This window comes from Moschus berezovskii, chromosome 17, assembly GCF_049115385.1.
Source record: "Moschus berezovskii isolate FMDL1 chromosome 17, NW_MosBer_1.0, whole genome shotgun sequence".
Taxonomy (NCBI): domain Eukaryota; kingdom Metazoa; phylum Chordata; class Mammalia; order Artiodactyla; family Moschidae; genus Moschus; species Moschus berezovskii.
In genome coordinates this window covers 69287138-69359226 of record NC_142476.1, presented here as the reverse complement: position 1 = coordinate 69359226, position 72089 = coordinate 69287138, and positions in this window count along the sequence as shown.

The window sequence follows — 72089 nt, the reverse complement described above, 5'->3', positions numbered from 1 at the left end:
AAGAAAAGCCAGGCATGATAGGTGGGAAAAGCCAGCTGGTTCAACCTCTCCTTTCATGGTTCCATGGTCAGGTCATCAACTGGGTCCAACTATAAAGAATGTTAATCCAGAAAGTGAAGGGCTTAATTGTGTTCAGTTGTGAGACATTAGCATCATATTCAGAGCAATAGAAAAATATCTCACATACAACATCTTATACATATCTGTTCTTGTTTTGAATAAAATCAATAGTAACATGATGTTAGTTTTAGATCTAATAACTTTATCTTATAGTAGATTTTAGATTTATTAATTTATTCTAGAAAGTAAAAGTAAAACATTATCAAACTTCTGGTGATTATTATCACTCTTCTAGAAATGTATGTATAGGACTTCCCTGGTGGTCCAGTGGTTAAGAATCCACCAGCCAATGTAGGGTACATGGGTTTGATCTCTGATCCAGGAAGATTCCACAAACCAGGGAGCAACTGACGCACGGGTGCAACTACTGAAGCCCAAGCGCCCCAGAGCCTGTGCTCTGCAACAAGAGAAGCCCCCACAATGAGAAGCCTATGCACTGCAACTAAAGAGTATCCCCTGCTCACTGAAACTAGAGAAAGCCTGTGAATAGAAACGAAGACCCAGCACAGCAAAAAACAGTAAGTATATATGTATGTGTGAATAAGCATATATATTGAATATTTTCAATATAAAAAACATTATGCAAGATATTTTTATTTGGCAAATTAGTTTCCAGATAACTATATATTTAGATTTAACATATTCTCTACAAACTGAATTCCCAGAAAATTAAACTCTAAAGCAAAAGAACACATATAATATATATGTGTGTGTATGTATACATATATATATATATGTATGTATCAATATTGGGTGTTAAATTATTAAATATTAAGTTTTCACCCTACCCAACCAGAAGTGATATTTGAAAGCATGATTGTGGCAACAATAACTAAGATAAAATAGGTAATTTCTAAATATTTGGGGGGAAAGTTTTCAAACACTACACAACTAAAATTATCTCCCCCTTAAAATCAAAAGTCTATATAATTACTTCCCTGGTTGCTATATAGGACAGAAAGAAAATGAACAAAAAGACATTTCTACATACAGGCAGCAGAAAATTTGGCATAATGACTATTGCAGTAAAGTGAATTCTCTAAAACGTAATTAATGCATGGATCTACCTCCACAAATTAGGAACCATTTGGACTAAAGGTTTGGAGAGTTATATTGGAAACAGTTGTTCATGGGTCTCTTACATTACTTCACATCTTACAAGCAAGGCTACCCTTTGCCCATACAAATCTACCTTTTCATAGATTTGTGTAGCAAATATCCTTGGAATGTAGATCAAATCCCCCATTGGAGTAAAAGTGAGGTTTGCTTACAGTCTTGGATACAGAGTGTTTTCCTCTGAAGCAAAGAGCAAACATGCTTACTGTTCAGTGTAATAAAGTTAGTGTTCTCCTTCGGGACAAAGAGCATCATGCTTACGACCTAATATAAAAGATTTAAATTCCCTAAACTCATGATTTCTTTCTTGTAAACCCAACCCATCAAGTATGAAAGTGTCATCTCACCTCTCTGCATTATAGGAACTGGGGTTTAGGGAGCTGACACCAAAATGCTGATGCTCCAGACGCTGTTAGTGATGCAAGTAATAAATTTTCTTTGGTCTCTGTCCCAGGAGTATGGTGTCTGCTACCAGCTCCATGATATTGTGATATGCTAACTTGTTAACCTGCAAAGAGGGTAAAAATCTCAGATTCTTCACAATTTTTTAATTGAAAATCTACAGTATTTCTTTTTTTATTATTATTTTTTATTTTTATTGGAGGCTAATTATTTTACAATATTATATTGGTTGGTTTTGCCATACATTGACATGAATCCGCCCCGGGTACATGAGTTCCCCCTCCCACCTCCCACCTCCCTCCTCCCCTTATCCTCCCTCTGGATCATCCCCGCACACCAGCCCCGAGCATCCTGTATCATGCATCGACCCTGAACTGGTGATTCGTTTCACATGTGACAACATACATGTTTCAATGCCATTCTCCCAAATCATCCCACCCTCACCCTCTCTCACAGAGTCCCGAAGACTGTTCTATACATCTGTGTCTCTTTTTCTGTCTCGTATACAGGGTTATCATTTGCATCTTTCTAAATTCCATATATATGCGTTAGTATACTGTATTGGTGTTTTTCTTTCTGGCTTACTTCACTCTGTATAATAGGCTCCAGTTTCATCCACCTCATTAGAACTGGTTCAAATGCATTCTTTTCAATGGCTGAGTAATACTCCATTGTGTATATGTACCAAAGCTTTCTTATCCATTCGTCTGCAGATGGACATCTAGGTTGCTTCCATGTCCTGGCTATTATAAACAGTGCTGCAATGAACATTGGAGTACATGTGTCTCTTTCAATTCTGGTTTCCTCGGTGTGTATGCCCGGGAGTGCGATTGCTGGATCATATGGCAGTTCTATTTCCAGTTTTTTGAGGAATCTCCACACTGTTCTCCATAGTGGCTGTACTAGTTTGCATTCCCACCAACAGTGTAAGAGGGTTCCCTTCTCTCCACACCCTCTCCAGCATTTATTGCATGTAGACTTTGGGATAGCAGCCATTCTGACTGGTGTGAAATGGTATCTCATTGTGGTTTTGATTTGCATCTCTCTGATTATGAGGGATGTTGAGCATCTTTTCATGTGTTTGTTAGCCATCTTTATGTCTTCTTTGGAGAAATGTCTGTTTAGTTCTTTGGCCCATTTTTTGATTGGGTCATTTATTTTTCTGGAATTGAGCTGCAGGAGCTGCTTGTATATTTTGGAGATTAATCCTTCATCAGTTGCTTCATTTGCTATTATTTTCTCCCATTCTGAAGGCTGTCTTTTCACCTTGCTTATAGTTTCCTTTGCTGTGCAGAAGCTTTTGATTTTAATTAGGTCCCATTCGTTTATTTTTGCTTTTATTTCCAATATTCTGGGAGGTGGGTCTTGGAGGATCCTGCTGTGATTTATGTCGGAGAGTGTTTTGCCTACGTTCTCCTCTAGGAGTTTTATAGAATCTGGTCTTACATTTAGCTCTCTAATCCATTTTGAGTTTATTTTGGTGTATGGTGTTAGGAAGTGTTCTAGTTTCCTTCTTTTACAAGTGGCTGACCAGTTTTCCCAGCACCACTTGTTAAAGAGACTGTCTTTTCTCCATTTTATATTCTTGCCTCCTTTGTCAAAGATAAGGTGTCCATAGGTGCGTGGACTTATCTCTGGGCTTTCTATTTTGTTCCATTGATCTATATTTCTGTCTTTATGCCAGTACCATACTGTCTTGATGACTGTGGCTTTGTAGTAGAGCCTGAAGTCTGGCAGGTTAACATATGAGGCATTTAAAATAGTCAAATTCAAGTAATCAAAGAGTGGTTTGAGGGTTGTGGTGGCTGAGGAAGGGGGAGATAGGAAGTTACTAATCAAAAGGCAGGTGTCTCTGGTGGCTCAGTGGTAAAGAAACTTCCTGCCAATGCAGGAGACTCGGGTTTGATCCCTGGGTTGAGAATAACTCCTGGAGAAGGAAATGGCAAACCTCTCCAGTATTCTGGCCTGGGAAATCTCAGAGGAGCCTGGTAGGGGGGATCCCAAAAGAGTTGGACACTACTTAGTGACTAAACGAAAACAATCAGCAGGCATAAAGTTTCAATTAAGCCAGGTGAATAAATGCTAGAGATTGGCTGTGTAATATTGTAACTATAATCAATAACAATTTATTACACACTTTAATATTTGTTAAGAGAGAGATCTCTTATTCAGTGCTCTTAGCCTAAATAAATGTTTTAAAAATAGTATTTAAAAAGGGTCTGTTGAAGAAGTCAATAAACACAAGTGCCTTTGGTCCCAATATTTATGTTGAAAATGTCTTCTAGAATTGTATCCAAATCCTGATAACGTCTTATAAAGCTTGAATATAAAATGACACTAAAAGTGAAAAGAACTTAGAATGACCTGGCTGTATAAAATTTTAAGTTTGAAAATAAACCACAAAGCTGCTTTGACACTGGTACTGGCATGAGGATAATAAATTGGTTAATTGAACAGAATAGACCAAGATGTGGACTAGGTATAACTCCATTTTATGTGGTCATTTGATTTTTAATAAAGGCAGAGCAATTCAATGGGGGAAAGTATCTTTCCAACAAATGGTTCTTAAAACCACTGGAAATTCATGTGGAAAAAAATGAACTTTGACTTACTTCACACCATATACAAAAATTAATTCAAGATCCATCCTGGAGCTAAATGTAAAAGTTTTCTAAAAGTAAAGTACTTTACTTTTCTAAATGTAAAGTACTTTTCTAAAAGTATAAAGCTTTTAGAAAGAAACGTAGGAAAATATCTTTGCAATTTGGAATAGGCACAGTTTAGGGTAGTCAAAGTTTTCATAGATAAGACACAGAAAGCAATAACTATGTATAAATTAATAACTAGATTTCATAAAAGTGGTAACTTCTGCTCATCAAAAGACATCATTAAGGAGATGAATAGTCTTGCTGGCATTGGAAGAAAATATTTGTAAAACATCTGTTTCACAAAGGACTGGTATCCAAAATACCTAAAAACTCAACTAAAAACAATCCATTACCCAATTAAAAATAGACAATGTATTTGAATAGACAGTTCATAAAGGAAGGGATACAAATAACAAATGAATACATGAAAAAGTGTTTAGGATTATTAAATCATCAGGGAAATGAATAAAACAATGAGTTATTGCTATATATGGACCAAAATGGCTAAACTTAAAAAGTCTGATAATATCAAATGTTAGTCAGGATGCAGAACAAGTGGCGGTCTCCCAGCAATTCCACTACTAGGTATACAGTCCCTGATATAAATGGAAGCATATGTCCACAAAAAGACTTGTGAAATAATGTTCATAAGAACTTTCTTCATAATTGCCGGAAGTAGAAATGCTCCATAAATCCATTAATAGCTGTAGTATATCCATAGAGTAGAATACTATTAGCAATAAAAGGGAATAACTGCTGGCATGTGCAATAGCATGCATGAATCTAGAAAATTTTAGGCTCAATAAAGGTCTAGAATAGGCAAAATCAACCTGCTGTGGAAAAGCAACAATAATGGTTTCATCTGGGGGTGGAGGCAGGGATTTACTGGGAAGGTAGATGAAGTATCTTTCCTGGCTTAATGTAATATCTTGTCAGGGATTTGACTATATCAAATTGAGACAGATTTTATCTCAAAGGAAACAAATAGTAAACTCTAATGATATACACACTAAGTGTTTGGGAGGAAGTGTACTGATATCTGTAACTAACTTTGAAATGCAGGAACAAAATGGATTGATGGATAGAGGAATGGATAGATAATAGAAATGTGATAAATTATAGTCAATTTTTAGCCCTAGAATCTTGGTTGAGAGTATATGGGTATTCACTGAAAATTCTTTCAACCATTCTATATGTTTGAAACCTGTCCTAATAGAATGTCCTTTTTGCCCTAAACTTTGCCATGAATTCCTGTTGTCATCGGAAGAGTGTAAAACTACATAGCATCTCCTACAAAACTATTGTTTACTTCCGTTTCCCTCTCTTTTCTTCCTTTTATCATGGTACTTCTCACTCTGGATTGTGATTACCTTTATTTCCAGGACTCTCTGACCAGACAGCAAAATCTCCAAAAAAAAAAAAAAAGTATCCTGCTTACTCTTGCAACATCACTGCCTACCCAGTTCCTGGTACCCAGTGAAAGTGTTAGTCACTCAGTCATGTCCAACTCTTTGCGACCCCATGGACTGTAGCCCACCAGGCTCCTCTGTCCAAGGGGATCTCCAAACAAGAATATTGAAGTGGGTAGCCATTCCCTTCTCCAGGAGATCTTCCTGAGCCAGGGACTGAACCTGGGTCTCCTGCTTGGCAGGCAGATTCTTTACCATCTGAGCCAGCAGGGAAGCCCTAGAACCTAGTAAGTCTTAGCAAACGAAAGAGGCATAGCTACAGTTGCTGATTTGCATGAATGTGAATGGCTTTAAAACCTAGGAAATTGCGTTTCTAGATTAATTAATTTTTCCTTTCTGATTATGTGTAAGTACCTAACATTAAGCTTTTAACTACCAAGACATTCATTTCAAAATACATCTCTCTTGAACAAACATATTGCCAGGTGTATGACACAGTTACTAGCAAAACAACCAGATAAGAAACTCGGCTACCACACCCAGGAATTTTTTCTTTCAGGAAACCTTGGGTAACCTAGTAGACCCTGCCTTCACCCAATTCCTTCTCTGATACTTCAAATTAGTCGACGATGAATGACCCTGCAAAACATTAGACACCTGATAAATGTAGAACGGCAGGTCCATGGTCTGTTTCTTCCTCTGTCTCACTGTGAGGCTCTGGGACATGCCCTCTAGGACCTGTGAGTAACACATCTTGTTCCTCCAAGTTCTCTACTGGTTTTTGCTGAAGAGTATCCTGCAATCATAATAAGAACCACAAGGGTCAGCCTAGACACAGCACTGGCCTCAGATGGGAAAAATGTCTGTGGGCCTTACTAAGAGTATTACAGCCCTGGCAAATACCCCCAGCATTCCTAGCTGAGACCATCACCATCAGTCAATAGGCTGGGACCAGCACAACAGATTATCTCAGTGATTTTTGTTGGGAATGAGTCGTAAATCAGGGAAGATCACAATCTGTCTTCATTGATATAAGAATGGCCAAGATTTAACTTTTTTTTAATAGAGCAGAGTGATTTGATTATATATATACACATATACACATGTATCTATTCTTTTTCAAATTCTTCTCCTATTTAGTTTACAGAATATTGAGTAGAGTTCCCTGTGCTATACATTAGGTGCTTGTTGGCTATCTATTTTTTATATAGTAGTGAGCATATGTCAATCTCAAATTCTCAATTTATCTCTTCCCACCACCTTTCCCCTTCAGTAACCATAAGTTAACTTTCAGTATCTGGACAATAAAACCAACACAACTCAAACTATTTAGAATTTTTCAAGGCCAGAGGAACAACAGAGGGAAGGCCCAAATTTTGGTTAAATTAGATAAACTGAATAATTTTGAGATAAAACTCCATATTACAGATAAGTGTTCTTTAGAGGGTTTCATATCCAAACCATTGCTTTTCTTATAATATAGGAAATAGACAATACAAATCTACAGTAATTTAGTCTGTGTAGCACTGGTGAAAGAATAGACACGTGGATCAAGGAAATAGAGCAGAATCTAGAGAAATGTACGTGTGTGTGTGTGTTAGTCACTCAGTCGTGTCCAATCTCTTTGTGACCCGATGGACTGTAGCCCGCCAGGCTCTTCTGTCCATGGGATTCTCCAGGCAAGACTACTGGAATGGGTTGCCATTTTCTTCTCCATGAGAAAAATGCATATTCATATGAAAAAAAGTCTGTATTTGAATGTTTATGGTAGTCTTTGTTTTTCAAAGTTGTCCCAAACTGGAAACAACCCAAATATCCATTATCTGATGAATGAGTAAAGACACTGTGATATAGATGTCGAATACAATCCCACACAGCATCGTAACAACAGCAACAACAAAAACCTAGTACAAACTATTGATATGCACTACAACACAAATAAATTTCCAAAGCATCATTTTAAGTAAAAGAAGCCAGACTCAAAAGTCTCCATAGTATATATGAGTCCGTTCATATGACACTCTGGAAAAACCAAGACTAGAAGAGAAAAATAGATCAGTGGTTTCCTGGGACTGGGAGAGGAAGAAAACAAATGACTATAAAAGGGCAAAAGTGAATTTTTTGGTGTGATGAAGATATTTTATATCTTTATTGAGGTGGTAATTACATGACTGTATGTCAAACTTCAATTTTATTGTATATAAACTATGTGTCACAAACATGGCTTTGAAAACAAACTGATAGGGAATTCCCTGGTGGTCCAGTGGTTAAGACTCCTCACTCTCAATGCAGGGGGCCAGACTTTGATCCTTGGTCAAGCAACGGAGATCCCATATGCCATACAGAGTGGCCTAAATAAATAAATACATCTTGAAACAGCTCATCAAAAAAAAGACAAAGTAGTTAAAGCAAAAACCAAACTGGTAGAAAGCACATCCATTATTGTTTGCGGCTGGAGGTTGGATGGAATTAACTGAGCAGAGGGACAAGGTAAAATTTTGGGGAGATGGAAATGCTATATATTTTGATTGTTGTGATGACTACACAGTTGTGTATACTTATAAAAATTCATCAAATTGTACTCTTAAAATATTTGCATTTTATTGTAAATAAATTACACCTCAAAAAGGCTGAAAAGCTTTTTGAGCCTGTATTATGGTATGTGGGGTTGGATTTGCCTAACAGCTAATATAAGCAAATGCATACATACTGAAAAATACCCTCAGAGAACATTATATATTTCTTGTGTCAGTACTAGTCATTTCTTTGTAAATAATAAAAATTTGGATGATGTAAACAATAACTGTTCCATCAATCTCACATCTTTTCTTAGTTCGTTGTGCTTTCTGCTTGTCCTTCTTTTCTTCTATGGTGTGCGAGTGTGCTCAGTTGTGTCCTGCCAGGTTCCCCTTTCCATGGGATTTTCCAGACAAGAATCCAGCAGAGGGTTGCCATTTTCTCTTCAGGCCATCTTCTTGATCCAGGGATGGGACCCAGGGATCTAATCCAAATCTCTTGCATCTCCTGCATTGGCAGGTGGATTCTCTACCACCACATCACCTTATTTATTTATTTTTATATCACACATCAATGTGAATTTGAAAGGTTCCTTCCTTGTAATATGGCAGGGAATTCTCAGTTTCTCTCTGTGAATTTTCTGTGAGTTCCAACTTTAAACACAACTTCTAAATCAACTTCTTAAAAATTGTGAAGAATCGTTGCAACAGTGAATGGAATAGTTTCCTTAATTTCTCTTTCTATTTTCTCATTATTAGTGTATAGGAATGCAAGGGATATCTGTGTGTTGATTTTATATCCTGCAACTTTACTGTATTCATTGATTAGCTCTAGTAGTTTTCTGGTAGAGTCTTTAGGGTTTTCTGTATAGAGGATCATGTCATCAACGAACAGTGAAAGTTTTACTTCTTCTTTTCCAATTTGTATTCCTTTTATGTCTTTTTCTGCTCTGATTGCTGTAGCTAAAACTTCCAGAGCTATGTTGAATAGTTGTGGTGAGAGTGAGCACCCTTGTCTTGTTCCTGACTTTAGGGGAAATCCTTTTAGTTTTTCACCGTTGAGAATAATGTTTGCTGTGGGTTTGTCATATATAGCTTTTATTATATTGAAATATGTCCCTTCTATTCCCACTTTCTGGAGGGTTTTTATCATAAATGGGTGTTGAATTTTGTCGAAGGTTTTCTCTGCATCTATTGAGATAATCATATGATTTTTATTTTTCAGTTTGTTAATGTGGTGTATTACATTGATTGATTTGTGGATATTGAAGAATCCTTGCATTCCTGGGATAAAGTCCACTTGGTCATGATGTATGATCTTCTTAATGTGTTGTTGGATTCTGATTGCTAGAATTTTGTTAAATACTTAGGAATATATCTACCTAAGGAAACAAAAGACTTGTACATAGAAACTATAAAACACTAGTGAAAGTAATCAAAGAGGACACTAATAGATGGAGAAATATACTGTGTTCATGGATTGGAAGAATAAATATTGTGAAAATGAGTATACTACCCAAAGTTATTTATACATTCAATGCAATCCCTATCAAGCTACCAACGATATTTTTCACAGAACTAGAACAAATAATCTCACAATTTGTATGGAAATACAAAAAAACTCGAATAGCCAAAGCAATCTTGAGGAAGAAGAATGGAACTGGGGGAATTAACCTGCTGGACTTCAGGCTCTACTACAAAGCCACAGTCATCAAGACAGTGTGGTACTGGCATAAAGACAGAAATATAGATCAATGGAACAAAATAGAAAGCCCAGAGATAAGTCCACGCACCTATGGACACCTTATCTTTGACAAAGGAGGCAAGAATATAAAATGGAGAAAAGACAGTCTCTTTAACAAGTGGTGCTGGGAAAACTGGTCAGCCACTTGTAAAAGAAGGAAACTAGAACACTTCCTAACACCATACACCAAAATAAACTCAAAATGGATTAGAGAGCTAAATGTAAGACCAGATTCTATAAAACTCCTAGAGGAGAACGTAGGCAAAACACTCTCCGACATAAATCACAGCAGGATCCTCCAAGACCCACCTCCCAGAATATTGGAAATAAAAGCAAAAATAAACGAATGGGACCTAATTAAAATCAAAAGCTTCTGCACAGCAAAGGAAACTATAAGCAAGGTGAAAAGACAGCCTTCAGAATGGGAGAAAATAATAGCAAATGAAGCAACTGATGAAGGATTAATCTCCAAAATATACAAGCAGCTCCTGCAGCTCAATTCCAGAAAAATAAATGACCCAATCAAAAAATGGGCCAAAGAACTAAACAGACATTTCTCCAAAGAAGACATAAAGATGGCTAACAAACACATGAAAAGATGCTCAACATCCCTCATAATCAGAGAGATGCAAATCAAAACCACAATGAGATACCATTTCACACCAGTCAGAATGGCTGCTATCCCAAAGTCTACATGCAATAAATGCTGGAGAGGGTGTGGAGAGAAGGGAACCCTCTTACACTGTTGGTGGGAATGCAAACTAGTACAGCCACTATGGAGAACAGTGTGGAGATTCCTCAAAAAACTGGAAATAGAACTGCCATATGATCCAGCAATCGCACTCCCGGGCATACACACCGAGGAAACCAGAATTGAAAGAGACACATGTACTCCAATGTTCATTGCAGCACTGTTTATAATAGCCAGGACATGGAAGCAACCTAGATGTCCATCTGCAGACGAATGGATAAGAAAGCTTTGGTACATATACACAATGGAGTATTACTCAGCCATTGAAAAGAATGCATTTGAACCAGTTCTAATGAGGTGGATGAAACTGGAGCCTATTATACAGAGTGAAGTAAGCCAGAAAGAAAAACACCAATACAGTATACTAACGCATATATATGGAATTTAGAAAGATGCAAATGATAACCCTGTATACGAGACAGAAAAAGAGACACAGATGTATAGAACAGTCTTCGGGACTCTGTGAGAGAGGGTGAGGGTGGGATGATTTGGGAGAATGGCATTGAAACATGTATATTATCACATGTGAAACGAATCACCAGTTCAGGGTCGATGCATGATACAGGATGCTCGGGGCTGGTGTGCGGGGATGACCTAGAGGGAGGATAAAGGGAGGAGGGAGGTGGGAGGTGGGGTCGGGAGGGGGAACTCATGTACACCCAGGGCGGATTCATGTCGATGTATGGCAAAACCAACCAATATAATATTGTAAAATAATTAGCCTCCAATAAAAAAAAAAGAGAGAGAGGAAAAAGAAATAAAAAAAAATAATAAGTGCCTCATATGTTAAATAGAATCAGTTTGTACTATGCTGAGCCAGGGCTTCCCAGGTGGTGCAGTGGTAAAGACTCCACCTCCCAATGCAGGAGATGAAAGAGACGCAGGTTCAGTCCCCGGGTCAGGAAGATCCCCTGGTGGAGGAAATAGCAACCCACTCCAGTATTCTTGCCTGGAAAATCCCATGGATAGAGGAGCCTGGCGGGCTACAGTCCATGGGAACGTGAAGAGTCAGACAGGACTGAGCATACATGCACACTGTGCTGAACCAGGGGATAAACCTATAGTACCTACTAATCCAAGATGCTGTCCTGATTCTCCACTATGGGGCTAGACTGTGCTAGACTGATTTGCGCTCCAGCACTGACAACCATATGCCAGGTTGTTGGACAGTCCCAGAGAAGCAGGGTGCTAGATACAGATATCAACTTTTTTCATCCCCAGGAAATAGCTGAAAGTTGATATTTTTTTCATCCACTTGCTCTGTGCTGAGGAGGGGGAGGTCTATGGCATCTAACCAGCCAAAGCTGCTATCTCCATTCTCTCTCAGGAGGCTCAATTGTGCCAGACCCACTAGAGCTCCAAAACTGACAAGATACAAACCAGTCCCCTGGGGATACCCCCTTGCAAAATTTAGGACACCAGACACATGAACCCATACTTTCTCTTCCCTAGGAGAAGATGGAAACTTGGAGTTTCCCCTTCCAAACACATGGCACGGTGCCATGGGCAGACTCTAGTAAGGAGGTGTCACAAATCTCCCTACTGGCATAGGTGAGTCTGGTTTTGTGTTTACCTGTGGTGCTGTGCCTTTGGTTAGAGAATTTGTGAATTATTGAGTCAGAATTTGTGAATTATTATTGTGTTTGGGAAAGGAAATCAGGGCTTCCTACTCTGCCATCTTGCTGACATCATCTCTCCAGAAGCTTTTATTTTTTAATATTTATTTATTAATTGGCTGGACCAGGACTTAGTTGAAGCAGTCAGACTCTTCCATCTTCATTGCAGCATGCAGAATCTTTAGTTACAGCATGCAAACTCTTAGTTGCAGGATATGAGATCTAGTTCTTTGACCAGGGATCGAACCCAGACCCTCTGGTTGGAAGCACAGTCTTAGCCACTGGACCACCAGGTAAGTCCCTGAACTTGATTTTTAGTTATCTTCCTATTGGTTGGCTCCATCCCTGCCCTTAAGCCTCCAGTAGCTTTCCCTTCAAACTGGTAAGTATGCTAACTTTGTTCTTATTTTTCAAGATTTCTTTGGTTATTCTACATCCTTTGCATTTCCAAATAAATTTACAATTGGATTCAAATTTTACCCGTATATATATATAGTGGGATTTTACTGGGGTTGTGTTGAGTCTGAAGATCAGTTTTGGAGGTAGTGAAGGAATTTCAAACAAGTGAGGCAACATCAACCTATTTACATTTTAGTACTTATTCTAATGTGGAAAATAATTTGGAAGAAAAGGCAGGAAAACATTTGGGAGTCTGCTGCAATGATGCAAGTAAGAGATGATAGCCTGAACTAAGGCAGTGATGATGACAAAGAAAATAGACGAAGTTGTAAAGATATGAAAGAGGTCAAATAAAATGTTGCATTTGAAGAAAGTGTCCCACAGCTTTACCAAAAAAAAAAAAAATACTTCAAAAACAATAATTTGAGTATAATTTTCTTACTTCACAAAATAAGGAAATGGATCTCCAGGGAGCAAAAGTAATTTTATTCATTGCCATTAAATATAAATTGACAGAAATAGTCTTAGCTTTAGAAAACAAGGATCACTGAGGAGCAGACACTTGAACAGAAAAGAGTGCTAACTGTGACGACAGTTATTACCTGGGAAAATCTGGGAATCACTGTAGAGGTGAGCTTCCCAAAGTTAATGTGAACCCCACTACAGTTCATTTTTCTTATAATCAGTTTACCAATGAGGAAACCGAGGCGACCTTTTTCATGGTTACACTGTAGATTGTTTTTCTCAAGAAAGAAAAATGGACTTCTAACATCTGGTGCTACACTTTGCCACTACTTCAATTTTTTTTTCTGGATAAAAGCCAAAATTAGCTCATTCTAAAGAAGTAACCACACTCTGACTTTTTGTGCAAATAAACACTATGCTTGCCATTTAAAAAACCATCTCTCCAAGATCATTTTTCAGACTTCAACCCAAAAAGGACCACTCTCTTAAGTCATACAGTTTTATGCCCAACAAATGACGAAAGGACAAGTGGTCTCATGCTTAACATTAAAGTGGTGCCATGTGAGTCACACACTATCAGCTAGGAGAGGACAATAAAGTATGAGGATCAATTGATTGCAAGCTCCAGAGATCCCTCTCCTGTTCTCTACTGAAAGCAACAGAAATGGCAAATTTAACCTGATTTGAAAATGATTTGAGTCCTCACTGATCTGTGGAATTTCATTCAGCAGATATCCCCTACACTATGTAAACAGATTTGCATAAACAAGAATAAAAGATTCCTATCATGAAAGTTTCGGTGTCGATTTCTTGACCTTGGGGCTAAGTTTCAAATAACCGATCTATTAAGGAAGGAAAATACTCTGAAGTTGCTTGTTTTGCATCATTGAGCCAGAACAACCAGCTGATTGTTAGATGTTTTTGCTTGTCCATTGGCCCTTTCGGTACTTGAAAATAATGAATCAGTACGGATTCTGCGGGGCGCAGTGCATCTGTCATCACAGGAAAGAGGGGCGTGCGCGCATGCTCAGTTGAGCCAACTCTTTGTGACCCCAAGGACTGTTGCCCACCAGGCTCCTCTGTCCATGGGATTTCCCAGGCAACAATACTGGAACGGGTTGCCATTTCCTCCTCCAGAAGAGACTGGCAAAACTATCTAAAATCCTGTGGAGCTATTCACAGGACCATGTCAGTGTGTAAAGAAGAAAAAAGTAGTGGGAAGACTGTACAAATCAAAACATAATATCATCAGAGTGTGCTGTTACCTAAAATATGAGATGTATTATTACGTGAAAGTACTAGTTTTTCCCTAAGAAATGGTACTACAATTAACTTAATTTCTTCTTATACTTTTCCATATTTCCAAAGTACCTGAAAATGTACGGTGAATTGCTTTTACAATAAAATCTTTTCTTTAAAATAAAAACTAACATTTTTATTTAGAGAAATGGCCTTCAGATTTTAAATCAATAATTTTTTAAAATTTAAAAAATAAATAAAAATTACCTATATAATTTGGAATACTGGGTGGAAAACAAGAGTGAAATTTGACAAGTGTAAAATTCTGTGTTATATTTCTGAAAAATCCATGGCAAAATAGGTAAGCAAGGCCTAACTGAACAAGTTTGTATTAAAGAGGGTGGGGGTTGGGAGGAGATAAAGAAGCAAGCAAAAAAAACCTTTTAATATTAGTTTACTGTGATTTCAAAATGAGCTTACCCGATTGAAAAGGTTGTTAAGACAGTTAATGGAACATAAAATTCCATGAGCAGATCAAAGGAATGAAGAATTCCCATACCCTTTGTACTGTTCAGCCACATCTGTAGCACCACATTTTAAGAACATTGTCAAAATGGATTGTATTCAGAAGAAAGCAGCCTGGATGATGAAAAAGGTCTGGAAAATATCTTTACAAAAAGATAGTGAAAGGAATTCAGCAAATATCACCTGAAAATAGGAAATATTGCAGCAGCTCTCAGATGTGATCTATACAGATACACAAGAAAGGATCAGCCTAACTCTAGACTGATTTTTCCTTAAAAAGTGAGTTTATCTCTCCGAGGACTATGAAAGATAAGGCAGAGAAATACATTCTCTCTGTTCCTGGAGCTCAATACCCATGTTCATAGCAGGACAATTTACAATAGCCAGAAAATGAAAGCAACCAAAATGTCCATTAACTGAGAAATGGATAGAAAAGTGTGGTACATTTATATAATTGGAAAAGGAAATGGCAACCCACTCCAGTATTCTTGCCTGGAGAATTCCATGGACAGAGGAGCCTGGTTGGCTCCAGTCCATGGGGTCGCAAAGAGTCAGACATGACTGAGCAACTATCGCTCACTCACTGACATATATACAATAGAATATCACTCATCCATCAGACCCTGATGCTGGCAAAGACTGAAGGCAGGAGGAGAAGGAGATGACAGAGGATGAGATGGTTGGATGGCAGCACCAACTCGCTCGACATGAGTTTGAGTAAGCTCCAGGAGTTGATAATGGACAGGGAAGCCTGGTGTGCTGCAATCCACAGGGTCGCAAAGAGTCAGACACAACTGAGCGACTGAACTGAACTGAACAGCCATAAGAAGGGACAAAACAGTGCCATTTACAAAGATGTGGATGGTATTAGAGACTGACATACAGAATGAAGGAATTCAGAAAGAAAAAAACAAATATGTATTAATGCATATATGTGGAATCTGAAAAAAATGGTATAGATAATCTTATTTGCAAAGCAGAAATAGAGACGCAGACATAGAGAACAAATATATGGATACCAAAGGGGAAGGGGAGGTGGAAGGAATCGGGAGATTGGAATTGACACACATACACTATTGATACTATTAGTATGTATAAAACAGATAACCTAATGAGAACGTACTGTATAGCACAGGGAACTCTGACTCATGCACTGTGGTGACTTGAATGGGAAGAAAGTCCAAAAGGGAGGGTGCATACATATGTGTGACTGATTCACTTTGCTGTACAGCAGAAATTGACACAACATTGTAAAGCAACTATATTTCAATTAAAAAAATTTTTTTTAAATAGTTCTCTAAAAAGAATGTTCACACACCCTCTGCTAAGGCCAAGAGCAGCCAAGGTCCTTTCCTTGATTCTAGCTATTCAGTTTTCACTAGCTTCTTGAGATTATATCATTACCATTACATTATATATATGTATTTATTATTTATTTTATTATTTATTATATTTATTATTATAATGATATTATCATTATCATATATCATTCTTATAAGTATCCCTTTTTGCTTAAACTATCCAGAGTCATTTTCTGTTGCTCCCAAAAACATAAATAAAAGATGTCCATTTAGGACTTGTTTCTTTGGCAGTTTTCTTCTTTCAGTCTTTGGTAGATAAGAAGTTTTATTAAGTGAGAAATCATCAACATGTGTTAACAAAACTCACGTCCTTTAAGGTAGTACCCAGATATTTGTTATTATGTAATGATAAGTGACAAATAATGAATAATAATCACTAGGAGGAAACTGTTCATTTCTGTACACAGTTGCTTTCTCAGACTGCCCCCACAGAAAATATGTAACATAAATCTTAAAAAAACCCTCTAGGCCTGTGACCTTGCCAATTATATGCCAATTATACAACCTATAAGTCTTCATCTGCAGTAAGTGAGTCTGTCATTCCAATTGCCTAATATGCCCCTTAATTTCTCTATTAAAGCAAAGATTTCTAATTCCCTGTATCTGAGATTTTTATAGACAGTTTAGTGGATCTTGTTTATTGGCCTACCACTAAATAAAAGCTTATTGTTTAAAATAACTAAACATTTTGACAAACTAAAGGAGAGAAAGAAGTACAATAGACTCCCTTTTGAAAGGAAGTCTATTGTATTCAGTGAGAATCTTTTATAAAAGAAACCTATGGCAAAGTCCTGCTATGTTTTCAGAGAAGCCCCTTGAGAATCCTAACAGAGGCCGAATGATGTGTTTGTCCTGTTACAACAGAATGTTTGAAAGATAAATACAGAAAACGTATCTTGGAAAGTAAGCAAATAAATATCTAATCAAACTTATAAAGCAGTATGACTATTTCACAGAAACAGTTGAACCACTCAACATGGACCAAGATGCAACAAACTTAGGGAGAGGTTTTTATAGTACTCATATCTATATTAAATGGCTACTTTCATCTAATGAACTGAAAACACCCAATAAAAATAATCCATTGAATCACAGTGTAGCAGATAAGCCATAGGTCATACTCTTGTCATCCATCTTTCTCATTAGCTTTTTCCATTGACTCTCACTCCTTGTCAAGAACCATTGGCTTGTTTTCTCCATTTCTTTTCAACTCTGCCTAGTTCTAATGGAGTACGAACTATCTGAAGACACACTTATCCTCCTCCACCGAAAACAGCATCCAAACTTGTCAGTAGACAGTGGCAGAAAAGGAACTTTACTTTGGAAAGGTAATTAAAGATTAAAGAATATAAGTTCATCAATTTGACTTATTTTAGGTTATAAATTCAGTTACATGCTATTAGTTAAACCAAAGAACAAGCCAAACACTGACTTTGGCAAGATAATCATTCCTTCAGCATGGCATGACAGCAAGCTAGGACAGTTTAGCTATGCATTTGACTTTCACTACACAATTAAAGTGGGGATCGTTTTTATAAATATATTTGAAAACCTCTTTAGGGGTTTCCCAGGTGGTGCTCGGAGAAGGCAATGGCAAGCCACTCCAGTACTGTTGCCTAGAAAATCCCATGGATGGAGGAGCCTGGTAGGCTGCAGTCCATGGGGTCGCTAAGGGTCGGACACGACTGAGCGACTTCCCTTTCACTTTTCACTTTCACACATTGGAGAAGGAAATGGCAACCCACTCCAGTGTTCTTGCCTGGAGAATCCCAGGGAAGGGAGAGCCTGGTGGGCTTCCGTCTATGGGGTCGCACAGAGTCGGACACGACTGAAGTGACTAGCAGCAGCAGCAGCAGGTGGTGCTAGTGGTAAAGCATTTGCCTGCCAATGCAGCAGAAATAAGAAATGTGGGTTTGATCCTTGGGTCACGAAGATCCCCTTGAGTAGGAGGTGCCAAACCACTCCAGTACTCTTGCCTGGGAAATCCCATGGACAAAGGAGCCTGGTGGGCTACAGTTCATGGTGTCTCAAAGAGTTGGACATGACTGAAGGATTGACTTACTTAAGTCTCCCAAGGACAGCTCTTAATTATTTGGTATGTGTCAGGCAAGTGTATACTCCTCAGTTCTGTCTCATCACAACAAAGATTTGGAGTGACAGATGTCAAAGCCCTCTGCGTGTCACAGCTCTTGGGTCTTGGACAGACCATGTTATAGCTCTCAGGTCTCAAACGGACCATGTTATAGCTCTTAGACAAATCAGTGTTACAGCTCTGTGTTACAGCTCTATTTTATTTAGATAATAAGAGGAAAATCCATCCTCGAGGCATGAGGGCATGTCGACCCAAAGACAAAGAGAAGAGCGCCCCAGCACGCGGGAGAGAGAGAGAGTCCCAGTCCTTTGGCTCCTCTTTTTATATGTTCCCCCCCATCCGCTCCACCCGGGGCCTGCCCTATGTAAATTGGGTAAGCCAGGAGTGTTGTTTGTTCTACCTGAGGTCCCCACTCTGGTCCTCGGACCTTCCTTTGTTCTCTTTTCACGGGCTTTTCTCTTCCTTATCTTTTAGCCACCACCATTCTGGACTCCTTTTCCCTATTCTAACTACCTAACAGTATTCAAACCATTTTCATTACAAGCATGTTGCCATTTGCCTTGCTGGCTTTCTCTTCTTCATTTGTTCATTGTTTGAACTCTGTCAGATCCTCATTTGTCAGTGGCTTTGCAGGTGATTCAAGCAGCTGTTCAATGTCATTTTCACTGGCTTTAAGCCCTCCATCTTTTTGAAGATTTTTCACTCACATTTGCAGTTGATTTTCACTTTATAATAAATAAGTTCTAATAAGCAAAAGACTAACTGACAAAGGAGTTGGCTCTAAGGGTCAGGCTAGGTGCTGGCACTTAAGGGAAAGATGTTCAAATGGTACTGATTTGTTGTGTTTAGTTTGTGTACCAGTTAAAGTATTGACAAACTGCTGTAACAGAAAAACATTTGTATATTTCATTGGCTTCCAAGGTTATTTTGGGCAATGCCACCAATCAACAGATTAAAAAAGAATAAGATTTGTACATAGGCAGTTTTTATGAGCCGCATCTGGAAATGGGTGCACACCAGACCCACTCACTTCTATCTGCCAGAATTCAGTCATTCTTAACTGCAAATCTCCCTGGAGAGAATTCCCTGGTTCTTGCTGCCCCTGGCTCTGCTCTCAGAGACAGACCTTCCTAAATATTATCCTCCAAAGTCTCACACAGAGTGAGAGAGGATGGTCCCTGTAGGAATGCACAATTTTCACAGTTCACTTCCCACTCATTCTCACTGGTGACCCAAGAGTTAGTTCTAAGACTTACACCAACAAGATATTATAGTCCAAACCCATGGTTTCTTTGGCAGGAGAATCCCCTTGAAAGTTGGTAGGTTTCATACCTATTTGCTTCCAGTCAATGTCACGTGCCAGGAAATACACCTAAATTTTTTTACTAGATATAATTCTCAAGCCTGTTTTATCTCTTTGATCTGTTGCCATCTTCCCTGTCCCCACAATCCTTTTTCTCTCAACTTAATGGCAATTCTACTGAGCCCATCAGATTTGGATGGAAAGTCCCCTACCTTCACTAGACCTTTATGACAGAACTGTGTTTTTAATAGGTCTTTCTCACTCTAGCTGTTTCAATCATTCTGTGGTGAGCAGAGTCTAGAAACAATTCGCTTTTACAATGTGTCAAGGCTCCCCACTTCTGTTCTGTATGCTTTTCCAGTTCTGCTTGCAAATCAGCCAATTCTTTCTTAAACTCATCTCTCTCTTTGAAAAATCAGCTAAATGAAGCCAGTACTAATCAACATGCTCTACTAACATTCTATTTTTAACCCTAAAGCTACATACTTTGTCTTCCCTTGGTCTGCTTTCCCAATTCTCATAGGGTAATGACTTCACCAAATGCCACTGGATAGCATAGGTCTTTATCTTTTCGTATTCCAATATCAATTTTCCCTCTACCTATTGTCAGGAAATGCTAAGTCAGTGCCACAAATTTTATTTTTATGAACAAGACCTGAAATGGTACACATCATTTCTACCTAAATTCTATTGGCCAAAACTCTATGTGATCACTCCTAACTGCAAGCGGTGCTGGTAAATGTAGTTCTAGTTGTGAGTTTAGAAGGAATAAGATGAAGTTTTGATAAACATTTGTCACAGTTTGTTTATGAATATTTTTATGTTGCGGCAAATTTGGTTACAAGTAAAGCTGTGCTGTAGATAAACTTTTTTCTTATTCACATTGTCAGCAAACAATTATTGAGCCCTTGTCTTGTTCCCTAAGTGGTAAGCCATCTAACATATTTGTCTTTGTCCTTAAAATAAGCCAAGAATAGATTCCTATGCATCCCATCTTCTTCCTTTCCCCTTCTCCCAGCTATTATCATGTCTTTTCTATTTGTCAAAACTAGTTCCCAAGAAAAGATATTTAAGGTTTACAAATTGATTCACATTGTGGTATAAATCACTGACATGGCTCAACATGTAAATCATCTAACCAGTATTTACATTTCAGGCAATACCAATGGTTTGTCTTTCCTTGGAATTTTAAGAGACCACAGTTTCACTGTCTGAGAGAGCTATTCTAATCCTGAAATCATACTTTGTAAGCTAATTCTGCCACTTTAAATATGAATTACACTTCAAGGTTTCAGAGTGTTAACCAAACTTAGGTTTGGCTGCTTATCTCTCAGGAACCCAACACAGAGAGACAAGTGGTGGGTAAAAAGAAAGATTGCTTTATTGAGGAAGTCAGAAATCCTGGGGAGAAATGACTCATGCCCCCAAAAGACAAACTCCCCATTGCTGATCAGGGGGCCAGAGCTTCTGGGATGCACAGACGAGTGGAACTACATGCAGAATAGCACAGTCGCCTTGAACAATCATCTTGAAATTGATCATGCGTCATCTTAATTGTTTTAAGTGCAGTTAATCTTCAATTCCCAAGGTCAGTTTGTTCCCATTTCATTGAAACCAGTTCTTGGAACTGCAGGAGATGGAGCAGCTTATGTCATGGTTACCATCTGGTCATCATGTACTTAACTCCTTCTGCCTGGTAGGGTTTTCAGTTTCTGCAAAGCAGCTGAAAGGATATGGCTCAGAATATTATCTGCTGACTTTGAGAAGGAATTAAGGGTCCTTGATCGCCGAAGAATTGATGCTTTTGAACTGTGGTGCTGGAGAAGACTCTTGAGAGTCCCTTGGACTGCAAGGAGATCCAACCAGTCCATTCTAGAGGAGATCAATCCTGGATGTTCATTGGAAGGACTGATGCTAAAACTGAAACTCCAATACTTTGGCCACCTCATGCCACAAGTTGACTCACTGGAAAAGACTCTAATGCTGGGAGGGATTGGTGGCAGGAGGAGACGGGGACAACAGAGAATGAGATGGCTGGATGGCATCACCGACTCGATGGACATGAGTTTGAGTGAACTCCGGGAGTTGGTGATGGACAGGGAGGCCTGGCGTGCTGTGATTCATGGGGTCTCAAAGAGTCAGACACGACTGAGCGACTGAACTGAACTGAACTGAACTGAACTGACTTTGTTTAATGGCTAAACTACTATTATTTTGTCTTATTGACCATTTTCCTTTACCTCTGCATATTCTCATTTCTTTGATTCAATGTATTCTTCGACTAAGGCTTTTCTATAGACAAGAGGGAGGTGGAGCACATGGGGGTTGGGGTGGGAGGAAGATTTCCTGTCCTGGGAGTGCCCCAGAGGGTCCTGCTCCATTACAAGGACAGAAGTAACAGTCAAGTGATATCCCCAATAGCCCTGCCCAGCAATCTAGCATATAAGAGTCCTACTCAGCTGTCATGATGTAACCATCACTGTACAAGCCAATGAGTAAAGGAGCAAGGAAAAACAAGAGCAAATCTAGAAAATATCCCGGGTGTTCATTGGAAGGACTCATGCTATAGCTGAAACTCCAATACTTTGGCCACCTCATGCGACGAGTTGACTCACTGGAAAAGAGTCTGATGCTGGGAGGGATTGGGGGTAGGAGGAGACAGGGACGGCAGAGAATGAGATGGCTGGATGGCATCACTGACTTGATGGACATGAGTTTGAGTGAACTCTGGGAGTTGGTGATGGACAGGGAGGCCTGGCGTGCTGTGGTTCATGGTGTCGCAAAGAGTTGGACACAACTAAGCGACTGAACTGAACTGAACTGAATGTCCTAAAGAATCATCTTAATTTGGGTGCAGAATTCAAGTTTTTTTCATGCTAGGGAAAGAGGAAGCTGGAAGTGGTTAATTTCAGGAAGTGACAAGTGACCACAGATATCTGGGTGCCAGTATGGACTGCTGTGAAACCTCTTCGTTCCTGGTCAGTTGATTTCAGTTGACATGAGTCTGGTCACGATGTTCCTACAAATCTCAATAAGACAGTTGGATTTCTTTTATTCTTACTTCTTTATCTCCCTGTGAGAGGCAAGTTTCAGGTATGGGGCTGTTTGCACAAATCTTAAGCTCTAAGCAAAATTCCTTTAGTGATCAACAAGTCTATTTGCAGGGCTAAGTAGAAGGTTATGACTCAGAGGTTAAAGTGGAAGAAGAGATAGATGCAATATGGAGTCAGAGATGCTAAATTTCTCTGATCAAATTTGCTCTTTGGAACTTGGGGAAAGCCTAGAGGCTAAATTTTTCTACAAACAAGAGGCAGAGGGTTCTGTCCCTGGGAAGGTCCCACTGTGTTCTGCTTGGTTTCAGTGATGAAGTCAGAATAGCTTAGATAGGAGAGGAAAAAAAAAACTTAACTTTTAAAACTCCATTCTTTTGCCTATAGGAGTTTTCTATATCCTATTTATCTGACATTACAACTCAACACTTTGGCAAAACAAGGAAAAGTCAGCAGCCAGAAACAAAGGGAAAGACACTTAGGCATTACATGAAGTAATGCTATTTCACCCAACAAAGGATAACACATAAAAATACAGTTATGTACACTTCGGGAACTCTAAGCATTCTGTACACAGATGACCCACAAGCATTTTTGGACACCTCTTACATATTAGACATCAAACTGGATGGTAACATATGTGTTAACTCATTTCATTTCTTTTTCAATATACAATATCAGCCTAATTTTTATAGATATAAACACTGAGAAGCTAAATGATTTCCTAAGGTCATACCTAAGTAAGGGCAGTAGGAGAAGCACCATTTCATCCCTGGCTGATTTAATCTTTGAATTTGCTATTTCCTCTGTACTGTGCATTTCATTATTTAACCTTCTTATATACTTTGTACTCTCATCAGCCAGTATCTTATTTCCCCCACTGTTACCTATCCTTACCGTGTAATTTCCGAGGACATAAAAGTCAGAAGTAAGAGTTTTCCTAAAGGATCTTTTGCTTCTTGTAAAAAAAAAAAGTTGAAAAGTCAGTGTCTAATTTTCCCATAACAAAAAGGACAAAGCAAAACCAGTATGTGGTGAGAAAGGGCAGAAAGAGAGCGCTAAGATATCAAAAGGATACCTTTTTGCTATCATCTTTCTATATACTTCAATGAAGGAGATACTTTTAAAAATTGTCTTTTACTTGAGGAGTGGGAGTGAAAGAGAAGAGAAATGGTGAACAGCTCAACACCTGATAGTGTATCTTGTGTCTTTCTTTATGCAATCAAAATTGTTGTAAAAGAAGAATAATCTCCCTCTTTGTTGTATAAGACACAAATAGACATGCGAGTTAAGGGCAATAATACTTTATATATTTCACTGAAAGCATTACAGTCAAGATACTCCAAATGGGTCCATCTCTTGCAACCTACATGCAATAAAAAATAAATAGGAGTCATTTACATCACCAGAAATATGCATTGCTGTTTGAAAATCCAACATAAAGTTTCATCCATGCAGGATGAATAGGCTCTAGACAGCTGCTCTATTTCACTGTGTCTATAGTCAACAATACTGCATTGTACACATAAAATTTTGTTAAGAAGGTTGATCTCACGTGAAATGTTTAACACCATTTTTAAGAAAAGTCTAACACTGGACGACATTAAGAAGAGAAGTTGTCAAAAAGTGGTCAGGACATTCTTGCTTGGAAATTTGAGAGGTCTTAAAATGGTATTTTAGGGGACCAATAAGAGCAGCCTGCCTAGCTGGAAATCTTCCTCTTTATGTGATGATGAGAGGTTATTTTTAAAGAAGCTGGAACTAGATACTAAAGGAATCTTTTAACATCTTTTGTCAAAGCAGAAGAATTTCTAAGAGGTGAATGCCAATCAATTCCTTTTCATGTCTCTAGAGATAAAACAAAAGGAAAAGGTTTAAATTACAGTTGGAAAGCTTTCATATCAACCTAAGAGAGGGCCTTCTTGAGAATGATAAAGCACTTGTTTAGAATACTGAGAAAAGTGGTCAAACCTCCATGCTCAGACTTCTTCAAGATCAAATATCTGCCCTAGACAAGCAACCCTTGCAAAAGTCAGGGAGAAAGCTAATTGTTTTCTCAAGATTCCACCCAGCTCTGACTCCATAAAATGAGTATCTTTCAAAGGTTTGTGAAAGGAACGAACTTTTTTTTTATTTTATCTAGAAATTAAAGACTGAAACATAAGCCTAAAACAAAATGATTCCAATGTCTATTTTGATTATACTTGAAAAAGACAAAATTGTCCTTCTCTAGTAACCACTACTTTGAAAATAAAATTTAAAACATCAGTATGTTCCAATACTTTGGCCACCTGATGCAAAGAACTGATTCATTGGAAAAGACTCTGATGCTGGGAAAGATTGAAGGCAGGAGGAGAAGGGGATGACGGAGAATGAGATGGTTGGATGGCATGACCAACTCGATGGACATGAGTTTGAGCAAGGTCCAGGAGTTGGAGATGGACAGGGAGGCCTGGCACACTGCAGTCCATGGGGTCACAAAGAGTCGGACATGACTGAACGAATGAACTGAACTGATGCTCGTACTTGCCACAGAAAACAATGTTCATTCACGTTTCCCCTCAAAGGTGTGCTGGAGCCAGCTCATACAGGGTCATAACAAGTCAGTCATGCACATCTTCCTAAGTCCACGGTCAATGACTTCACAATGGTAGTTTGGAAACAACCATGGCATAAATACTTACACCATGGAAATTAGCAAACACTACACATCATGGATATGTTTGTTTTTGTTGTTGTTTTCAAAAAATCTAGTGTTAAACTCATTCATCATTGTTTCCCACTGGGTTTAGGAAGAAGACATCAGCCTTCTGCCCAGCAGAAATTATAGCTGTGTGACATTTGACAAATTACTCCATCTAAGTCTCTCAGCTTCCTCGTCTTTGAAATGAAAATGATCATCCTTGCTCCATAGGGTTGCTGCAAATGTCCATTGGGATAACTCATGTGAAGTATCTAGCACAGTGCCTGCACATAAGAACACTTGGTTGGCAATGTTGGCAGGGGCACCCAGAGTGATATGCTAGGAACAGCATTGGTATGTCAGCAGTATTCTTCTTGATACAGTCTGGCTTTTTAAAAATTACATTGGGAATTGAATTTTTTTAATTGTTACTGTAAATCTGGGGACCAATTCTACAAGCTAGGTAGCACAGAGTTGAATAAAAATTCTGTGCTTTGCAAACTACTATCTGAAGTTTCCGTACTTTGTAAATAATTGTACCTATTTGGATGGTTTAAGTAAATGTTCGCAATATTACCAAATCATGAATTCCATGGAAGGTAGTGTAAGAAATTTTATTCTTTTTTTTTTGTAATTAATTTATTTTTTATTGGAGGCAAATTATTTTACAATATTATATTGGTTGGTTTTGCCATACATTGACATGAATCCGCCCCGGGTTTACATAAGTTCCCCCTCCTGAACCCCCCTCCCACCTCCCTCCTCCCTTTATCCTCCCTCTGGGTCATCCCCACATGCCAGCCCCGAGCATCCTATATCATGCATTGACCCTGAACTAGTGATTCATTTCACATATGACAACATACGTGTTTCAATGACATTCTCCCAAATCATCCCACCCTCACCCTCTCCCACAGAGTCCCAAAGACTGATCTATACATCTGTGTCTCTTCTGCTGTCTCGTATACAGGGTTATCATTTGCATCTTTCTAAATTCCATATATATGCGTTAGTATGCTGTATTGGTGTTTTTCTTTCTGGCTTACTTCACTCTGTATAATAGGCTCCAGTTTCATCCACCTCATTAGAACTGATTCAAATGTATTCTTTTTAATGGCTGAATAATACTCCATTGTGTATATGTACCAAAGCTTTCTTATCCATTCGTCTGCAGATGGATATCTAGGTTGCTTCCATGTCCTGGCTATTATAAACAGTGCTGCAATGAACATTGGAGTACATGTGTCTCTTTCAATTCTGGTTTCCTCGGTGTGTATGCCCGGGAGTGCGATTGCTGGATCATATGGCAGTTCTATTTCCAGTTTTTTGAGGAATCTCCACACTGTTCTCCATAGTGGCTGTACTAGTTTGCATTCCCACCAACAGTGTAAGAGGGTTCCTTTCTCTCCACATCCTCTCCAGCATTTATTACATGTAGACTTTTGGATAGCAGCCATTCTGACAGGTGTGAAATGGTATCTCATTGTAGTTTTGATTTGCATCTCTCTGATTATGAGGGATGTTGAGCATTTTTTCATGTGTTTGTTAGCCATCTGTATGTCTTCTTTGGAGAAATGTCTGTTTAGTTCTTTGGCCCATTTTTTGATTGGGTCATTTATTTTTCTGGAATTGAGCTGCAGGAGCTGCTTGCAGCTCAATTCCAGAAAGAAATTTTATTCTTATCTCACTCCTTTTTAAAAAATTTTATTGACGGATAGTTGATTCACAATGTTGTGTTAATTTCTGTGACTCAATTATACATATACATGTTCTTTCTCATTTTCTTTTTCATTATTTCAATATCACAGGATACTGAACATTGTTCCCTGTGCTATACAGAAGGACTTTGTTGTCTATCCGTCCTTTATATACTAGTTTGCATCTTCTAATCCCAAACTCCCAGTGCTTCCCTCCCCCACACCTCCTCCCTCTTGGCAACCACAAGTCTAAGTCTGTGCAACTGTTTCTGTTTTGTAGATATGTTCATTTGTGTCACATTTTAGATTCCATATATAAGTGATATTATACGGTATCTGTTTTTCTCTTTCTGACTGACTTGGCTTAGTATGATAATCTCTAAGTCCATCAGCATTGCTGAAAATGACATTATTTATTTCATTCTTTTTATGACTGAGTAATGGACTTCCCTGGTCACTAAGATGGTAAAGAATCTGCCTGCAAGGCAGGAGAACTGGGTTAGATCCCTGGGTTGGGAATCTAACAGCTACCCACTCCAGTATTCTTGCCTGAAAAATATTCCATTTGATTGCATATATTTTATATATATCTGCATATATATATTATAAATATACCTGTATATATTTTATACATAGTTTATGCACAGTAAAATATACCTGCATTGTCTTTATCCATTCATCTGTCAATAGATATTTAGATTGTTTCCATGTCTTGGCTATTATAAATAGTGTTGCTATGAACATAGAGGGTGTATGTATCTTTTCAAATTTAGTTTTGTCTGGATATATGCCCAGGAGTGTTATCCCACTCCTTTTTAATCTATCTGAGTGGTTTTCAAACTTTTTTGAGTGTCAGAATCTTTTGGGGAGCTTATTAAATGGTACCTTGTTGGGCCCGACCTATAGTTTCTGATTCAGTAAATACAAGGTGTGGTCCAAGAACTTGCATTTCCAACAAGTTCCTGGATGTTGTTGATGCTGCTGGCTCTGCAAACTCCCTTTGAGAATCGTTCCTCTATCTCATTCTCTATTGTAAAATGAGCCGTTATCCTTGAACCAAATGAGTACAAGTTAGTGCCCCCATCTTTAGAATACTTGGTTTCCCAGGAGACATCTTAGTCTCTGTACCACTTACGTACTATTGCATAACACTCCATCCTAAAATTTAGCATGTTAAAAAATAAAAGTTAATTTTTCTTAATGAGTCTATCATTCAACTGGATGTTTCTGTGGATTTGGGCTGACTCAATTCATCTCCAGCTGGTCTTAATCATGCCTCTGGGGTCAACAGGCTGGAGACTGGCTAGTCTAGGATTGTCTCACATGTCTGGTTGACTGACTGTCAGCTGTGATGTCAAGGACAACTGGCCCATGTGTTGTTCATCATCCAGTAGGCCACCCTAGACTGGTTTGCATAGTGGTGACAAGTTTCTAAGCGAGTGAACAGAAGCACTCGCAATCTCTTAACAGCTAGATTTAGAACCAACATCATTTCGTGTATCTACATCCTGCTTCCCCTAAGCAAGTCCTAGGGACAACCCAGGTTCCAGGGGTGGGGAACAAGAGTCTATCCCTTAATGGAAGGAGCTACAGATTTCCATCAGGAATGGAATGGATAGAAAATAAGGACCACTTCTGCAGTGAATCTCACACAATCCCTTCTGCACATAAAACACTGGGTTAGCCCACTTGATAGTCTAAGAAATGTCCAGACATATCTAAACACTAGGTAAAAACAGCTTGGGTTCTCCAGATGACTTTCTTACTACATAGATTATAATTTGAGTGTGCATTACCTCTTCCTAAATCCAAGCATGAGAAAAGCACCCCCCACAATATAGATACCCATAACCACATATTACAGAGCCAAACTTCTGCTTCCCAGGTGTAGTTGAATCCTGTCCACTCCTACATGTGCATATTAACCACCTACCAGTTGTTTGGTCTTGGAAGAGGGCTGTTACATAATAGGTTTACCACATAATTAAGAAATATTTTTCTTGGATCTCTTTATCTCCCTCCTCCCCTTTGCCCTTAAATGCATTTTATATTTTAATAACATTTGCCCAAGACATTGCACTCAAAAAAATTGAGAGAAGTGTTTTTAAAGAACGCTTTGATCTAACTGCCCTGATGAAATCTTCCCAAATCCATTTAAGTCTAATTTACTAGTATGAAAATGCCATGTGTTGTTTCCTTAGCAGAAATGTTGCCAACTCTACCACAGAAAAAGGTCAAAGATGAGAAGACTCAGAGATTCACGTCATATTTATGTTTTGCATGTGGATAGTATTTCTTCTTTATTCTTTCACTATTGATATTACCCTTTAAAGATACGTGAAGGGATTTAAAACTATAGCTCATTGTTGAGATTTATTAGGCTCTCTATGGAAGTGAGAACCATTTCTAATGCTTAGTGCTCTTCTAGGAAAATCATCCCTAAGCTTAGGCTGCAAATGTTAATATTGCAGAAAAATTCCATAAATAAATGAATTCTATATGTGGCAACCCTGGAAATCTGCTTATAACAAGCCTAAAAGGTGTACACCTGAAATAAATAAATCTATTGAATCTCTCCTCTTTCTTCCTTCCACTTCTCCTTCTCTATTTCCCTCTTTTCATCTGAACAAATATCAACGTTCATCTTTAGGGGGGAAAAAAGTCACAAAGACCAGCACATCACCTAACACAGGAATCTGTGTGAATAAGGTGACCAGTCTCCCCTGTTTTATTTTGGTGACACTTGGAAGGCAATATTTGAGATTACTGTATATGTAGCTTCTTTGTTGCAACAACATTTCAAAACTGAAGCTCTGTGTTCTGTTCAGTTCAGTTCAGTTCAGTCGCTCAGTCGTGTCCGACTCTTTGCAACCCCATGAATCACAGCACGCCAGGCCTCCCTGTGCATCACCAACACCTGGAGTTCACCCAAACTCATGTCCACAGAGTTGGTGATGCCATCCAGCCATCTCATTCTCTGTTGTCCCCGTCTCCTCTCACCCCCAATCCTTTCTAGCATCAGACTCCTTTTCCAGTGAGTCAACTCGTCACATGAGGTGGCCAAAGTATTGCTTTAGCATCAGTCCTTCCAATGAACACCCAGGATTGATCTCCTTTAGAATGGACTGGTTGGATCTCCTTGCAGTCCAAGGGACTCTCAAGAGTCTTCTCCAGCACCACAGTTCAAAAGCATCAATTCTTCAGCGATCAGTTTTCTTCACAGTCCAACTCTCACATCCATACATGATCACGGGAAAAACCATAGCCTTGACTAGACGGACCTTTGTTGGCAAAGTAATGTCTCTGCTTTTTAATATGCTATCTAGGTTGGTGATAATTTTCCTTCCAAGGAGTAAGCGTCTTTTAATTTCCTGGCTGCAATCAGCATCTGCAGTGATTTTGGAGCCCAAAAAAATAAAGTCTGACACTGTTTCCACTGTTTCCCCATCTATTTCCCATGAAGTTCCGTTCTGTTCTGTCGCTCAGTCGTGTCCGACTCTTTGCGACCCCGTGGACTGTAGCCTACCAGGCTTCTCCGTCCATGGGATTCTCCAGGCAAGAATACTGGAGTGGGTTACCGTTTCCTTCTCCAATGAAGTTACTGATCTTAAATTCAGATCCTCCATTTCAGCTCAGCAAAAGAAAGCCTAATCTACACCAATATGATCTAACTCAAACTCAATTTAAATTCCGTTATGTTTTCAACTGTTTCTGTGCTCTTACTCACATTACCCTCTATTGAAAGCATGGAGAATTTGGCAGTCAGGTACTAGTAATGGTCTGGTGGGAGAGTCAGGGAGAAGGGTAGTGCCTTTCCATTCTTGATACGGATTTGTTCTCATCTTCTCTGATTCATGGGCATTTGGCTCTATAAGAAGAGTAAGTATCCGACACAGACTCAGTCGGCCTATAGCCACACTATTGGATCCCTGTGCAGATTTCTGGCCTGAATTATCTCTTGGAGGCAGCCCCCACCTTCGGTAGCATTCTCCTCCATTGACTTCATCAAATATGTTGAATTGGCCAGGAAACTTCTAGGATCATGGTCACGGCAACCATCTTTTATATTCTGGGTCCAAAGGAAACTCATGGATCTTTGGCAACCATGTGAGGACCTTAGGTTATCCATCGGTCCAGTCTCTGACCAACTGATACAACCATCTTTGTCAAGCTCTCCAAGTTTGTGGGGATCTATGTTCAGCCTCATTCCAACCCTCCATGAAATAACTGGTTTGTGTGTGACTGTGTGTGCCTATGTGCTCAGCCATGTCTGACTCTGTGGCACTGTGGACTGTAGCACACCAGGCTTCCCTGCCCATGGAATTTTCCAGCAAGAATACCAGAGTGGGTTGCCATTTTCTATACCAAAGGATCTTCCTGATCCAGGGATCGAACCCACATCTCTAGCATTTCCTGCAGGCAGATTCTTTACCACTAGAGCCACCTGAAGATTTTAAATTTTTTTATTTTAAATTAATTTTGAAGCCACATTTATATATATATTTATATATATATATAAATATATATATAAGCCAAGAATGGGCTTCCCTGATGGCTCAGATGGTAAAGAATTAGCCTGCAATGCAGGAGACCTGGGTTCTATCCCTGGGTCAGGAAGATCCCCTGGAGAATGGAATGGCTATCCACTCCAGTATTCTTGCTTGCAGAATCCCATGGACAGAGGTGCCTGGTGGGCTACAGTCCATGAGGTAGCAAAGAGTTGGCACAACTGAGTGACTAACACTTTCACTTTTCACAGTCCAAGAGAAGTTAAATTCAGAGGGAAAATTATTGCTCTATTTATTGACTCAAGCACCCACCCAAAAAAAAAAAATGAGGAAACCTCAAAAAATTAGAATTCACTTTATATATTAATTATGAAAAATGGACCCAAAATTAACCAAACCAATTTTTACAACTGAACAAGATGTCTTAATTTTGCTTTAAAAAATTCACATATCATTATAACACCAGAGAAATTGATTATAATAGGCAAATGAGTAATTGAGAGTTTAGTAAAAAGATCATCTTACCAATAGGCTTGAAATAAACGATTGTTTTTGCTAATTAAACCTAGGGACTTTGCTTTGCTATGAATTCCAAACACAAAGGTTCATAGATTGATTTTTTACTCCAATTGTCTAACGAGTATTCATGATTTCTCTGTGGCAAGACTGTAAGTTCCAAGGAGACAGTACAATGTCTCATCCTTCATATACCTCAGCAGCAAATGTAAAACTGTGTTTTAATGCATTAATAAACACTGAAAATTGCTTGATTAATTGAAAATCTCAAATTCAGAAAACCTCTGAAGGGGAAAAAAAAGACATCTTTTGTCAGGATGGTCTTAAAGCTAGGTCATATCCTCCTTTCTCAGGAGATGCTTCTTTCTAAATCTATGAAAAAAGATCTTTCCACATTTGTGGAATTGGATTAAGATAAGAGAAAATAGTTGATGAGCACATTTTTAAGGGAATTACAGTAATCATACAGATGTGGAAATCCTTATCATGACCAAGGGTTGATTAGACCAGATCAATGAGCTATCTGGCAAGCAACAGCAATCCTAAGTTATAATAATAATAAGTAAAGGCTCTTTCAACAAAATAGAGAACTGCAAATATACAGCAACGTATCACTCATTTCCATTCATGTCCCAGAAGCTTGTAAAATAAAATGGCATAATTTTTGTACATGGAGAAAGCTGGAAACTTAGAAGCAAAATGCTTCACAGCAATCATTAAAATTTTTAGCATACCCTGGAATGGTATTTCCCAAGTTTCATTGGAAATAGTCATTGTGTGTTTAAAAAAAAAAAAAGGACTTCATGGTCAAATAAGTTGGGAAATACTGGATTAAATAAAAGTAAACAGATTTCTTAACTATGGAACTTTTCAGTCTTAAATATGCTAGTGAGCGTGATGAGGCTCGGAGAAGGTATCACAGTGTGTTCATTTCCCAAATTTACTAAGACATGCTTCTCCTCAGAGAGGAAAGGTCTATATTTGTGAAGAAGAAGAACCTCATCTGTGGAACCTCAATTAAATATAATGTACACGGTTCACTTGCACATCAAAGAATCTGTTTTAATGCTTTTGGGTATTAAGCCCATCCAAATGGCTTGAATACATCTGTCAAGTAGCTGGATCTACATTATACTAAACAGTTAACATCTCTAAATATCTGGATATCTTTTATCGCTTAAATAAAAAAAGCATAGATGGCAAGCTGAATTTTTTTACTTCAGTTACATGCACAATCTAGACAGCATGTGCCATTTAGAAAGAGAGAAAGAAAAGGGAGAAAGGAAGGAAGGGGGAAAGGGAGGATAAAGGATATATTTAAGCCTTTTTGGTTTTCATCTAAAATTTAGGGTTATAATAGTTTCTACTATGCAAGATACATTCATTCATTCATCCAACAAGTATTTATTAAGCATCTACAATGTACCAGGCATTGTTTCAGGACAGAGGCTAAAGAAGTGAGTGGAGAGGGACCAGGGAAAGAGAGAAATAATGCAAGAGGAAACAAGATAATTTCAGATAGTAGAATCAACCATGAAGACAATAAAACAGGTGTGTAAAGAGGGAGGAACTGGATGGATACTTTAGTTTGAATGATCAGAGTAGGCCTCACCAAGGAGGTCATTATCAACATAGAACCTGAGTGACTCAAATGAGCCAAACAGCAAAGATCTGGTAGATGAAATGGATGTCAGGGCCCTAAGAGAGTAACATGTTTGGCCTTTTCAAAGATTAAAGAACTTGGCCTGTGTGGCTGGGCCTGAACATACTTGGCAGAGACAGATGGAGGGTCCTAATTTAACAAGCTGTATGTAGGAGGCTGAGGCTACTACCTGACCCATAGTAAGTGCTTAGTATGTGTACATTCAGTATGTGTATGATCGTTGTTGATGACAATGGTGTTTTAGGAATACAAATAAACTAGAATGAACTTCCAAACGTCAGAGTCAGAAAGTACAATTTAAGAGTAAACTTACAGTTTAAAATATATACCAGCAGTTCTTGGCCTTTCTGTAATGACATAGAAGATATAAGTACTACCCAAGGTAAACAATCTTGAATCTCAAGGGGTTAACAAAATAACAGTTCATTTCTCACTCACATCACAACCTGCTTTGAGTTCTCAGCTCTACCTCGCAGGGGTCCCCCAGAGATAGAGGCTTTGTCCATCATGCTTCTGCCATCTTGGAATCCTTCAGTTCTTGCACCAAGCAGCTAGGAAGGGGAATTGAGAGGAAGGAAGATACACTAGATGCTTCTTCATCTCCCAGAAGTGATACATGTGACTTCGGCTCGTGTTTCACTGGCCTGCATCAGTCACATGATCCTAACGAGGCTCAAAGAGCCTGGGACATATGGAACTGCTGTGTACCCAGGAGGAAAACGGAAGAATAAGTGAATAGTGATGAGTGCAATCACATTGTCTCTGCACAGTGTGCTTAATCTCATGAGTACCACCAGATTTGGAGAAAACTCCCCCTCGAATTGTCAGAAAAGGAAAACAAACAGTGCAGCAAACTTTGAGAAATTCGAAAATCTCTCACTTTAGGCTGTGAGATTAGGCTGATTCTGGGTTCTCCTACCCTTTTCCTCCTTTTTCTCCCAACCAGGAAAGTTTATCTAATTTTCTATTGTCATTTAGTTTATCTAAATTTCTATTTTCCATTTATCTAATTGTCAGTGGTTTCCTTGCCTTACACTATAAATGCTATTTTTTAGTAAATGATTAAAAAAGCTTTGCTTCAACAAGAAATTACTGAACAAGTCTCATGACAGATTGCTGCACAATGTTGCATCTACACATCACAGTTAGGAACTACTAAATGTACCATATGGTAGTGCAATATACACAACAAACATGATAGACTGGACTGATCATTATTCAGTTCATCTGTCCGCAGTGTCAGATTATTCACTGAGCACCCCTTGTGTTCCTTCAGCAGCCTCTTCAGGACCTTCACACCTTGAGAATACTCCTCTCATCCCCATTCTGCAGGTCCAACTGGAGTCCTCTCCCTTGCCTATGGCCTCCATGATGATGCTTTGAGGATAGGGAATAATGGGAAGGGAATGGGTGATAAGTAAATAGAAGACTGCAGGTATGAGGTGATTGTAGAACTCCAAATAAAGAGATTTGAATACTTTTGTAACAAGATGATAGAGGACAGTGTTTGGGAGCACAAGTATTTTTGAAGGAGTGGGACATTATGCCAGTAAATTGTCCCTAAGCCTCAGCTTCCTTACCCATAAAACAGATGACGAGGTTATGGTAAGATGAAATAAGAAAATGCACACAAAACACTTAGCTAAGTATCTTTTTTTTTTTAATAGTCAGTGGTAAATGTCTGTACGAAGCATGGTAAATGGAGGTTATATGTACATATCCATGAAATGTGGTCTGTGGGATTAGCTGAGGTAACCGATGAACAGCATCCAAGAACAAACTGAGGGAAGGATGACTAACATGATGAAGTGAACAAATTGCAAGAAACCACAGGGAGATAACATGGTGAATGTTTCGCCTGGGATAAGGGCAGCTGGGGAGGGTGGGGAGAGGCATCAGCAGGGCCGCCCTGCAGGAGAGCTCAGGGTGTGAGCTGGGTGCGCTCCATCTCCACCGTGCTGTTGAAAGGAAACTTCTCTGAGCTCAGGCCACCCACTTCCTAACAGAGTCCAGTCCTGCCAGGATTTCTGATACCATGCGCCAGCTACACCACCCACGTTTTGTGGTTAGAACACCCTTGAAAGAAGAGGAAGGGACAGACCTATCAAAAAAAGAGAGGAAGTCAGGGGAGAAAACTGAGTGCAGGGAGAAACAGCCTGTGCTGATCTTAGTTCTATTATTAGATGCTCATGCATAGAAGGGATAGGAAGCCAAGTCTAGACAGTCTTCCATTAAACCAAACTCAATTAATGTAATTAAATACAAGTAAATGCATAATTGATGGATATGAAATCAATGACAGCACCATGCCAAGCCCATGGTGATTACCTGACCTGATGGAGCCATGATTAGCAACTCAAGTGATCAACAAGAACAAAATTCTAATAAATGAGACAGACGGTCCCTAAAAGTTAAGTCATTATTAATGCAATCTTGAATTCCATTATTAATGGAATCTTGAATCACCAATGTATTTCAAAAGCCATTCACTCATTTTTGACACTCTGAGAATTTTTCTAATATCTCCCCCAAAAGTCCCAGGGCAGGGCAACATATGAAAACATTCACAGTTGGTTTCTTGCTATTGTTTTACAGGATTCTTTTAGGACACACTGTGCAGCTTGCAGGGATCTTAGTTCCCCCACCAGGGATTGAACCCCTACCCCGTGCAGTGGAAGAGTAGAGTTCTCACTGCTAGATCGCTAGGGAATTCCCCAAACATGCTCTGCTGTTAAAAAAAATAAATACAAGCGATGATATGAAATAACTAGAACTCACCTAAGAAAACAGGGGATAGAGCCCTAAGCCAATGTGCAAGAAGAATGGCTACAGAGGAAGATTGTAATTAGTTCAGAAGGTGGGCGGGGGGGGCAAGATAAAGAGCACACAGGGAAGACAGATAGTGTATAGACAAGGAGAAAAAGGTCCCAAAGGCAACTTCTCCTCTGTAACTTTGTAGGAGCCAAGCCAGTACAAGATGATGAATGCACACAGCCTGTGAAAGCTGAGTTCAGATCCCATTGCAAGAACAGGCTTAGACAACACAGGAGATATATGACCCCACACGTAGGTGTAAGAATGCTCTATTCCATTGGGAAGGTCAATATTTTTATTCAATTATATCACAAAGCTTTGGGTCCTAGTTCATAAATATGTAGAATTCTCCCGAGTGTTATAAAGCTTTGCTATCTTTATCGGAATGTTTCCAGGCTGGTGAACATTCTGGTGAGTCCAGATCCTTCTAAAATCTTTCTGCAAGTCTGATTAAATCCATATGGCTCTGATTAATTTACAATTAACCTGCCAAGTACTGTCTCGGAAGAACGGCAGAATCCAGGCCTCTCTGAGCCATCATCTTGCTAAAACTAGATATTAGAAGAGCGTGTGAAACCCAACAAGAGTTCAAAGGAGGGTGATATCACTGGGGGCTGGAGGCATCATGAGGTTCCATGAAAGAAAACGAACATGGGCCAAGCTGGAAGGAAGCAAGAACTTCTATTCCTTTGTAGCCACCCCAGGGTTTAACAGTGTTTTACAAATGATAGATACGTAATAACTATGTGTTGATTGAAAAGAGAGTCAAAATAAGGACTAATATACTTCTCCATAAATCATCAGCAGCAATATCTCTGACATTTCAGTTAGTTAAAACATTATCCCAAGGTTTCATGACCCCAGTGAGAAAATGTGCCTTCCTAAGCTTCTAGCAACTCGCTGAGGAATCACATGGGGGTACTGATAATCCTCATCACATCTGACCACGGTTTTTGTCAAACTTCAATTAGTCCACACGTGGAGAGTCTAAAATCCTTTCTTTATAAGATGATGGGGCACAAAGGAGAAGATGTAAGAATTGGCTATTCAATTAATCAGGGTTGTTGCTGGGTTCTTGTTTCTTTCTTTCTTCTGATTGCAATCCAATCTGTTGGGTTGGCCAAAAAGGTCATTCAAGTTTTTCGTTAAAATGTTATGGGAAAAACCAAACAACCTTTATGGCCGACCCAATACTTCTGGGTTTCTAAAAAAAAAAAAAATTAGCCTCTGTATTCAATGTCACAAGATTAAGGGAAAGGAAGGAAAGTGGGACAAATTCTTGCTTGTCAGGGACAAACCTGAGTCTGGCTGTATGTTTAATGTCATTCAAACATCATCTTGCTTGCTTTTGAATGAGTCATTTTGCTACTTCATAGATCCAGTCTTTGGTTTTGTAAAGAGAGAGAAAGAAGTGTTCTCTGAAGACGCGATACTCAATCATTCACTCATTTCTCCTGGAGGCTGACAAATACGTTTCCTTCAACATCCTCAGGGGCCCTGGCTGAGGAGCATCCTCTTCCCCAGTCTCTGAGGATGGATCCTCTTCGCTGGCCCTTCCCACCTGCAGGTACTGCCCAGGCATCTGCTTTGATCTTTTTCTCTTCCTCCATATGATCTTCCTTGCTTTTCAGACATATTCCACTCTTCCATTTTAACCATTACTTGGAGGCTGCATGTGTACTAAGTCACTTCAGTCATACCTGACTCTTTGTGGCCCTATGGACTGTAGCCCACCAGGGTCTTCTGTCCATGGAATTCTCCAGGCAAGAAAACTGGAGTGAGTTGCCTGGAGTGAGTTCCTTCTCCAGAGGATCTTCCTGACCCAGGGATCGAACTGGAGTCTCTTACGTCTTTGCATTGGCAGGCAGGTTCTTTACCACTAGCACCACCTGGGAATAAATACTTGAGGCTGAGGACTTCCAAATTATAGCTTCACCTAGATTTACTCCTGAATTCTCAGTGTTCACTGGACACGTCCACCACAAAGTCCCACAGGCACGTGTCCAATGTGAAGCCACTAATAGTCCTCCTTTGCTCCAAACTTTTGGAAGAATTGTCTATCGTGCCCCCAAACCAGAAAGCTATGAGTACACTCTTTGTCTCACTTCCTTCTCCCAAGATATCACCAAGTCTGTTGACACCAACAGGTCAGTATCTCTCAGAGCCACCCACATCTGTCTTTCATGCTGTCACCCTAGTTCTAGCTACCTCTCAGCCTCACCCTGGCTATTGCAATAAGTTTGATTGGTCTCCTCAGGTCTCCACACTTGTTCCTCTTCAATCCATCCCCCCACTACTGCAACCAATGTGATCTTTATCGACACGGTAAAACTCAATTTGAACTTCCTTGGTGGCTTAGCAGTAAAGAATCCTCCTGCCAATGCAGAAGATACAGGTTTGATCCTTGGGTTGGGAAGTTCCCCTGGAGAAGGAAATGGCAACCCACTCCAGTGTTCTTGCCTGGAGAATTCCATGAACAGAGGAGCCTGGCATACTACAGTCCATGGGGTTGCAAAGAGGTGGACATGGACAACAGCCTTCTTTATGGTCCAACTCTCACATCCATACATGACTACTAGAAAAACCATAGCTTTGACTATACGGACCTTTGTCAACAAAGTAAAGTCTCTGCTTTTTAATACGCTGTCTAGGTTTGTCATAGCTTTTCTTTCAAGAAGCAAGCGTCTTTTAAATTCATGGCTGCAGTCACCATCCACAGTGATTTTGGAGTCCAAGAAAATAAAGTCTGTCACTGCTTTCATTTTTTCCCATCTGTTTGCCCCATCTACTGCCCTAGCATTTGGCCAATTTCTATCTAAACTTCAAATCCCTATCCAAACCTCTCTTCCTCAGGACAACCTACTCAGTCCAGCTCTCTGTTAAACATACACAGTGCAAGTCATTCTGCTCCTGTGTTTCAGACTACTAATAATTTGATATTTATTTGTGATTATTTGATCACTCAGTCCCCTACCTAAACACAATATCCATGAGTAAGGACTGTATCAGTTTTATACATTGTAAGTAGTCAACACACGTGATGAATAAATAATGTCATGAATAAATGCAAGAATTACCTATTCTGCCTCCAAACAACAGGTAACCAAAGTTTTTAAATTCTTTTAACATCCCTCATCTTTATCTCTGCCTCTCCATCCCCAATGCTGTTCGTTCAGAGCTTAACAAGCTCTCTGACTCTATTAGAGAGATTCCCTAAAGATCTTCATTCTTCTAGTTTTAGATCATTCCAGTCCAACTGACATACTTGGAGAAGAGTGAACTTCCTAAGATACAGATCCGAACATGGCTGTCTCCTTTAGCTCTTTCTAAAAACTGTGCTGATTCCCACCTCTGTCTCTCTGCTTCAGCACCTCCCTCTGACCTTCCCTCTTCCCACGTGTCAGCTTAGCAGTGATTTTCCACATTTTTCACACCATGGCACACATTTTAAAATGGCAACTTTACACAACATGTTGGAAACTATGGAGGAGGTTCCAAGAGCCCATTGGCTAAGGAATTTAACAATTTAATACAATTATAATCCATGTTGGGACTTCCCAGGTGGCACTAATGGTAAAGAATACACCGGCCAGTGAAGGAGACACAAGAGACATGGGTTTGATCCCTGGGTCAGAAAGATCCCCTGAAGTAGGAAATAGCAACCCACTCCAGTATTCTTGCTTGGAAATTTCCATGGGCAGAGGAACCTGGCAGACTACAATCCATGTGGCTGCAAAGAGTTGAATACAACTGAACAACTGAGCACATAATCCACATATCATCTGCTAGTTTGGAAATCTCTGATTTAGGAGATACCAGTTCAACATTCAAGTCTTACTGAATGATGGAAATAAAACCTATGAAATCTTTCTCTCATTTGTATGACTCTACTACTGTCTGACAGATTTTTTTTAAGTACTCTGAATACTTACTTTGTTTACATCCCTGCCTTTTTCTATGAAGCTGAAAAACCCTTTGAAATAAAGAGCATATCTTACCCACTTATGAATTATCAGAATGCAATGATGATGCTCAGATGAATAGATAAGGGACAGAAAAGGGGACTAGAAAGATCTAAGAGTCCTTGATACAAAAATCCTGGATGGCTATTAATTTCCCACAGTCATCACTTACAGACAGATCGATAGATACTGAGATTGGTACTTAGAAAAATAAATAATACATGCATGGGCTTCCCTGGTGGTTCAGAGAGTAAAGCTTCTGTCTGCAATGCGAGAGACATGAGTTTGATCCCCGGGTCGGGAAGATCCCCTGGAGAAGGAAATGGCAACATACTCCAGTATTCTTGCCTGGAGAATCCCATGGATGGAGGAGCCTGGTAAGCTACAGTCCACAGGGTCGCAAAGAGTCGGACATGACTGAGTGACTTCACTTTCAATTTTTCACCTACCTACATATATACCTAGATAGGTACTTAGAAAGATAGATAGAACGATAGATTGACTGATAGTTTTTTTTTCTTAAACTAAAGTGATTTTTTTACCCTTTTCCGAAGACTTTCTTCCTAAAGGTAAGCTTCCAAACTACAACTCTGACTAAGAAAAGTACTGGCATTTCAAAAGATAAATGTCCCATAAAGGAAAATATGTCTGTTCTGTGAAACTGAGTCCCACGTACCCAACAGGTAATGATACTTTTTGCTGCCAGAACATTTTCTGTCAATTGATGTTTCTCATCCCTAAGAAGAGAGAGATTCCAGGAGGTGAAGATTTTGTAAATGCATTGAAAATGGTCAGCATTTTCAGTTCAAGTTGTGATTGAAATGAGCATAACCTCATATTTTAAAATGCTAGGAATGCTCTTGAAGTGGTAAAAAAGCAAAGGGAGCACTGAGGCTGCCAGAAGAATTTTTTGATTTCTCAGATGGATTTGTCAACAGAATGAGCATGGCCAAGAGTCCCCATTCACCTGGAAAGCTCTCATGTGTTTGTTAAGAAAACATCATCAAGCTAATATGGCCAGTTCCAAGGGCAGCCCATCCAAAAAAGGATGGCTCTAAGCAACATGTCCAAACTCAACAATTTCCTTCAGATTTCACTTGTGACAATTTATTGCTACTGACCCAAGAGCCAAGGAATTACTTCTTTGTGGTAGTGTTGTCCCTGCTTCTTTCCCAACCTCAGATTCCCTGGTGACCCCCCAGTTTAGTGCCTTCAACTGTAAAAATGTAGATGATATACACTTACCTCTCAGGGTTGCTGGGAGAAATAAGTAAGAAAATAACTACAAAAGCTCATGGATCTACACATTTTAGATTACAGCACAGCTGAATCAAAAACCAATGTCATCCTCTCTTCTAAGACCACAGAAGAATTCTGAGAAATATGGGAGATTAAGGCAGCTCTGAGGAGTCCTCTGACTATGTTGGTGAAAGAAGGACTCCATGAAGATGTGTTTGGTAACAGGCCTTGGAGCAGCACTCCCCAAAAGCCTGTGCAACAATTGCTAACCTTTATTTTTCCCTCCAGCAGTCATGGGTGAGAGTATTGGCAGGAAGTAGAAGAAAAAACTGCACATGAACACACAAAAGACACTTCAGGGGCGTCCAAAGTCTCTGCATTTGCGGAGAAAATATCTTACTTTAATAGGACTCCATGGATGCGCACAGCCTGGAAGATATTTGTGTTCTAATTCATAGATGGAGTGGGCTGGATGAGAAAAACACATACCAAAGTTCATCCAACAAATAAAAATGATTAAGAGTTCAAACTAACTTTTCCTACTTAATATTTACACTTAATAGGTAATATTTTTAAATAAATTTATTTCAAAATATTCTTGCCAAACAGTACATTTCTTTGCCACTTGACCATAAACTCACTCACAATCCATTGTTCAGAGGATAGTGTCAGTGGACAAAGAAGCTGAGCCCATTTTCCAAAGCAGAAAATATAATTTTGTTGATGATTCCTGCTCAGTGTTTCTTACAAAAATAATGAATTTCACATCATTCTGTTTATAGAAGAGAAAATCACACAGGGAATACATTTTTGAATGCCATCTGTGCCATTAACAAGTCATATTATATCAGCCTTTTGCAGGGTGGGCAGTGTCCCAGGGTTCAACATTTGGTCTGCATCAGATAGAAATGCGTGGAATTTTAAGCTTAATTATCCCTCACCTACACAAATGAGGGCACTGCTCAGACACCATTAAAGGGATCATACCAGTTCAGCACTGCATCTCACATTTCTAGCACAATGTGAACTGTGAACTCCTTCCACTCCCCAAACTCACTTATAACTTTTTTTTTAACTGTTAAGTGGTATACAAAAAGAAATGATTTTTTCCTATAGAAGTATAGTTGATTTACAATGTTGTGCTAATTTCTGCTGTACAGCAAAGTGACTCAGTTATACACATATATGCTTTCTTCTTTATATTATTTTCAAACATAATTTATCCCAGGAAACTGGATGTGGTTCCCTGTGCTGTACAGTAGGACCTTGTCTCTCATTTTCAGTGTAATAGTTTGTGTCTACTAACCCCAAACTCCTGGCCCATCCCTCTCCCTCCTCCTTCCCCCTTGGCAACGTCTGTACTATAAGTCTGTGAATCTGTTTCTGTTTTGTAGATATGTTCATTTGTGTCACATCTTAGAGTCTATATATAAGTGGTATCATATGCTGCTTGTTTTTCTCTAACCTACTTAATATGATAATCTCTAGATCCATCCACATTGCTACAAATGGTGTTATTCATTTTAATGGCTGAGTGGTATTCCACTGTGTATATATATATTTCATCTTCTTTATCCATTCATCTGTCGATGGACATTAAGGTTGTTCTCATGTCTTGGCTATTGTGAACAGTGCTGCTATGAACATAGAGGGTGCAGGTATTGAAAAAAAATCACTTTAAATAAAGATTTGCTTTTATTTTAGATTGGAATAATATTGACTACAGTATAAAAGTCCTACTAACATTATCATTAATAACAATCATAATGTCTGAAGACTCATTTTGACTTAGGTTCCATTAAATTAATTTGTGTTATAAAGCAATTTACCAAAAGAAGTAAAACATGGCTTATGTCATATTTGGTTTGGAGAGCATAAACTTTATATATTATATAAATGCATACACGTAAATACACATGTAGATATAAAATATATATATTAAAATGTAGACTAAAATTAACCAAATTTTGACAACAAATTAGACTTTTTCACAACTTTTTATTTTCATTCTAAATTAATTCAGAAGGAAAGTTTTATATTTTTACTTGTAAACCCCCTCCACATATATTACTGGAATATAGCTTTTATTCCCAATAAATTGGATATGATCACTATTATAGTTGCTCTGTAAGTATTAGTTTCTTTAAAAGTTCTAGAAACAGCTCAATGTATTATATAAATTTTTCCATCAGATAAATTAAACTTATAACAAAGAGCATCTTGAGATTACCTTACAGAATTATACTCATGTTTCAGCATCAGTATTCTTTATGATCCAATATTTAACTAACAGTCTACTGTGGGTATGAAGTTTAAGATATATAAGAATAAATGTTACTTTTAATTACATTATCACAAGAGAAGAATATGTTCAGCTAAGAAATAAATTAGCTGAAGGACAGAATCTTTAGCCACCTCCCTAAAGGGTCATATGTTTGCTAGATTCTTACTCAGAGCCCTTCACACTGATTTGTTTCAAAAGGAAAAATATTAATGACATATTTATTAATTAAAAAACATATGGAATTCCTGCCTTTAGTTATATGATCCACAAAATACAAACCCCAACACTAATAGGCATGGCTGGAGAAATGTTATAATACTGAATCATTTTCTAAATGGCTGTGCTGTAACTGAGTTTATGAAAACTATAAATTTTAATTATGTAGAATTGGCTCATAGTGCTTTTCAGGTCTACTATATCCTTCTACTTTTTGGTCTCTTCATTCTATTAATTTTTGAGAGTTTGATAATTGAAACCCCAACTAAAAACCTTAATTTATCTACTTAAAAAATAATTGTAATATATAGTATAACTAGGTATAACTTTGTTCTGTATTTTCCAAGTCTCCTGTAAATGTGTCATAATACTTTCATAATTTAAAAAATAAAAGGGGGGAATAAAAGGGAAAAAAATAAAATAAAAGGGAAAAAATCACCAGAACTTGGAGAGAGAGAAACATTCCTTTCCCACTGTAATTCTGGGATGGCCACAATGCAAGACACACGTACCATTGTAACATCTAAACACATGCCATGTTACCAACAGCAGACTTTGCCTCCTATGAGGGAATTTTTCTCCCGAGTAAATTCCCTCTGACTCTGCTTTTAGGGATTGTGTTTCTTTGGCCTTTACAATTTCTTTGCTAACTTCTTCATCCTTTCACACTTTTGAATTACCTGTGGAGCTTGACTTTGGACTTGATTCTCAAACTTTCACTTGACCTTGTTAACTCACTTCCAGTTCAAAATCCTTCCTGAATAAGCTGCTGTCTCTAACTCAGCACTCTAAAAAAAAAGTTACTTTTTCCTTTTCCAGTAATACTTTTTGTGTCTAGGAGGACACCTCTGAAACTAGACATCAGAGTTTCAAGAAAGGGTGTTATGGACTGCAGACCACCAGACTCTTCTGTCCATGGGATTTTCCAGGCAAGAATACTGGAGTGGATTGCAATTTCCCTCTCCAGGGGATTTTAGTGAGACAGGGGTTGAACCTGCATCTCCTGCGACTCGTACATTGCAGGTAGAGTCTTTACTGCTGAGCCACAGGGAAAGACTTTCAGTTCAAAAACAACAGGACAATATCCATGGGAGATAGGCAAGGGAAAACTCATCAAACTGCTTTCTAGACAGCTGACATCTTTCCTTTCAAATAAAAGGGAAAAAATAGAATTTATGGATTCTCACAATTAGGTCTGTTTTTTCCATCACTTCTAAGTTGTGTTCCTTTTTAAGATCAAAAAGAATCCAAGAAATCTTCTGAGGCTGTTTTCTTGTCATTGATATGTGAAAAACAGTGAAACACCTTCACTGAATTACCATAATTTCAACACAGCATAAAGGAAAAAGTTGTATAGTACTTGTTTTCTTTGTCAGAAAAAAAAATGTTACTGCTCCTCACCATATCACTCCTAACTGCTATCTTTTTTTCCCATACACTCTTATTAACCTTCTTTGCCTATCAAGGTGGGGTCAGACAGACAAATTTTGCTGTTAGAATGAAAATATCTGTACTTTAAAAGCAAATTTCCAATAGAATACTACAATCATTCACAGATGTGATCAGTAGCAATAGGAGAAGGGGGTTGTCTTATGTGAAAAGAAAAGCAAAATGGAGTTTATATCCCCATGTGAGCTCTATGAAATGAAGCCAGGAGACCACTGAGGAAGTGTGACTTAGGCATGTCCCAGCCCAGGTGGAATCTGACCGTCAACCACTTATTGTCCTAAAGAAGGCATCCAAAACATCTGCCAGAAGCTCAATACATTTATCAGCTTCTTACTCTAAAATAACTTATAACAGTCTGTCTACATATCAAGCCACCACGTTAAAACAATTCATGATTCGTTGAGGACAAATATTTCCAGACTTGCGTCAGAGTCAGTCACAATTCTCATTTGGCAACTTCAACAACCTTTCAAGCCTTTGATGCTTTCTCCTCCTTGGAACAGTCTTTTGGTTTCACCCTAATCTATGTCTCCCAAATTGCAATTCTTAAGACCACAAATCAAGATCTTTGTTCTTTGCAGTCTTGATGCTGATTATTGTTCAATACTTGCAACTGCAATTAAAAGATGCTTGCTCCTTGGAAGAAAAGCTATGAAAATCTAGACAGCAAAGTCTGTCTAGTCAAAGCTATGGTTTTTCCAGTGGTCATGTTCAAATGTGAAAGTTGGACCATAAAGAAGGCTGAGCACTGAAGAATGGATGCTTTTGAACTCTGGTGCTGGAGAAGACTCTTGAGAGCCCCTTGGACAGCGAGGTGGTCAAACCAGTCATTCCTAAAGAAAATCAACCCTGAATATTCATTGGAAGGACTGATGTTGAGGCTGAAACTCCAATACTTTGGCCACCTGATGCAAAGAGCCAGCTCATTGGAAAAGACCCTGATGCTGGGAAAGATTGAAGGCAGGAGGAGAAGGGGACGACAGAGGATGAGATGGTTGGATGGCATCATCAACTCAATGGACATGAGTTCAAGCAAACTCCAGGAGATGGTGAAGAGCAAGGAAGCCTGGTGTGCTGCTGTCCATGGGGTCACAAAGACTCGGACACAACCGAGCAACTGAACAACAACAAACTTGCAACCGCTCCAGAGAGTCTACCCCTTTAAGAAGGTATCAAGAGGCAAAGAATGCTAATCACAGATTGGTCTCCTTCTCTTAGAAAGTGACTTCAAGATAACTTTATGACAGAAGAGTAGTCCAGCTCAGGACAAGTATTTTTGATAGGAAAGACTCAGAAAACTTAATTAAACATTTCCTATGGAGTGGGCAGCCTCTGCCTTGGCATTTCAGGATATTTCAGGATACCACTGCCTAAAGAAAACCAAAGAAACATACTGCTGCCCTTTCAAAAGGTTAAAGTGTGCAGGTTCCAGCAGGCCTTCATCACTGCAATCAGGGATGGCAACAATAAGAAGGCTTTTGTTCCCAGGGAAAGTTCTCTTTCCTGACACCATCATCATCTCTCACCACTGAAGTGACTATTACAAAGCTCATTATTTCAGAGAAAAACACTCACAAAGAATAAAAGATGTAAAGAGTAAGGAGCGAGAAGGATAAGAAACTGCATGCACCCAATGCCAGCCTTATTCAGAGGCTATAAGGGAAAGAGCAATTAAACACTAATAGTAGAAAATCTAAAGTCTTCTTTATTCTTCAGAATTTGGCTTTAGAAAATTGAAACTCCCTTCTAAGCCAGAATTACCCCCAATGAACTATAGAGAAGGAAAAACTTCTCCTCTATCCTCTTAGGTTCTATAACATGGGCCTCAAAATTAAACTGTAAAATACAGATGATGAGGAAAAAAGCATATAAATATTATTAATATTTTTTTAATTTTACCTGCAGAAGGACTTAACAGGAAAAAAAAAAAAAAGACCCAAAGAAGCAGTTAGACCCAGAAGCTTATATACCATTTTAACAAAGGGCTACAAATTGTGGATATGCAGCTGGACAAAAGAAAGGGGGTTGGGGCTTTTATATATAGGGGGGAGCTCATGCTTGATAAGGATCATTCCATAAGCTCTGTTTATGCAAGCTGAAATCAGTGCCACCTCTGACTCCAATGATAGACTGTTCTCCTCTTCCCAGTATGGGAGCTTAGACACTGTCACAAATTTATGCCCTGCTGCTAGGTAATGAGGGGAGAGTAGAGAGCTCTTCCTGTACCTGCTTTTTCTCAATTACTTTCATCTCAAAATAATCTTTATGCCAAAGTAACATAGTTTGGCATGACATATTCTGATCTCCTTCAACTCTTTCTCTGACAGTAACATAAAGAGTGGTGTGAAAGAGCTGGCTCACACAGGCTCACAAAGAGTGCCTTGTTAAAGTTTCAAGGATTTTGTGAACCAGTGTTAAACATAGCCATTATTAGAAATTAAAATTAAGTGAATTACACTGAAAAAGAAAAGCTTAAAAAATACTCAAAACTCTCACTTCCTAATTACCTTATGGCATTTTATAAAAATTTACACTCCTGTATGTACATCTATTGTATTTGTGTAAAAATACAGTTGACCTTTCATATGCTCTAGTTCCACACCCACAGATTCAACCAATTATTCAAAAATATTTGGAAAAAAAATTATAGAAAGTTCTAAAAAGCAAAACTTGAATTTTTATGTGCTGGTAACTATATGCATAACATTTAAATCATATTTACAACTATTTGCATATCATTTACATTGTATTAGATATTATAAGTAATCTAGAGAGTTGACTCACTGGAAAAGAGTCTGATGCTAGGAGGGATTGGGGGTGGGAGGAGACGGGGACGACAGAGAATGAGATGGCTGGATGGCATCACCAACTAGATGGACATGAGTTTGAGTGAACTCCGGGAGTTGGTGATGGACAGGGAGGCCTGGCGTGCTGTGATTCATGGGGTCACAGAGAGTCGGACACGACTGAGCGACTGAACTGAACTGAACTGAACTGAGAGATGATTTAAAGTACACAGGAGGATATATGTAGGTTATATGCAAATACTGTACTATTTTATTTAAGGAACTTGAGCATATATGGATTTTGGTACCCATTCCCATGGTTACAGAGGGACGATTGTTCTATAAATGGTGGGTTACTGATCATCTCTTCCCAATTCCTCTTTCAGGAGCCTCATGTTGATAACTAGAAATCAGCCATCTTGGGAATATCTGCATCATGGAAATCAGCAAAAGCTATAAAATCTAGGTTTAATGTATTGCTTTATTGATTGTCTAAGTTTAAGAAAGAGATGAAGAAAATGTTAACATGGCAGATGAAACATTTTTTAAAAGTGTATCATATCTGTAGCCATATATTCTAAGGCACACAAAATAGGGAGGCATTACTCTTCCAGTATTTGAAAAGTATCTGATGCAGCAAAGAAGTCACTCATATCAATGCTAAGTGAATGAAATTCTGACATGCATTGTACTGAAGCTAAAAGAGATTTCTGTTAATTGATGTGATTTGTATAAGAATGAGAAACAGTTTAATCAAAGATCATATAGCAGATGAGATGGAAATAAATTTTACTGGGAAAGGTCAGATAAAGATGAAACTCCATTTTTCAGCTCATGGTTGAATCGCAACCACAGGTTGTCTATGTGCTATATTTTTAATCATATATTAGTTGATTAAAGGTTTATCTACTTTTCATGAACAAATCTTAATATTTTCTAGCCACTTCCCAACAAGAATTACTTGATATTGGAGGCCTTTTGGCAATAGGCACTCCTAGTTAAATTACTAGGATGACAAAGCTCCCTTGTACTCATAGAAAGGAATTCTGAGAACCATTTGGGGGTAAAACAATTCTAATGACAACAGATTTTTCATCAAGGCCAGAAGAGAGTGACAAAATATTGTTTGTGTTGAAAGAAATAACTCTGTCAACCCAGAATTTTATACCTAGTAAAAAATATTCTTCAGGAATGAAGAAGAAATCATGACATTCTCAGCTGAAGGAAACTGTTGCCAGTAAAGACATCCAAAAATGGCCAAAGGAAGTTCTCTAAATAGAAAACAAACAATAAAACAAAGAACCTTCAAAGGAAGGATAAGTAAATCCAATAAGCTTTCCTTCTCCTCCTAACCTCTCTAAATTACGTATGATAATTGGTGCAAAGATTATAACACTGTTTGATGTAGTGTGTGTAAAAGAAATTTTTAATAAAATTAAAATAGAAAGAGGGGAGGAAATTGGAATATAAAGGGAAATAAGGTCTCCATACTTCACTTGAAATAATAAATTAACATAACTGTTAAATTCTGATGTCATGTATAACGTAATACCAAGAACAACAACTAAAAAAGCTATACAAAGAGACACTCAAAAACTCTATAGATAGATTAAATGGAATTCTAAAATAAATTCAAGAAATCTAGAGAAAGGCAGAGAAAGATAACAGAAACAAAAAATGAAGTGAACAAAATGAAAACAAAACAAAATTGCAGAATTTAACCCTGATACAGTTGACTCTTGAAAAACACAGGTTGAACTGAGCAAGTACAATTACATGTGGTAATGTGGAATCTGTGGAAATGTAGATCTGTAGACGGAGAAGGCAATGGCAAGCCACTCCAGTACTCTTGCCTGGAAAATCCCATGGATGGAGGAGCCTGGTAGGCTGCAGTCCTTCGGGTCGCTAAGGATCGGACACGACTGAGCGACTTCACTTTCATTTTTCACTTTCACACATTGGAGAAGGAAATGGCAACCCACTCCAGTGTTCTTGCCTGGAGAATCCCAGGGACTCGGGGGCCTGGTGGGCTTCCATCTATGGGGTCACACAGAGTCGGACATGACTGAAATGACTTAGCAGCAGCAGCAGATGTAGAAGATACAGAGGGCTGACTATAAAGTTATACACAGATTTTCAACTATGTAGAGGGTTCGTGCCCCAACCACCACATTGTTCAAGAGTATATCAATATTTCGTATTGTAGTTCAATAATTACATCAAATGTAAATTATCTAAAAACATGTGCTTAGTCACTTCAAACATATCTGACTCTTTGTGACCCCCATAGACCATAGAGGGTCAGGCTCCCCTGTCCATGGGATTCTCTAGGCAAGAATACCGGAGTGGGTTATCATGCCCTCCCCCAGGGGATCTTCCCTGGGGGATAGAACCCGTGTCTCCTGCATCTCCTGCACTGCAGGTGAACTCTTTACCACTGAGCCAATGGGAAAGCCCAAAAAAACACCTACCAAAAGACACAAATTGTCAGCATAGATTAAAGAACTTTACCCAACTATATTGTGGCTACAAGAAACTCACTTCAAGTATACAAATAGGTAGATTAAAAGTAAAAGGATGGAAAAAAGATAAACCATTCAAACATTAGAGATAACTGTCATTAACCAAAGAAAGAAGAGGGACTATATTATTATCATATAAAGTAAGAAAATTAATAGAGGCAGTGAGGGACCTTAAATTTTATAAAAGAGTAAACGTGCTAAGAAGGCATAGCAATCCTAAATGTGTCTGCACCGAAAAACACAGCCTCAAAACATGTGAGGTAAAAACGGATAGAACTAAAAGGAAAAAGAGGCAAATTGACAATTATAGTTGGATATGTCAACACTCACTTCTCAACAACTGATAGAACAACTAGATAGAAAATCAGCAAGACAATATAAGAACTCAACAATACCATCAGTTATGGCCTGAACTGTGTTCTCCACAAATTTATATGTTGACGCTGTAACCCACAGTACTTTGGTTGGGGCCATATTTGAAGACAGAACCTTTACATAAATTATTATGTTAAAATTAGGCCATTAGGGTAGGCTGCACTCCAATTTGATTAGTATCCTTATAAAAATAATATATTTGGACATACAGAAAAGAGACACCAGGGATGTGTGCTCATACAGAAAAGACTTTGTGAAGACACAGTGAGAAAGCAGCCATCTGCAAGCTAAGGAGAGAGGTGTCAGGAGAAACCAAATCTGCCAACACCTTGAACTTGGACTTCCATGCTCCAGAACTGAGGAGAAAATAAATGTTTATTGTTTAAACCACCTAGCCTGTAGTGTTTTGCTGTGGCAGCTGTAGCAGACTAATATACCATCAACCAACAAGATCTGACATTTATAGAATATTCCATCCAACAACATCAAAATATGCATTCTTTTGAGCACCCAGGAAACCAAAATAGACTATATCCCGGGCCACAAAACAAGCCTCAACAAATCTAAAAGAACTGAAGTACAATGTGTCCTCCAACCACAACAGAATCAACCTAGAAATCAATGAAAAAAAGATAAGAAAATATCCAAACAATTCAAAACCAAATAGCACTCTTCCAAATAATCTATGGGTCAGAGAGGAAGTCTCAAAGCAAATTTTAAAATACATACAATTATCCAAATGAAAATGAAAATACAGCATATCAAAATGTTTGGGACACAGCTAAAGCAGTGCTATGCAAATATATATCATTAAGTGCACATGTTTAAAAGAAGAGAAACTTTCAAATCAATAATCTTAGCTCCTATCTCAAGAAGAGAGAAAAAAGAGAGCAAGTCAAGCCATAAAAAGCAGAAGAACTGAAATGATAAAAACTGGAGCATAAATCAATTAAGTTGAAACCAGAAAAACAAAAAAGAAAAAAATGAAACAAAGAGCTGGTTCTTTGAAAATGTCAATAAAATTGACAAATGTCTAGCAAGATAGAAAAGAGAAAACACAAATTACCAAAGTCAGGAATGAAGCAGAGCATATCATTATAAACCTTGAAAACAACTGAAGAATAATAGGAGAATACTATGAACAACTCTGGGACTTCCCAGTTGGCGCTAGTGGTAAAGAACCCTCCTACCAATGCAGGAGATATAAGAGACACAGGTTTGATCCCTGGGTTGGGAAGATCCCCTGAAGAAGGAAATGGTAACCCACTCCAGTATTCTTGCCTGGAAAATTCCATGGACAGAGGAGCCTGGCAGGCTACAGTCCATAGGGTTGCAAAGAGTCAGACACAACTGAAGCAACTTAGCATGAACAACTATACATACATAAATTTGTCAAAATTGACCAATTCCCAAAAAATGAAAACTACTGCAACTCAGCCTGTATAATACAGTTTATATGAACAGCTCTCAAACTAAGAAAATTGAATGTGTAACTTAAAATCTTCCAAAAATGAAATTTCCTGGCTCAGATGGTCTCTTTTGAGAATTCCATCAAATATTTAAAGGAAGGTGCTGGAGAAGACTCTTGAGAGTCCCTTGGACTGCAAGGAGATCCAACCAGTCCATTCTAAAGGAGATCAATTCTGGGTGTTCATTGGAAGGACTGATGCTAAAGCTGAAACTGCAATACTTTGGCCACCTCATACGACAAGTTGACTCACTGGAAAAGACTCTGATGCTGGGGGGCATTGGGGGCAGGAGGAGAAGGGGACGACAGAGAATGAGATGGCTGGATGGCATCACCAACTCGATGGACATGAGTTTGAGTGAACTCCAGGAGTTGGTGATGGACAGGGAGGCCTGGCGTGCTGTGATTCATGGGGTCGCAAAGAGTCGGACACGACTGACTGACTGAACTGAACTGAAACACTAATTCTAGTGTTCCTCTTCCACTAAGAAACTAAAGTTGGCATGATAATATCAGCAAATAACTTCCTTTTCATATTGAAGAAGTATTAGAGAGCCAAATGGTAAAACAGAAACAATATAGAATTTGGATTAAGAGGATACAGTGAAAGTTCAACCATTACAGCAGTGCTTCTCTAACCTTCAGTTCTGTTCAGTTGCTCAGTCGTGTCCGACTCTCTGCGACCCCATGAATCACAGCACGCCAGGCCTCCCTGTCTATCACCAACTCCCGGAGTTCACTCAAACTCATGTCCACAGAGTCGGTGATGCCATCCAGCCATCTCATTCTCTGTCGTCCCCTTCTCCTCCTGCCCCCAACCTTTCCCAGCATCAGAGAATGAAGCAGGGCAAAGGCTAATAGAGTTTTGCCAAGAGAATGCACTGGTCATAGCAAACACCCTCTTCCAACAACACAAGAGAAGACTCTACACATGGACATCACCAGATGGTCAACACCGAAATCAGATTGATTATATTCTTTGCAGCCAAAGATGGAAAAGCTCTATACAGTTAGCAAAAACAAGACCAGGAGCTGACTGTGGCTCAAATCATGAACTCCTTATTGCCAAATTCAGACATACACTGAAGAAAGTAGGGAAAACCACCAGACCATTCAGATATGACCTAAATCAAATCCCTTATGATTATACAGTGGAAGTGAGAAATAGATTTAAGGGACTAGATCTGATAGAGTGCCTGAAGAACTCTGGACGGAGGTTCGTGACATTGTACAGGAGACAGGGACCAAGACAATCCCCATGGAAAAGAAATGCAAAAAAGCAAAATGGCTGTCTGAGGAGGCCTTACAAATAGCTGTGAAAAGAAGAGAAGCAAAAAGCAAAGGAGAAAAGGAAAGATATAAGCATGTGAATGCAGAGTTCCAAAGAATAGCAAGGAGAGATAAGAAAGCCTTCCTCAGTGATCAATGCAAAGAAATAGAGGAAAACAACAGAATAGGAAAAACAAGAGATCTCTTCAAGAAAATTAGAGATTCCAAGGGAACATTTCATGCAAAGATGGGCTCGATAAAGGACAGAAATGGTATGGACCTAACAGAAGCAGAAGATATTAAGAAGAGGTGGCAAGAATACACAGAAGAACTGTACATAAAAGATCTTCACAACCAAGATAGTCACGATAATGTGATCACTGACCTAGAGCCAGACATCTTGGAATGTGAAGTCAAGTGGACCTTAGAAAGAATCACTAAGAACAAAGCTAGTGGAGGTGATGGAATTCCAGTTGAGCTGTTTCAAATCCTGAAAGATGATGCTGTGAAAGTGCTGCACTCAATATGCCAGCACATTTGGAAAACTCAGCAGTGGCCACAGGACTGGAAAAGGTCAGTCTTCATTCCAATCCCAAAGAAAGGGAATGCCAAAGAATGCTCAAACTAAGACACAATTGCACTCGTCTCACACGCTAGTAAAGTCATGCTCAAAATTCTCCAAGCCAGGCTTCAGCAATATGTGAACCGAGAACTCCCAGATGTTCAAGCAGGTTTTAGAAAAGGCAGAGGCACCAGAGATCAAATTGCCAACATCCGCTGGATCATGGAGAAAGCAAGAGAGTTCCAGAAAAACATCTATTTCTGCTTCATTGACTATGCCAAAGCCTTTGACTGTGTGGATCACAATAAACTGTGGAACATTCTGAAAGAGATGGGAATCCCAGACCACCTGACCTGCCTCTTGAGAAACCGTATGCAGGTCAGGAAGCAACAGTCAGAACTGGACATGGAACAACAGACTGGTTCCAAATAGGAAAAGGAGTACGTCAAGGCTGTATATTGTCACCTTGCTTATTTAACTTATATGCAGAGTACATCATGAGGAACGCTGGGCTGGAAGAAGCACAGGCTGGAATCAAGATTGCTGGGAGAAATATCAATAACCTCAGATATGCAGATGACACCACCCTTATGGCAGAAAGTGAAGAGGAACTCAAAAGCCTCTTGATGAAAGTGAAAGAGGAGAGTGAAAAGGTTGGCTTGAAGCTCAACATTCAGAAAACAAAGATCATGGCATCTGGTCCCATCACTTCATGGGAAATAGATGGAAAAACAGTGGAAACAGTGTCAGACTTTATTTTTTTGGGCTCCAAAATCACTGCAGATGCTGATTGCAGCCAGGAAATTAAAAGACGCTTACTCCTTGGAAGGAAAGTTATGACCAACCTTGATAGTATATTAAAAAGCAGAGACATTACTTTGCCAACAAAGGTCCGTCTAGTCAAAGCTATGGTTTTTCCTATGGTCATGTATGGTTGTGAGAGTTGGACTGTGAATAAAGCTGATCGCCAAAGAATTTATGCTTTTGAACTGTGGTGTTGGAGAAGACTCTTGAGAGTCCCTTGTACTGCAAGGAGATCCAACCAGTCCATTCTAAAGGAGATCAATCCTGGGTGTTCATTGGAAGGACTGATGCTGACGCTGAAACTGCAATACTTTGGCCACCTCATGCGACAAGTTGACTCTCTAACCTTAGCATGCATCAAAATCACCTGAGCAATTCTTAAAATTTTCTGGACCCCACCTGAAGAGTTTCAGATTCAGTATGTCTGAGGTAGAGCCTGAGAATTTACATTTCTAACCAGTTCCCAGGTGACACTGTTGCTGTTAGTCCAGGAAGCACACTCTACTTCTTAGTAGCTTTGTAACCATAAGTACGTCACTTACCTCTTTAAGTTTCAGTGACCTCATCTGTAAAATTCAGACAGCAGTAATATTTACCGAAACTATCTAAAAGAGTATGTTATGAACATCAAGATTTAGAAAATGCTTATGAAAACATTTTGCAACTTAGAAAGTACTATATAAATTCATTCCTTCATTTAAAAAATATTTTTGTAGCACATTATAGGCTGGTACTGCTAGGAACTGACACCAAGTCAATTATCAGAGCCTATAATCTGGTATGGAAGAAAAACATTAAATAAACAATTAATTATGAGTGTACATAATTATTGTCATTAATAAAAATATTTCAGCCAAGTTTTAAAATTTTGCAGTAGGAAGCAATATAGTAGAAGTACACAACTAAAAATAAATCAATCAATCAAGTACTGAGGCCATCCGTTCTGTTCCGTTCCATCGCTCAGTCATGTCCGACTCTTTGCGACCCCGTGGACTGTAGCCTACCAGGCTTCTCCATCCATGGGATTCTCCAGGCAAGAATACTGGAGTGGGTTACCGTTTCCTTTTCCAGGGCATCTTCCCGACCCAGGGATCGAAACCAGGTCTCCCGCATTGGAGGCAGACGCTTTAACCTCTGAGCCACCAGGGAAGCCCAGTTCAGTTCAATTCAGTCGCTCAGTCGTGTTCGTCTCTTTGAGACCCCATGGACTGCCTCACGCCAGGCCTCCCTGTCCATCACCAACTCCTGGAGCTTACTCAAACTCATGTCCATCAAGTCAGTGATGCCATCCAACTGTCTCATCCTCTGTCATTCCCTTCTCCTCCCACCTTCAATCTTTCTCAGCATCAGGGTCTTTTCAAATGAGTCAGTTCTTCCCATCAGGTGGCCAAAGTATTGGAGTTTCAACTTCAGCATCAGTCCTTCCAATGAATATTCAGGACTGATTTCTGTTAGGATTGACTGGTTGGATCTCCTTGCAGTCCAAGGGACTCTCAAGAGTCTTCTCTAACACCACAGTTCAAAAGCATCAATTCTTCAGCATTCAGCTTTCCTTATAAAGAAAGAAAACTTTCTTATAAAGAAAACTGAGGCCATAAAAAGGTTAAAGTCATATCAACCCATTAGCTATACTTGAGATGACTGCATTCCTTCCATAGATAAATCAGTTAAGGAAAAAAATTTCTCAAGCACTCCTAAATTACCGTCAAGCAAGTCAAGTAAGTTTTGTAGTATTTAGAGTATGTAGAATATAGCAATCAGATGCAGTCAGTACGGGCAATTGAAGAGGGGAAATATACTCGACGTTCCCTCCCAGCACCGTTCCCTCCCAGCACCTGCAGGAAGCAGTCCTCACCATGCACTTATAGATTTCAACAACACTTTGTGCTTTGTAGGCTTTTAATCAGAGCCACAGCATACTGCCTTTTATTAAATATGACTGGAAATAAACTAGGTGCTTTTCTTAATCAAGCCCACACTGTAGCTTAAATCGCTTTTAGGCCAAACTGCATTCTCCTGTGTGGGAGGCAATCTCATCAGAACAGTCTCTTGGAGAATTTTATCTTTGGGCAAGGACTTCAAAGCTTTCTCAAGCAGGCGGTGAATCAGGGACTCTGTCTGCCCTCCAAGAATATCTAGCAGGCTGAAAGAACCCTATGCCACCAACCGCTCTTGGTGACAAATTTGTGGTTTGCTCATAAACTTGATAATCCAACCGAACTGAGCTAGGGTTGGATTGGAGTCCCCTTTTATGATCTATTCTGAGTCCTTTTACAATGAAAAATTGCACTCTTTTTTCTGCTTAATACTTTAAAAAGGCAAAGTATATGATTTTCTCCAAGAGGTCTCTATAAGCTATTTATGGAAGAGAGAACTTTGTTTTCCAGAATGCATTGTCCAGGAAGAAACCACATTTTTAGTTTGAAAATGAAATTTACCCTTACTTCTCCTGTGTCTCATTCATAGCCAAGGGCAGTTCTGCAAATCTGGATTGGACATCTCAGTAGGTGATAGGTCTGTACACAATCAACTTTATTTAGTTCAATAGCTTGAATCTATCTTTATAGTTTATCCTTCAAAAATATCTCCACCATCTCTTTCTATTTTCCTTTATCTTTCTCATCCCTTTTCCCTTTCTTCTTTCCACGCCAATCATAGGAATGGAAATATGTCTCTAGATTTGAGAGAGCCTAAGAGGCCCACCTCACCCAGCCCTCCACATATCTCATGCCCAGAATCACCACCATTATTTACCAATCACACTTGTATCACTCCTTCATTTGTGTTAAAACTGCTTTCAGAGCAAGGTCCCCCAGGTCGGTTTGCATATTTGAGCAATGGGGAAAGATGGAGACCTATCAAGGGGACAGTTGTGGGGGAAAGGGGGACAGAAAAAGTACTGTCACAGGCTGGACTCCCTGAGAATCAGACTCTGACTCAGAGATTTGCATGCAGCAGGCTAACCGGTCAGAATGTTCAGAATGAACTCCTGTCGGACAGAGAAGGAAGCAGCCTGGGCAGAGGGAGAAGGCGATCTGTGATGTAGTTACAACAAAGGCCTCAGTCAATCTATAGAGAGCTCTGGAGCTGGAAGGGCCATAAAAAGACATTCCAAATTGGGTAAAAGTTAAGTCTTTTTACTCTACATTGTGTCGGACCAATCACTGGACCCAGGCTGACTCCAGGAATGGAGTATAATATTGATGGTGGAAGCTCTCTTCAGCAGAGGACAGTCACCAGAAGGAAACTCATCCACCAACACCCTTGACAGCTGGAGGAATGAATATATAAGTCTTGAATGAGGAGATCTGGGCAACATACCAAGCATCTACTATAAAGACTAACTACCATTCTGGAATTGGCATGATTTTTGCTTGATCACCAAGCTCTAAGGAGGTCAAACTCATTGTTACTATGGGGAATAGTGAGGATCAGTCAGGAAACAGATGATTCACTAGAGATGGGGCAGTGTAAAGAAGGCTGAATTATTGGCTTGGCCCAAAAGTTTGGTCAGGTTTTCTGTAACATCCTGTGGAAAAACCTAAACTTTTTGGCCAACCCAATACAATGGTGCTATTTGCAAAGATATAGGTGAGGTACAAGGGAAGAACAAGGTTGCCATGTAACCATCACTATTCCTAGGCTAGAGGAAAGAAAGGAAGACGAGGATACTGGAACCCGGAGAGCAAATACCATGCAAAGAAAACCATGGAAAAAGGAGCAGAGACTTTCACTGAGGTCACAGTCAGTCAGTTTCAAGTTCTCACAAAGAGGAATCCAAGGTAATGAATACACCAAACTCATTCTCTGATCATGGCCCCCACTGGCCCAACCCAATCAAGCAAGGGAGCCTATTGCTGTAGTCCTCTTAGGTCGGCCTCCTGGGACAGAGAAGAGGAAAGAAGAGGAGTGAATGGATATAAATCCACAGGTAGAAACTATCTGACACAGCTTTAAAGGGAACTTTATTGCACAAAGCATTCCGCTTTCACGATTGCTCCAATTTTTAGCAACAAGGTAGTGAATGTCAGCCTGTGTCCACAGCTGAGGCCACATCTTAGAGAACAAGTAAGCATAGTAGCTGTGGGGAGTCAATCTATGTTCAGAGATCAGGGAGGTCTCCTTTTAAAAAATTTTTAAGACTTTAGAATACACTGATAATGAAAGTCAATGATCAGGGAGTGGGGGGATAAGAAAGAGAAAAAAAGAATAGCAATAATGAGACGCTTACACCCAGGAATATACCAGTCATCTAAGAGCCTGAAAAGAAAAACCTTGAACTCTATAGGCACTGAGTTAAAATCAATACAACACTGATATCTTTAAAGTTCCACAATGATCCTGATGCATAATTTTAAATAAAGTGTGAAATAAGTTACAAGGATGTAATGTACAGCGTACAGAATATAGTCAATATTTTATAATAATTTGGTATAATCTATAGAAATATTGAATACCATGTTGTATACCTGAAATGATTATACTAATAATATTGTAAATCAACTATGCTTAAACTTTAAAATAGCATTGTCATAGTCTCTGCAGGAACAGGCTCAGAGTAGAAGTACCTGGGATTCCTACAAAACATAGGAAAAAAGAGAAAAAAATTCTCAAGCCAAAGAAGAACATTTGGTCACTGCCCCTTAGCTTTTGGTAAAAGACTAGTATAAAGATTATGGTATAAAAACTATGAAGGCATAAAGTAGTTGGAGAATGTTTTCTAAAAGTTAATGCCAAACAGCTTGAGCACAAAAACAAACCACTTGCTCTTTCTCATTTGATTAACGTTTATTATTCTTATTAGGCTATTTACATCCTTTTTGCAAACATGAGCCAAAGCATACAGAGGAGTGAAAATTACTGAGAGTTTTCTCAAAATGCAACCCTATTGTGTGGTAAATTTAACTAAGCCCCATATATGTCAAAACTGAGGGGAAATTGTCATTGCAAAAATTAGTGACATATAAATACCATTGGCAGGAATATGAATTGGTACAGCTCCTATGGAGAACAGTATGGAGTTTCCTTAAAAAACTGAAAATAACATACACACTACTATATATAAAATAGATAACTAAAAAGGACCTACTCTGGGGCTTCCCTGGTGGTTTACTGCTAAAGAATCCACCTGCTAATGCAGGAGACCTAGGTTTGATCCCTGGGTTGGGGAGATCCCCTGGAGGAGGGCATGGCAACCCACTCCAGTATTCTTGCCTGGAAAATCCCATGGACAGAGGAGCCTGGCAGGCTATAGTCCATGATGTCACAAAAGAGTAAGGCACGACTTAGTGACTAAAACTAACAACAAGGACCTACTCTATAGCACAGGGAACTCTTCTCAATCCTCTGTAATGACTTATATAGGGAAATAATCTAAAAAAGAGTGGATGTAAGAATAACTGGTTCACTTTGCTCTACAGCAGAAACTAACACCACATTTTAAATCAACTATACGCCAAAAAAATTTTTTTAAACTAAAAATAGATTTCCCATGTGATCTTGCAATCTCACTGCTGGGCATACATCTAGAGAAAACCATAATTCAAAAAGATACATGCACGCCAAAGTTCATAGCAGCACTAATTTACAATACCCAAGAATGGAAGTAGCCTAAGAGTCCATCAACAGAGGAATGGACAAAGAAATATCACTCAACCTTATTTGCTGCAACATGAATGGACCCGGAGATTATCATGCTGAGTAGAGTAAGTTAAACAAAGAGAAATATCGTATGATATTGCTTCTATGTGAAATCTAAAGAAATAATACAAATGAACTTATTTACAAAACAGAAATAGACTCACAGACATAGAAAACAAACTTACAGTTACCAAAGGAGAAAGGGGGAGGGATAAATTAGGAGTTTCAGATTAAAATATACACACTACTATATATAAAATAGATAACCTGCAAGGACCTACTTGTTGCATAGCACAGGGAACTATATTCAATATCTTGTAATAACATACTATAGAAGAGAATGTTTTTTAAAAAATATTTTAAAAGATTATATATATACAGATTACTGAATCATTTTGCTGAATACCTGAAGCTATCAATGTTGTAAATCAACTATATTTCAACAAAAATTTGAAAAATAAAATTGTTTAAAAATTTGTGACAGAGTCATGGAAAACAAGTTAGAAAAATGGTAACCTCAAATCATCTCCCAACCTCTCCATTCCCAACTCCTCTACATATATATGTATCTCTTTAGCCAAAGGCCATGGGATCCATGACCACCTAGGTACAGGTTAAGCCTTGAGCTCTGCATAAAATTAAACAGAGAGAACTGAGACCAGCATTTCTCTCTGAGACCTGGCTTAAAAACAAAAAAACTAGGAAGGACCTAAGGGGATGTACTGAGTATTTCTTTTCCCCAAAGTTGAAAAATGCAAGGAGATCGGAGAGAAATGATGCTTCAATAGCTTTCTTGCTACTGGCAGAACTGCAGCCATTGTGACAGACTTTATTTTCTTGGGCTCCAAAATCACTGTGGACAGTGACTGCAACCATGAAATTAAAGGACACTCCAGGCTTCAGCAATATGTGAACCGTGAACTCCCAGATGTTCAAGCAGGTTTTAGAAAAGGCAGAGGCATCAGAGATCAAATTGCCAACATCCGCTGGATCATGGAGAAAGCAAGAGAGTTCCAGAAAAACATCTATTTCTGCTTCATTGACTATGCCAAAGCCTTTGACTGTGTGGATCACAATAAACTGTGGAACATTCTGAAAGAGATGGGAATACCAGACCACCTGACCTGCCTCTTGAGAAACCTGTATGCAGGTCAGGAAGCAACAGTCAGAACTGGACATGGAACAACAGACTGGTTCCAAATAGGAAAAGGAGTACGTCAAGGCTGTATATTGTCACCCTGCTTATTTAACTTATATGCAGAGTACATCATGAGGAATGCTGGGCTGGAAGAAGCACAGGCTGGAATCAAGATTGCTGGGAGAAATATCAATAACCTCAGATATGCAGATGACACCACCCTTATGGCAGAAAGTGAAGAGGAACTCAAAAGCCTCTTGATGAAAGTGAAAGAGGAGAGTGAAAAGGTTGGCTTGAAGCTCAACATTCAGAAAACGAAGATCATGGCATCTGGTCCCATCACTTCATGGGAAATAGATGGAAAAACAGTGGAAACAGTGTCAGACTTTATTTTTTTGGGCTCCAAAATCACTGCAGATGCTGATTGCAGCCAGGAAATTAAAAGACGCTTACTCCTTGGAAGGAAAGTTATGACCAACCTTGATAGTATATTAAAAAGCAGAGACATTACTTTGCCAACAAAGGTCCATCTAGTCAAGGCTATGGTTTTTCCAGTAGTCACATACAGATGTGAGAGTTGGACCATAAAGAAGGCTGAGCACTGAAGAACTGATGTTTTTGAACTGTGGTGCTGGAGAAGACTCTTGAGAGTCACTTGGACAGTAAGGAGATCAAACCAGTCAGTCCTAATGGAAATCAACCCTGAATGTTCATTGGAAGGACTGATGCTGAAGCTCCAATATTTTAGCCACCTGATATGAAGAGCCAACTCACTGGAAAAGACCGTGATGCTGGGAAAGATTGAGGGCAGGAGGAGAAGTGGGCAACAGAGGATGAGATGGTTAGACGGCATCGTTGACTCAATGGACATGAGTTTGAGCAAACTCCAGGAGATAGTAAAGGACAGGGAAGTCTGGTCTGCTGTAGTCCATGCGATAGCAAAGAGTCAGACACAACTGAGCAACTGAACAACAAAAATACCTAAAACCAGACCTGAGCCTCCATGAGCTCGCAGAGTAGGATAGCATCTAGGGGTGTTCAGCATCCAGAAGTGAGAAAATATATGAGAACAAAACAGGTATATGTATCTACAATCAGCAGAAAATGATTAAATTCTCCCATTTAAAAAAGACTGACAGATTAACCTAAACAACAATAAAGCTATATTTCATTTACAAGAAACATAAGTTTGAAACGATAATGAATGGTTGACAATAAAGCAAAGGACAAGAAAATGCCAACCAAATATCAAGGATATGATGGAACCAAATGTGGAACATTATATGAATAAAAGGTACAACTTATGAAGAAGATAAACTTAAATGTATCATATAACATAGTAGTTAAATATAGAAAACACACAAAGCTAAAAATACAAAGAAATTTGACTAAAAGACAATATAGAGATTTTAATATATTTCTTATAAAAATTGAACATATCCAGTAATGAAGGTATAAATAACTTAAGCAAATTAAGTAATACTTGGTTTGCTGCTGCTGCTAAGTCACTTCAGTTGTGTCTGACTCTGTGCGACCCTATAGACGGCAGCCCACCAGGCTCCCCTGTCCCTGGGATTCTCCAGGCAAGAACACTGGAGTGGGTTGCCATTTCCTTCTCCAATGTGTGAAAGTGAAGTCGCTCAGTCGCATCCGACTGCCAGAGACCCCATGGACTGCAGCCCACCAGGCTCCTCCGTCCATGGGATTTCCCAGGCAAGAGCACTGGAGTGGCTTGCCATTGCCTTCTCCAAATACTTGGTTTAGGTACAGTAAAATCTTAAATCCCTTGAATAAAGATCATATATTCATTCCATGTATTTGTGGGACATTTGCGATAGCAAATTATGTATTGACCAGAAAAGAAAAGTTTAACAAATTGAATACAACAGAAATTTTACAGGCCACATTTTCTGATAATAATACAATAAAATTACAAATAATAAAAAAGTTGATGCCAAGGACTTACCCGGTTGTCCAGTGGTTGAGACTCTTAGCTTCCACTGCAGGAGGCATGTGTTCAATCCCTGGTTGGGGAACTAAGACCGTAAATGCTGCACAGCATAGCAAAAAAAAATTAATTAATTAATTCATAGAAGTGTATTTACAAATACCTAGATAATCATTTGTTCAAAGGGGAAATCTAATTCACAAACTATCTGAAGAGTAATGAAAAGGAGTACACTTCATATTAATCCCTATGATACTTGTTGTTCAGTCGCTCAGTTGCGTCCGACTCTTTGCATCCCCATGGAGTGCAGCACGCCAGACTTCTCTGTCCATCAAAAACTCCCAGAGCTTGCTCAAACTCACGTCCATTGAGTTGGTGATGCCATCCAACCATCTCGTCCTCTGTTATCCACTTCTCCTGCCTTCAATCTTTCCTAGCATCAGAGTCTTTTCTATTGAGTCAGCTCTTAACAAAAGCTTAATCATAGTTTTAAATGCCTTCAAAATTTAAAAACAGATTTAAAACAAAAGAACCAAGTTCACAGTTCACACATTACCGAATTAAAAATAGACCATTAAAATCAATTAAAAACACATAGGAAGAGTGAGTGAATAAATCTAAAATAGGTTACTAGTGAATGAGAAAATAAAATTGATAGACATGATATATAATAGCTTATTTTTGGAAAATAAGATAAAATAAGGAATACCATTGTATAGTTGATTATTGCAGGAATAGACAAGATTAGGATTGAAAAAAGGGATAAAAATAAGGATATATTGCATAGCACAGGTAATATAGCCAATATTTTATAGTAACTTTAAATAGAGTACAGTCTATAAAAATTTTGGATCACTAGGTTGTACACCTGAAACTAATGAAATACTGTAAATCAACTATACTTCATTTTTTTATAAAAAAGAGAAAGAAAAAGGATTAAAAATCACAGATTCAAGAGAGATCAAAAGAATTATAAGACAACATTTCATACAACATTGTGCCAACAAATGTTCAAATCCTTAAGACAGAAATGATTTGCTTGTAATACAAAAAATATTTTTTAAAAAGTGAGGAAAACTTGAATAGAATAATAGCCTAGAAGGAAATGGTAAAGGTAATTTAAATCTACTATGGACAAGGGCACAGGATGGATGGGTCAACAGCTAAGTTTTATCTGATCTTTACATATGATAGTAACTGTAGTAACTCTGTAATAGTAACTCTGATGCTATTTATACTGCTCTAGCTCAACATTCAGAAAACAAAGATCATGGCATCTGGTCCCATCACTTCATGGGAAATAGATGGGGAAACAGTGGAAACAGTGTCAGACTTTATTTTGGGGGCTCCAAAATCACTGCAGATGCTGATTGCAGCCAGGAAATTAAAAGACGCTTACTCCTTGGAAGGAAAGTTATGACCAACCTTGATAGTATATTAAAAAGCAGAGACATTACTTTGCCAACCAAGGTCCGTCTAGTCAAGGCTGTGGTTTTTCCCGTGGTCATGTATGGATGTGAGAGTTGGACTGTAAAGAAAACTGATCACCAAAGAATTGATGCTTTTGAACTGTGGTGCTGGAGAAGACTCTTGAGAGTCCCTTGGACTGCAAGGAGATCCAACCAGTCCATCCTAGAGGAGATCGATCCTGGGTGTTCATTGGAAGGACTGATGCTAAAGCTGAAACCCCAATACTTTGGCCACCTTATGCGAAGAGTTGACTCACTGGAAAAGACTCTGATGCTGGGAAGGATTGGGGGCGGGAGGAGAAGGGGATGACAGAGAATGAGATGGCTGGATGGCATCACCGACTCGATGGACATGAGTTTAAGTGAATTCCGGGAGCTGGTGATGGACAGGGAGGCCTGGCGTGCTGTGATTCATGGGGTCGCAAAGAGTCGGTCACGACTGAGTGACTGAACTGAATTGAACTGAGCTATAGAAATTATGCTTCCCAATTCACTTTATGAAATCAGTATATCTCTAAGACCAGAACATATCAAGTGAATAAAAAATAATCTCACTTCTAAATATAAAAGGAAAATATCTGAATAGAAATACAGCAATCTTCAAATGAATAATATACTATAACTAAGGAAGGTTTATCCCAGAAATGCAAGAGTGATTCAATATTGGCAATACCTATAAACTCTCCATAAATTCTTTGTCATACTCTCCACTCTCTGACCACCACCTCTGATCTTTCTAGCTCATTCTCTTTGGTACTCACATCCTACCATTATGCCCCTGAACAGGATCACTAATCCACTGGTCATATAATTTTTTCATTGGCCTTCACCTGTCTCCCAGCTTTACTCCAAGATCAATCATTTTAATCATATCCTTGCACACACCTTCAACAATCTTGCCTTCTCTGATTTTGCAAATACTTCTTAGAATACCACAACTCTGACTAAATCCGACACTCCAACTCTTATGCTCTTACCCATGTATCTGAGCATGACTAATGAAAAACACTCTGCAAACTGGCTACTCTGACTTGGTCACTAGCTTGTTTGTCACTGTAATTCAAATAGCCCCTCAACGCTGCTTAGTAATCATACTAGATTTCCCTGGTCCTCTCACTTCCCCATATTTCCCTTTCTCCCTCCTTTAGCCTCTAAAACTTCCTCACACAGCCTTATGCTCAGCTGACAATCTTATTTCCCACTTCAATGAGAAAACTAAAAAATCAGAAAATATTTCAACAGACTCACACTACCATCTCTACCAACACCTGCAGACATCTGTACTGACACACTCTGCTTTCCTGCCTTTTATTAATGATGTGCTCCATCTAAAGCAGCACATCTTTTGTGCCTTCAATCCCTTATTTGTGTACTTGATACCCCCAAAAATGTGTGCACTGTCTCTAATTCCTCTTCTTCTATACTCAATTCTTCTCTTTCCAACATGTAGAAAAATGTCAAACCTACTGAAAAATTACAAGAACAGTAGGATGAATATTCATACCCTCTCCAGAGAAGAACGATTTCAAAAAGCTATCAAATGTGTGGGAATAGGTACAAACTCATTAGTAAGGACAGGAAAATAACACTTGAGATTGACCAGGCTGAGAAAAACTAAAGTAACAATAATACCTATTACTGGTAAAGCTGAGGAGAAAACAGACAATGGTAGAAATGAGAAATAGTACAGCCTTAATCTATGTGGGGACAAACTGGATGCTGTAAAATATTTATTAAAATTGGTGTATTAACATTTTGAAAAGGCTGAATCTAAACAGTAGCCCTGAATGGAAGTTCATACCTTCCAAGTAGGTTCCTTGACCCAGAAAAATACCTAAGATCCTGGGACAAGAAACAGAAGGAAGTGGGGATGGAGAAAGAAAGGAAAAGACTAACTGGCCTGAAGCCCCATAACCCTAACCCTAACCCTGATCCTGAGATTCCTTGCCAGTCATATTGCCAGAGCACTAGAAATTTTCTAAAGAATTTGTTTAATTTCACCAGGAGCAATGAGTACTGACTTCCAACATAATTAAAATTCTTTCCCCCAATATTGAAAATCCCCAGCACACAAATAAGTTGTATTATAGCCTGGAATTCATTTGCCAAGAAAAAAAAAAAGAGTATGATAAATTTCCTAAAGCAGCTCACCAAACTTAAATCACTCAAACCAACAATAGAAGAGAAAATATAAAATCTTGTTGCTTAAGTACATTATTTCAACACATTTGGGGTTCCCCGTTGAACCTAAACTCCATTTTCAACAGTCAAGTGCATTGGTCACTGGGAAGATGGTTCCCTATGAGAAGAGAATACAAAGGCAACAAGAGACCAGTTTCTTGGTCATTTCCTATCGCACTATATGCCCGTATCCCTTCCACTGACTCTCCAATTGGAGAATAATGATAACAACATCCACCACTTGACCCTGTTAAGTTCAGTTCAGGATACTTTCCACATGCTTGATTTAATTTAATCCTCACGCAATGTTGTGGTGTAGATATTATTATCTCCGTCTTACTTAAGGAAGGCAATAGGTTTACTTAAGTTGTCCTCTGCTGTGTAAATAGTAGGTGACTGAGGGAAGTTTAACTGATTCTAAAGTCATGTCCTTAGCTTCTGAAAGTGTTAATCGCTCAGTCATGTCCAACTCTTTGTGACCCCATGGACTGTAACCCACCAGGCTCCTCTGTCCATGGAATTCTCCTAGCAAGAATACTGGAGTGGGTAGCCATTCCCTTTTCCAGGGGATCTTTCTGACCCAGCAATCAAACCCAGATCTCCTACACTGCAGGAATAGTCCTTACCATCTGAGTCACAAGGGGAGTCCTGTTATCTCCTAAACTGCATCAAATTCCCGGTCTCTGCCCCTAAAATGCTGCCTGAGCCACCCACTCCTGGTGCTGGGTTCCTAGACCATGTGCTTAACCCATATTCCACACATGTATCCTACACAGACACCCACCCAGAAGAGAACATGTGGGCATTTGAATAACACAAATCTGCTTCTAAGAACATGACTTAGAATATAAGGATCTGCCATTCAAATGTATGGAATCATTTCAGATCCACTGGAAAGCTCCTGTCTAGTACTTGGTTATGTCTCTAGAGTCTTTACAGATAAGGATTTTATTCTAATTTCAGAAGAAATTTAATCAGAGTCTAACTGGCTATATACACTCCACATTAGGGAACATCTTGACTCATGAATGTCCATGACCTTGTCTGCTAGCCCCACCTGAATCCGGCACACAAGGTTCTTGTTTAATAGGTGACCTTCTCAACATAGCTGCAGACATTAGCTCTCTCTGCAAGGTCTCTCTGGGGAAGCATAAGAGACAGATTTGCCTTTCAGCTTTCCAAATCCTTTGTTTGGGGTTTCAGAAAATAACCCACAATCACAGCGCTCCCTGTAGCTATCATCACTTTACTTTTGAGAAAGTTTAATTACTTTGGAGTTTTGTGCTATGTTCATTTTGCTCTGATCTCATTTTTTCCCCTCTCTTCATGTTTTCCACTTAAGGGGCCACTTTCTCACATTTTGCCTAAGGTTCTTTTCCAGGAGAGGTGATAATAGCTAAGCTAAGTGATGAAAACTTCTGAGATATTTCCCGTGGATCACTTGGGGCTGTCGCATTTCTTCTTCCTCTTAACACTAAAGACAAAGGGAATGGTGGGACAGGATAGCATTAAGATACTATAACAGGTAGACAGCTTAACCAAGATGAGCTCATTTCCCATTTTGGAGGAGATGGAATTTTTAAGAACTGATTTCTCAGATGATATCATCATCCTGTAAGGAAAAAAGTCTATGAGACAAAGAACTCCAAGAGAGCAGGACACTCTTCAAACAAAGAGCACCATAAACAGAAGCAGAAAGCCCATATTAAAAGGCAAAGGAAGCCAGAGATCAGGTTGGCCACACCTGAACGCTACAGGCTTCCAAAAGGGGAAACTGGGCTATAGCATTGTCGATGAGAAAACCACATTAATTCAATATTTTTCCTTAATTTTTTTAAAATTTATTGTTCAATTGGAGTATAATTGCCTTATAATGTGTTTCTTCTTATAGTTTCTGCTGAACAACAAGGTGAATCAGCTATATTTGTATATATGTCCCCTCTTTCCTGGACCTCACTCTATCCCCCCCACATCCCACCCCTATAAGTCATCACAGAGCATCCAACTGAGCTCCCTGTGCTATACAGTGGCTTCCCACTAGCTATCTGTTTTATATTCCATTCAGTTCAGTTGCTCAGTCATGTCCAACTCTTTATGAACCCAAGGACCACAGCATGCCAGGCCCCCCTGTCCATCACCAACTACCGGAGTTCACTCAAACTCATGTCCCCAGAGTTGGTGATGCCGTCCAGCCATCTCATTCTCTGTCGTCCCCTTCTCCTCCCACCCCCAACCTTTCCCAGCATCACATTCTTTTCCAGTGAGTCAACTTGTCGCATGAGGTGGCCAAAGTATTGCAGTTTCAGCTTTAGCATCAGTCCTTCCAATGAACACCCAGCTTTCTTCACAGTCCAACTCTCACATCCATACATGACCACGGGAAAAACCATAGCCTTGACTAGACGGACCTTGGTTGGCAAAGTAATGTCTCTGCTTTTTAATATACTATCAAGGTTGGTCATAAATTTCCTTCCAAGGAGTAAGCATCTTTTAATTTCATGGCTGCAATCAGCATCTGCAGTGATTTTGGAGCCCAAAAAAATAAAGCCTGACACTGTTTCCACTGTTTCCCCATCTATTTCCCATGAAGTGATGGGACCAGATGCCATGATCTTTGTTATCTGAATGTTGAGCTTCAAGCCAACCTTTTCACTCTCCTCTTTCACTTTCATCAAGAGGCTTTTGAGTTCCTCTTCCCTTTCTGCCATAAGGGTGGTGTCATCTGCATATCTGAGGTTATTGATATTTCTCCCAGCAATCTTGATTCCAGCTTGTGCTTCTTCCAGCCCAGCATTCCTCATGATGTACTCTGCATATAAGTTAAATAAGCAGGGTGACAATAGACAGCCTTGACGTACTCCTTTTCCTATTTGGAACCAGTCTGTTGTTCCATGTCCAGTTCTGACTGTTGCTTCCTGACCTGCATACAGGTTTCTCCAGAGGCAGGTCAGGTGGTCTGGTATTCCCATCTCTTTCAGAATTTTCCACAGTTTATTGTGATCCACACAGTCAAAGGCTTTGGCATAGTCAATGAAGCAGAAATAGATGTTTTTCTGGAAATCTCTTGCTTTCTCCATGATCTAGCGGATGTTGACAATTTGATCTCTGGTGCCTCTGCCTTTTCTAAAACCTGCTTGAACATCTGGGAGTTCACGGTTCACATATTGCTGAAACCTGGCTTGGAGAATTTTGAGCATGACTTTACTAGCGTGTGAGATGAGTGCAATTGTGTGGTAGTTTGAGCATTCTTTGGCATTGCCTTTCTTTGGGATTGGAATGAAGACTGACCTTTTCCAGTCCTGTGGCCACTGCTGAGTTTTCCAAATGTGCTGGCATATTGAGTGCAGCACTTTCACAGCATCATCTTTCAGGATTTGAAATAGCTCAACTGGAATTCCATCACCTCCACTAGCTTTGTTCTTAGTGATGCTTTCTAAGGTCCACTTGACTTCACATTCCAAGATGTCTGGCTCTAGGTCAGTGATCACGTTATTGTGACTATCTTAGCTGTGAAAATCTTTTTTGTACAGTTCTTCTGTGTATTCTTGCCACCTCTTCTTAATATCTTCTGCTTCTATTAGGTCCATACCATTTCTGTCCTTTATCGAGCCCATCTTTGCATGAAATGTTCCCTTGGAATCTCTAATTTTCTTGAAAAGATCTCTTGTTTTTCCTATTCTGTTGTTTTCCTCTATTTCTTTGCATTGATCACTGAGGAAGGCTTTCTTATCTCTCCTTGCTATTCTTTGGAACTCTGCATTGAGATGCTTATATCTTGACGAGAGAGACGCCGGCCCCGGCGGCGAAGACACGAGAGACGCCTGCCCCAGCGCAACCGACCAGGCAAAGAGGCCTGGCGGAGAGGAGCTACCCCACGTCCAATAGGTGGTGGCTGTGCGGGTGCAGGAGGGCCGAAAGGAGCTACTCCATGTTCAAGGTCAGGAGGGGCGGCCTTGAGGAGATACCCCTCGTCCAAGGTAAGGTACAGCGGCTGCATTTTGCTGGAGTGGCTGTGAAGACATTTTCCACGACCAAGGTAAGAGAAACCCAAATAAGACGGTAGGTATTGCGAGGGGGCATCAGAGGGCAGACACACTGAAACCATAATCACAGCAAACTAGTCGATCTGATCACATGGAC